Source organism: Protomyctophum bolini (genome assembly GCF_963924005.1).
Source record: "Protomyctophum bolini genome assembly, chromosome: 13".
NCBI classification, from domain to species: Eukaryota; Metazoa; Chordata; class Actinopteri; order Myctophiformes; family Myctophidae; genus Protomyctophum; species Protomyctophum bolini.
The window spans coordinates 282,943-355,031 of record NC_137874.1 but is presented as its reverse complement, the minus strand read 5'-3'; the positions used below and the strand labels follow the sequence as shown (position 1 = coordinate 355,031).

Sequence of the window (72,089 nt, the reverse complement as noted above, 5' to 3'; positions counted from 1 at the left end):
CCCCCTAACCCTAGAGTAAAGACATATGCCTAAATAGCTTTCCATCTCACTGGTGTTTTTATTGGCAGTCATGTTGAAAACAGAGAATATGCTCCATGAGCAGAGGTAAGGACTGTAAATTCCAAATGGCCAACACGAGAGAAAAGTAACATGCACAAACATCAGTAGCATTGCATTACATATGTTATACAAAGTAAAACTGTACCAATTCCATTTCCCCCTCTATGAGTGTGTCTGTTTTATATGTAACACCAGCACCTAAAAATCTACTCAAGAAAGCACAACAAAAGTGGTTCTGATCCATATCTAGCTCTACTGAGTTACCGAGCATCACCACTAGAACATGGAATGTCTCCAGCTGAGCTACTGATGGGACGCAGACTACGAACCACACTTCCTCACACTGTAAAACAGAAAAAGCATAACATCGTGAGACAGAAACAGAAGTGTCTGCAAAACAGACAGAAAGCAAACTATGACAAAGTGTCAAAATGTTTAGTGCCGCTGTCAAAACATGACACAGTGAGAGTTGAAGATTCTAACTATTGGAACAAGAAAGCCACAGTTTTGAAGGAAGTGGGTCCTAGATCGTACACTGTCAGGACAGAAGATGGGCAAGTGCTGAGAAGGAATCGAAGGATCTTGTTGAAATCACCAGAGACACTAGAACAAAATGAACAGTCAGCTGATGATGAAGTTTGTACCACAGCAGCACCACCGGCTGAGCTGGCAAACTTGTCACCTCCAGCTGACCAGACAACGTCAACTGACCAGACACATGTACTGAGAAGGTCAACACGCCAGTCGAAACCACCTGACAGACTGGTACTCTAAAGGACAGGCCCAGAGCTGTATCTAATTGCATTGAAACTAAAAAAGAAAAAACACGTATACTTTTGAGCACGCATTTAAAAAAAGAAAAAAATGGACATTGATATGTGTTATGCATTTGGAATAGCAACAGTTGAGTAACAATTCACAGAATGTGTTGTGTGATAAAGAGTATAAAGAAATTTTAGTATAAAATTAGTAAATTATAAACAGACAATAGCATTATAAACAATAATCAATAACATTATAAACAGAAACATTACAGTGGGCACCCCTGCCCTAAACATTCAGACGACCCCGCCTGACCACAGTATCTTGCCATGGGACACGCCCCTGTGGTGTCTGGAAGTACTCTGTGAAGTCCCCTCTGACACGCTTCCCTGCAGTGGTTTTCCCACTGTCTGTCATCCTTGCCGGGTGTATGAGGTTGGTGTCTCCTTCAACCTGCCTCCTCCATTCCCCTGGCAGCATGTCCCCAGAAGCAGTGTTGCCGTCTGCGAAATTCGCTGGGAGGTACCTTGGGATATAACAATTATAGATGTTGATGATGTAATAATCAAAGAAATCCCCAATTTCAAAATTAATTAATTCCCCTCCATCAGGCACCCAGGCTGGCCAGGGACCCTAAAACTATTTTGCCATTTTTTACTATAAACCTTTTAAAATAGTTAAACTAGCCAATCTGCATCGTTGTGAGCTTGTAGATCGGCTATTAAGGGTAAGATAGGGCCTACAGATAGAGACATATATTTTGACGTCATTTAATATTTGTTTAGGACAAAGTTTGTGGACGGACACTAAAAGTATGACATCACAGGTCCTCTAACATTTTGGGTGACTGGGTCCCTGACCTTATCTGTGGAAACGAGTCAACATAAATATCATGCCTCAACTCCTACTATTCCAAGTGCTTATCAGGACTGCTTGCCAGTTCAAATATCATGATTTTTGCGGGTCGCAGGCAGCCTGAAAAAGGTTGTGAACCAGTTTTAAATAACGGTTCATAGCTACATCACCACATTACCTTGAAGCCTGAGTGTTGGCCGCATCTGTGCAGGTCAGATAATTATGCAAAGCCACACAGGCGTGCACAACGTGTCCGGCCTTCTCCGGAGTACATTCAAGGGCCCTGCCCAGGATCCTCCACCTCGCCGCCAAAATGCCGAATGCATTTTCAATGATCCTTCGGGCTCTAGAGTGGCGATAATTGTACACGCGCTTCTCCTCTGTCTGATTGCGACCTGTATATAAGAGGTAAACAAAGCAAATGTCATGTGCTATTTAGACATGTCACAGCATGTTTTGGTATAGAGTTAAACTGTATCAGTGCACACGGGAGAGAAAAGAGGGTGTAAAATGTGTATGGCATAATGGCACTAATGGCAGTATTAGAAAGTTAACTAGATAATTGTGACAAACGTATATATATATATATAGATCATGGCAAATTATCCTTATATCCAGCCCTGTCCAGACCCCCACCCCCCAAAGCAGTAAACCTACAACAGTGGTTCTAGCGGACACTTGAGTATGTGAGCAGCAAAGTTTTGAAGTCAGGTTACAGTATTAACGTAGGTTACGTAGGTAACCACGGTTATGTGAGCGATTGGATCACTCCAATATATGATAGTTCCGTCCGCAGGCGGAGCGTCGAGCGGACTTACCGATGATCCCGTGCTAACAGCCACGGGAAAATGACGTGTGAGTGAGGCACCGCCTCCCGAGGTTACTTTGCTCGCACACGTCATTTCCCCTTCCTCGTACCCTTTCCGAGGCGCGATAGATCACCGCGACTATAATTGGAGTGATCCAATCGCTCACATAACCGTGGTTACCTACGTAACCTACGTTATGTAGCGCTATATTGGATCACTCCAATATATGATAGTACACTACCAGATCAGTCGGGGACCTATCAATGAGAACAAGAGCCAGGCCCTCCCGGTGGGAGCGGCCAGCCCCAGCTCAATCACAAAGAGGGGCCCACTGTCTCCGAAGGAGCAGAGGCCACCCCTAAAACGGCTTGTTCCAACCGGTTCTCAGGGACCACATTGACGCGGTAGAACCTGGTGAAGGTACTAGGCGACGTCCAGCTGGCTGAGGCACAGATGTCCGAAAGGGGGACACCCTTAAGCTGCGCCCAAGAAGTAGCCATGCCCCGAACCGAGTGCGCCACCACCGCGGGCGGCAGAACCTGCCCCGCCAAGTGGTAAGCACAGGCAATTGTATCAACAAGCCAATGTGAGAGTCTTTGCTTTGAGAGCCCTTGGCCCAAGACTCTATCACCATAGCATACGAAGAGCTGATCAGTCGGTCTGACCGCCTTCGTTCGCACGACGTAGGCGTCCAAAGCCCTCACCGGGCAGAGGACGTGAGGAGCCTCACCCGAGCCCTCCCCACTCAAGGGAGGGACATAGGCAGACAGGTGAAGAGGCCGATTCACATGTCCCACGGACAGAACCTTCGGCAGAAAGGAGGAATTGGGTCGCAAAGTAATACTCGATTTACCGGGACCCATCTGGAGACACTCTGTGCTCGTTGAGAGCGCATGGAGCTCCCCAACCCTCTTTGCAGAGGTGACTGCCAAGAGAAACGCAGTCTTCCATGAAAGGTGCTGAAGAGAGGCAGTATCCAGGGGCTCGAAGGGAGGCTTCCCGAGTGCTGAGAGCACCAAGCCAAGGTCCCACGTGGGGACCTGAAGAGCCTTCACTGGGTGGAGGCGCCTTACTCCTTTCATAAAGCGTGACAGCAATGGATGGTTACCCAGCCGTCCGTCAAAGCCATCAGAATGGCATGCAGAGATAGCAGCCATATACACCTTTAGAGTGTTGGCCGCCCTGCCCTCGTCCAGCAGTGACTGCAGAAAGTGTAGCACAATCTGAACATCACAGTGCTCCGGGTCAGCACCACAGGTCGCGCACCAATTGCGGAACCGGCGCCAACAAACCTGGTATGTTGCAACCGTAGACGGGGCTCTGGAACTCTGCAACGTATGTAGAACTCCCTCTGGGAGACCTAGACCCGACCCCCTGCGCCTCTCAGGGGCCAAGCCCATAGCTGGAGGCGACCGGGCGGGGGTACCACAGGGCTCCCCGACTCTGCGAAGCAGGTCGGGCCCCTGGCAACTGCCATGGTGTCCCCACGACCAGAGACCGTAGCACCCTGAAACAAGGGCGTCTCGGTCAACGTGGGTCTATCAGAAGCAACCAATGACCCTCCATCTCGACTCTGTCCGGCGTTGCCTGGATCAGAGGAATGGGGGAAAGGCATAGAGCCGTGTCAGCGGCCAATCGTGTCTCAAGGCATCCAGACCCTGGAGAACTTGCCAGTGAAAGCCAACTGGGGCAGTGAGTGGTCTTCTGGGAGGCAAACAGGTCGACCTGTGCGCTCCGAACCCTGGCCCCCAGTAGTTGCCTGACCGGAGGGTGGAGACAATCCCCCCCTCTCGGTCCATCTCTGGACAGCCTGTCCCCCGCGGAGTTCTGGACCCCCAGGGCCTCCGCAGCCTGGAGAGATGTGAAGTGAGCATGAGCCCACACTAGAAGCTCCCGCGTCATCTCGTGGAGACGGCGGGATCTCAATCCACCTTGATGGTTGAAGGCCACCACGTAGTGTTGTCTGCGACCAACACATGCCGGCCTTCCAAACACTGAGGAAAATCCCATAGAGCTAGGCGCACAGCTCTGAGCTCTAGGACGTCGACGTGTCGGACCATCCGTCCCAGGTGGAACCGGTGGAGAAAGGACAGAATACTTTCACTGCTCTGTCTGTCCTGGCTTGGCCGGCACCTTGGAGCGCAAAGACCAAGTGTGCAACATAGGAGCCCAGCAGCATGGCTGCATTAAGGCGGGCCACAGCGGCCAGGACATTAACGTGCCGTTCAGGAGCTGGTGACTTGTCGACTCGTCGCAGGTCCCAGCAACCATCGTACTTCTCTACGGCGTCTGACAGCCGGAGTGCCCACAGCAGGGAGACTGCCACCGCCGGTGGGGTCTTGCCCATAATCTTCCACACTCACAGGTGGGAAGCGGCCATCCCGGTGCTGCACCGTCCCAGATGGGGGAGGCGATTGTCACCAGGGAAGGAGCCTTGTGGGTCGACGGCCTCTAGCCAGGATGCATAAAGCGAGCCAATAGAGCCCGTCAGGTCGCAGGCTCGACAGCGCAAGGGGAAAGGTTGACTACCTAGTCACCTCCCTACTAAGTCACGCCTAAATGTCGTCGGGATCGGACTCGAGCCCGCGACACGCTGTCGGGCCGGGATACCAGCCTAGATGCCTGGACCACAAGGCCGGCCCAGGCCAGAGTCCTGCCACCACTGGGTGTGCATGCTCTAGACCCAGGCAACAAAGCAGACACAGTGCCCGATGGGCTGTGGCCAGCTCTAAGCTAACAAGCAGCGAAGGCTATCGCCAAAGCTAGACTGTATAAACCCGTATCACACGTCGTATATCAGCCTTCGGCTTATACGGGTGACAGGACAGAAATATAATATGTACAGTATATTATATATAAAGCTTTATCGCACTTATTCAGGCGATAGGACAGAAGTATAATATACACCGTCACTTGTGTATTAATATACTGGTAGCAAAAGGCATCACACACCGTACCTTGGCCGTTGGGACATACGGGTGATGGAATACAAACCACAGTTTAAACTGTGCAACGTAAAAAAATATATATATATATATATATAAGGCTGTATCACACGCCGTATATCAGCCTCTGGCTTATACGGGCGACAGGCCAAAAATCTATTATATACACCGTCACCGATGTAATGTAACGTACACATACACATCAGACTTCACCACACACCGTATATCGGCCCTTGGCCTATACGGGTGACAGAAGCCAATTATATAGCATTTAAAGCTGCATCAAACACCGTATATCGACCCCTGGTGTATACGCATAATAGGGTAGAAGTATAATACATAGTTACTGTGTAACGTGCAATATACTGGCAAATAAACCACCGTATATTGGCCCTGGCCTATACGGGTGATAGTCTACAGACAACAGTCACCTGTCAGCTGTGCAACACAGGAACACATAAGCTGTATCACGCACCGTACATTAGCCTGTGGCTTATACGGGTGATAAGACATTATATACCCGGTTACCTGTGTAACGTATATAATATACAATATATGCTATATCACACACCATATATTGGCCTAGCTTTAGCTCATATGGGTGACAGCACAGAAAGAGTTAAATATACAGATAAACAGTTACTATTGAACTCACAAATGTATAAAGCTTTATCACACCGTACGTTAGCCCGTGGCTTATACGGGTGACAAGACAGAGAATATTATATACCCAGTTACCCTGTAACGTATATAATATACAACATATGCTATATCACACACCATATATTGGCCTAGCTTCAGCTCATATGGGTGACAGGCAGCACAGAGAGATAAATATACAGATGAACAGTTACTATTGAACTTACAAATGTATACATAAAGCTTTATCACACCGTATATTGGCCCTTGGCTCATACTGGTGACAGCACAGAAAATATTATATACGCAGACACCCGTGTACGTATAGAATATATAGTATAACCATATCACACACCGCATACTGGCCCTTGGCTCATACGGGTGATAGAATACCAACAAGAGTCAACTGTGCAACGTATAAATATACAAGGCTGTACTACACAGTATATTGGCCCTTGGCTCATACTGGTGACAGCACAGAAAACATCATATACGCAGACCTGTGTATAGAATATACAGCGTAGCTATATCACACACCGTATACTGGCCCTGGGCTCATACGGGTGATAGTATACCAACAGGAGTCAACTGTGCAACGTATAAATATACAAGGCTGTACTACACAGTATATTGGCCCTTGGCTCATACTGGTGACAGCACAGAAAACATCATATACGCAGACCTGTGTATATATATAATATACAGCATAGCTATATCACACACCGTATACTGGCCCGGCCTGGGCTCATACGGGTGATAGAATACCAACAAGAGTCAACTGTGCAACGTATAAATATACAAGGCTGTATCACACAGTATATTGGCCCTTGGCTCATACTGGTGACAGCACAGAAAACATTATATACGCAGACCCATGTAATGATGTACGTATATACAATATAACTATATCACACACCGTATACTGGCGCTTAGCTCATACGGGTGATAGAATACCAACAAGAGACAACTGTGCGATGTATAAATATACAAGGCTGTATCACACGCCGTATATTGGCCCTCGGCTCATATGGGTGACAGCACACAAAGAGTTAAATGTACAGTTTCCATGTTAACTTCATAATATGTGTAAATAAGTATAATATACAGTCACTTAGTTGCAATGTATAGTATAGAGAAACTGTGTCACACCACTTAGTAGCCTTGGGCTTTACAGGGGTGACAGAATACAAATAACCAGTTGCTCATGAACTTACAAATGTACAAAGCTTTATCACACATGATAAAAGCCATATGATATACAGACACTTGTGTTAATGATATAGTATAGGAAGACCTTATCACACACCGTTTATTAGCCTTTGGCTTTATACGGAGGGACAAGACAGGACAAAACAAGTAATAATACTTTGTGTAGTGCTTGTGCAACTGCAATGTGAATTAGCACCGCAGCCAACTGAGCTCTCGATCTCAGCTGTGTGCCTGGTGTACTGCGTCATGTGAGCGGTCGATTTAATACCCGCCTATTCTGACGGATTTAAATCGCCACAGCTCCTCACGGAGAGCGAGTCACAGTAACGAGACGGGGGGAGCAGAGAACGCGTGGCGTCTCCTTCTTCCCCTGGGAGACGAGTCACTATAGCTGCCCAGTGGGCTAGCGAGACACGCTGCGCACCGTCTATAGGGAAGGCGTCCGTTCCCGAAAGTGAGAGCCGGGAGGGTAGGGACCGGCAAAACAGACAGACAGTACAGTACAACGAAAGACAGCTAGTCCAACAAGGGCAACCTCCTGACGCCGCGGCACGGGCGACCGGCCCGTGCCACCGTAGCACGGTGGTGTTTTTAGCTTTAGCCTCAAACACACTGATACAAAGAAGGCAACTCAGAGAGGAGCCAAGCTGGCTGCTCAGAGGGAGTTATACGCTTCTTACGGTAAATACTTCAGTCCTTACCAACCGACTTACCGACGTCGCCGAGGAAAGAAAAGAGGAAGGGGAAATGACGTGTGCGAGCAAAGTAACCTCGGGAGGCGGTGCCTCACTCACACGTCATTTTCCCGTGGCTGTTAGCACGGGATCATCGGTAAGTCCGCTCGACGCTCCGCCTGCGGACGGAACTATCATATATTGGAGTGATCCAATATAGCGCTACATAACTACATACTTGAATAGGGGCTCAGTAGGTTGGGAAGCATGGGGAAGGCTGCGTCGCCCAGAAAAACGTGTGGTGTCTTTATCGTCCGTCCAGGGAGGGCTTCGGGAGGGGGTAGCTGAATCTCGCCTCTGTGAAGACGTGAACCAAAGGCACTGTCTTGGAAGACTCCACCATCACTTTCTCTGCCTGTGAGAGAAATAATAAACATCACAATTGTCAAAAATATAATTAACAGATTAGCAACACATGCTTCTCATTAATGTATTACTAGTGGATTAGTAGGACTACTGATGTGCCATTGAATGTATTCTCTATCCCAATGTTCTACACATTTAAATGTACTGTATATGACAGTATTTCAGCATGTATTAAACATGTGTCTTAGATATTCTGAATGATCCAAGTCTATTCACTGCATACAGGCCGGGGTAACAGGTCTGGTGTATATTTCCATCCTACAAAATTCCCATTGACAATGAATGGATTTTACATCATAGTGTCTGAGCAAATATGCAGTTTATTTCACGTCGATGAAGATGATAAGAGACACAGGTGTGATTATGTTTTACTACTTTCAAAATGACCAGCTCAACAAGGTCTAGCCTTGTGGACCTTGTATTGTACTGTATTTCCCTATGCTTGTCCATGCAAACTGTTTAAGTATTCAATCAATCAATGCATAGCCTTTGTGGTCTACTGGTACATGTAGATCACAAATTCACAATCTACCTTTTGGGCACACCTGCTGTACATGCATCACTGCAGTACAATCCAAGTTCACTGGGTGCCATAATTAGGTCCCATCAATATTCAATACAGGCAGTCATTGTCAATGATCATTACAATGTCAATGGAATGTAAAGCATGAATTCTGCCACGGTATCACTATCAACACTTTTTTAAAGACAATAAATAAGTTTTGATATGACATACCATATGCCCCGATGTCTACCATCGTGAAACGGTAGCGTGCGTCGCAAACTGCCATCAATACGATGCTGTGGTGTCCTTTATAGTTGTGGTAATCACTACCAGCATTTGGTGGAGCCTTGATATTCACATGTTTCCCGTCGATCGCTCCGACACAGTTGGGGAAATTTCACAGATTCCAAAAATCAACGGCAATGTCCCGGAATTGTGTAGCTGACGGAAAGTAAACAAACTCATCGTTCAGGGCCAACCAGATGGCTTCGGTGACCTCCGAAACAATGCTACATACCGTGGAGACACCCATTCTATAGTTTGTGGCAGCCTTTTGATGGGACGTGCCACAAGCAAGAATGTCCAGGGTGACTGCCACTCGTTCTGCCGGGGAAATTGGGATTCTGTGGTTTGAACCATGTTCAATGAATGGCTGGACGCGTCGGACAAGGTCGTCAAAACGAACTGCTGACATCCTAAATGTTGAGAAATGTCTCTCCTCGTCCATTTCCCTCATTTGATTTACCAACAGACCCCAGTCGCCTTCCCCAGGCCGTGTTGTGTTCAGCGGCCTCACATACCACCGCCGCTCACTCGCCATCTCCTCCCGCTCTTCCTCCACCAAACACCGCAACGCCAAATCCTCTTCTTCCTCTCTCTGAAATAGGAGCCTCTCCTCCTCCTCCTCCTCCTCCAACAACTCGTTCACCACCGCCATCTTTGCTGCCATATCCATGTTGTTATTTTCTGCTTCATCCATCGCTGTTCTTTCTCCCTCCATTTTCTCAAATTCTCTACCCACAATGCAATGCATAGGGAGCTATCCTGAAGACCGATTTCAGAGTGGGCGGGGTGGCGAGGCGGGGGAGGGGACGGGAGGGAGGGGAGGAGACGGCAGGGAGGGGAGGGGAGGGGAGTGGGGGCACGGTGACGGTGATCGTAGACTATGAGCAGTGACCACCAAACCACCGCTCCGGTGGTCAGTTCACCACCGGAGCGGTGGTCACCCCATCACCTAAAATCCAGACTATGTATGAGCCTTTACAGTACCATATGTCTACATTACAATATCATCACACCTATTTTCAAATCGACACACTATTATAAATAACATAACTATAAGTCCCAAAACAAACCTCTCTCCTCTTCTTCCATCTCTGAGTCCACGTCATTATTCTCCTCCTCCTCGTCCTGCGCCGCCTCCTCCTCCTCCTCCCTGTGACGTCTCCCATCACCTTCTGGTTGAACTGCCTGGCTCTCATTCAGCATGCCATCAGCCTTTGCCTGACAATAATCAGCAGAGATAAGCTATTATTATTATTATTATTTTAGAAAAGCCTCCTGTGGATATTGAACAAGTGTTAAACTAGCACGAGTGCTATACATTTTAAGCAATAGATTTGCTTTGCCCAATGTGATTGTGTTGTCCATGTCAAATAAATAAATATAACATTAGAATTATTCAAACTAAAACAGAAAACCTTAATTGAGACAGAGAAAATAATAAGAGTGAGACTAAATACAATATACTGAGCATATTTCTTACCATATCCTCCACTTCTGCTGCTATCCTCAGGAATATCATGTCCTTTGCTGTGTCACTGTCAGCATCCATGAAGTGCAGGTCTTTGAAGTGGGGATCAAGTGCTGAGGCGATGTTGAGGAAGTCTTGGATGTAGTTGTAACGGGAATCAAAGTCTTGTCTGATTTTTTCTTTCATCTTGCCAATGACTTCTAGATCACTGAGTTTTGGCTCAAAATGCAACCGAAGTTTGGCCAGTAGTGGGGCAATGATGGAGAGAGTGGGGGTCTTTTCCTCACTGAGGAGCTTGGTTGACAATTCCAGGGGGGACATCAGTTTGACAATTTCTGGTATCAGTTTCATCTCATCCTCTGTGAGGCAAGGCAGGGGTTCTCCCCTTGGCTTGACTTTCCTTGACACCAGTGCTACAGCAGTCTGCTGTTCCCAATAACGCTCCAACATAGCAAGGGAACTATTCCACCTTGTGGAAACATCATGGATTAGCTTGTGTTGTGGCATGGCCAGAGTGTGCTGCTGATCATGGAGAGCATCAGATGCTTTGGTGCTTTTGTGAAAAAATGTTACCACCCTCCTTATTTTCACCAGGAGAGGTGACACCTCATCCACCTTAAATGCTTTTTGCGATGACAGATTGAGTGTGCGCGCTATGCATCGCATCATTTCTGCACCGGATCCAGCCAGTATCATATTTTTTGCATTATCCGTGACCGTGACACTCGCGGCTAACATCACGCAGTAACTCTGCAAGATTTGCTCCCGTGTGTGCCTCGCGGAACACTCTGGTCTGGAGAACGAAGTTTTGCATTTCCCACTCCATGTTAATGTGGTGTGCCGTCACCGTGATATAGGAGTCAGTGGCGCAAGACGTCCAGCCATCCGTTGTAAGTGCAACTCTTTGGGCACTGGTCAGCGACACAACTATCTCACTTTTCACTTTGTTGTACAGATCGGGGATATGTTTGTCGGTGAAGACAGACCTGTCTGGTATTTGGTACCTGGGTTCCAATATGTTCATGAGCTGTCTGAAGCCCTCGTTTTCCACGACGCTGTAAGGCTGGATGTCTTTACATATGAAGTAGGCGATGGCCTTAGTTATAGCCAAAGCGCGGGCAGAGTTTGCTGCCAGAAGACCCCCATAATAAGATACGACACTTTTCTGACTAGATTTGCTGGAGCTTTGTTGATCCGAAGAGGAACTGGAGGGTTCGGGAGGAGGAGCGGCAGTAGGCTTATCGGTGATGCCATGTATTCTTTTCAGGTGTTGTTGCATGTTTGTCGTGCTGCCCGTGTACAGTTTTACAGCACGACATTGTTTGCAAATCACGTTTGTCTTGTCCAGCTTTCCGTCTTTCTTATAGAATCCAAAGTATTTCCAAACAAAAGATTTAAACGTTCCAGGTTCATTAAAAATCCCCTCTTCGCTGCTGCTCGCGCGGACCACCTCCCCCATTTTAGTAGTTGTGGGCTCGCTACAGCGAGCACACACTAGTTATTGCCAGCCTATGTTTATTGTGGGCTCGCTACAGCGAGCACACACTAGTTATTGCCAGCCTATGTTTACTTATTTATTTATTCCACCCTTTTTTTTGACACACTACTACTTCCACATACTTTATGCTAGAAATTTAGTTCAAACTTCAAACTGTTCAGCTCTTTGAAGTGATTGTGGCTTGTATTTTTATTTTTACAAAGTTTTATACTTTTTATACTTTTTAACTTTTTAACTTTTTTTTACATTCTTTATAATGAGAGTCGATGGAAGAAAGGTCCCATTTTTCACAGTTAACTTTTTTGAGCTCCTATTACTCCGTCATACTTTCACTTTGAAACTTCATTCAAACTTTATAATGTTCATCTATCTTTGAACTTTCATTGGTGAAAAAGTTGTTTTGAAAAGGTTTATACTTTTTAAAATATTTAACTTTATTTATAGTTTTTCCCTCCCATTGACAATGTATGGGATTTATCTCTAAATCAAGCTCACTTTTGCAGCCTCATTACTCTGGCATACTTTGTCGTAGAAACGTGATTTAAACTTTAGAACGCTCACACGACTCTGGACTCTGGACGGTTCAAACCGTATTCGAATACGTTAAACGGTTTTTCCGAAATCGCAGTTCAATCGCAGGCCGTTTCGCGTAATTAGTGCCATTTTAGAGTGCGGGCCTTCTTTGACTAGAGTGTGGAGACTGAAATTCTTTCCTTGAAAATTTACCAAACAAATTGTCGTCCCGGCCAAAGTATTCATTTTACACGCATGTTCTTTTGTCATTTTGTAGCCACACATGTCCTCTTTCACACAATGTGACCACCAAAGCACAGAGACATACAGAATGTGAACTACGGCCTTTTAAGTGACACAAAAACAGTCAATCTGCTCATTGACCTCCATTGTATAATTCTTACGAGGAAATTATCGCGCTGACAATTCTTAACTCGCTCTTATAACCACATTTTCAATCGTACCAACACCACAATCGCACATGGTGTACCTCAATATCTCAGGCCACTCACAGCGGAAAAAATATTTGCATTCGACTTTTACTTTTTGCGATAGAGCAATTTGTTCGGGGCATAGTTTCCTCCATCCAGGACCATTGAAATCTCCCAGTCATAGTGCTGGCAAGTAGTAGAACTCTTTTTACTTCCACAGCTGAGACATATAAGGGCTTAATTACAGGGCTGACATTAAAGTTACAAGATCTCAATGAGTTGCTCTGCGATACCTTGTGAGCTTGTAGGTCTGCTATTTGTGCAATTAGGCTAGACACATGCAAGTGCACGCACGCACGCACGCACACACACACACACCCTGTCTTCGCACGCACGCACACAAACACCCTGTCTTCCTATTGGCTGGCCTTTACACAGCTCTCGCAAGCGCACGCACGCGCGCACGCACGCACGCACGCACGCACGCACGCACGCACACACACACACACACCCTGTCTTCGCACGCACGCACGCACACACACACCCTGTCTTCCTATTGGCTGGCCTTTACACAGCTCTCGCAAGAGCACGCACGCACACACGCACACACACACCCTGTCTTCCTATTGGCTGGCCTTTACACAGCTCTCGCAAGCGCACGCACGCACGCACGCACGCACGTACGCACGGACGCACGCACGCAAAAAAATGAAAACTTTTTTTTTTTTTTTTTTACCTTTAAAGAAAAACTTTTTAAAACACTTCCACAACTTCCACATACTTTATTCCGCTTTATGCAGTTATTTATGCTTAAACTATAGTTTTTCCAAATGTTCATACTTTTTAAAACTTTTACTTCAGCTTTAATACATGTTCTACTTTTGTTTACAATATGCTACAGTCCCGAAATTTTGATTATGGATTTAGACCACCAATGGGAACACTATTACTCCGGTCCCCGAGTTTCAAACTTGACACGGCAAAAACTTTATACATTGCAATTTATGCGAGCCCACGCAGTTTCTACAGGAACTGCCTTTCTAGTTATTGTGGGCTCGCTACAGCGAGCACACACTAGTTATTGCCAGCCTATATTTGTGGGCTCGCTACAGCGAGCACACACTAGTTATTGCCAGCCTATATTTATACTTCTTATGTTTCTTTATTCCGCCGTTTTTTTGACACCCTACTACTTCCACATACTTTATGCTAGAAATTTTGTTCAAACTTCAAACTGTTCAGCTCTTTGAAGTGATTGTGGCTTGTATTTTTATTTTTACAAAGTTTTATACTTTTTATACTTTTTAACTTTTTAACTTTTTTTAACATCCTTTATAATGAGAGTCGATGGAAGAAAGGTCCCATTTTTCACAGTTAACTTTTTTGAGCTCTTATTACTCCGTCATACTTTCACTTTGAAACTTCATTCAAACTTTATAATGTTCATCTATCTTTGAACTTTCATTGGTGAAAAAGTTGTTTTGAAAAAGTTTATACTTTTTAAAATATTTAACTTTATTCATAGTTTTTCCCTCCCATTGACAATGTATGGGATTTATCTCTAAATCAAGCTCACTTTTGCAGCCTCATTACTCTGGCATACTTTGTCGTAGAAACGTGATTTAAACTTTAGAACGCTCACACGACTCTGGACTCTGGACGGTTCAAACCGTATTCGAATACGTTGAACGGTTTTTCCGAAATCGCAGTTCAATCGCAGGCCGTTTCGCGTAATTAGTGCCATTTTAGAGTGCAGGCCTTCTTTGACTAGAGTGTGGAGACTGAAATTCTTTCCTTGAAAATTTACCAAACAAATTGTCGTCCCGGCCAAAGTATTCATTTTACACGCATGTTCTTTGGTCATTTTGTAGCCACACATGTCCTCTTTCACACAATGTGACCACCAAAGCACAGAGACATACAGAATGTGAACTACGGACTTTTAAGTGACACAAAAACAGTCAATCTGCTCATTGACCTCCATTGTATAATTCTTACGAGGAAATTATCGCGCTGACAATTCTTAACTCGCTCTTATAACCACATTTTCAATCGTACCAACACCACAATCGCACATGGTGTACCTCAATATCTCAGGCCACTCACAGCGAAAAAAATATTTGCATTCGACTTTTACTTTTTGCGATAGAGCAATTTGTTCGGGGCATAGTTTTCCCCCCTTCAGAACCATTGTAATCTCCCAGTCATAGTACTGGCATAGAACTTGGAAGTCTTTTACTTCCACAGCTGAGACATATAAGGGCTTAATTACAGGGCTGACATTAAAGTTACAAGATCTCAATGAGTTGCTCTGCGATACCTTGTGAGCTTGTAGGTCTGCTATTTGTGCAATTGGCTGGCCTTTACACAGCTCTCGCAAGAGCACGCACGCACGCACACACGCACACACACACCCTGTCTTCCTATTGGCTGGCCTTTACACAGCTCTCGCAAGTGCACGCACGCACGCAAAAAAATGAAAAAAAGTATTTTTTCCAAAAAAAAGTATTTTTTCCAAAAAAAAGTATTTTTTCCAAAAAAAAGTATTTTTTCCAAAAAAAAGTATTTTTTTTTTAAAAAAGTATTTTTTCCCAAAATAAGTATTTTTTCCAAAAAAAGTATTTTTTTGAAAAAAAGTATTATTTTGAAAAAATAGTATTATTTTGAAAAAAAAGTATTATTTTGAAAAAAAAGTAATTTTTTGAAAAAAAATGAAAACTTAAAAAAAAAAACTTTAACCTCTTTTTTTTTTTTACTTAAAAGAAAAAACTTGAATTTTTTTAATAAAGATTTTTTTTTTTTCATTTAAAGAAAAACTTTTAAAAACACTTCTACAGCTTCCACATACTTTATTCCGCTTTATGCAGTTATTTATGCTTAAACTATAGTTTTTCCAAATGTTCATACTTTTTTTTAACTTTTACTTCAGCTTTAATACATTTTCTACTTTTGTTTACAATATGCTACAGTCCCGACATTTTGATTATGGATTTAGACCACCAATGGGAACACTATTACTCCGGTCCCCGAGTTTCAAACTTGACACGGCAAAAACTTTATACATTGCAATTTATGCGAGCCCACGCAGTTTCTACAGGAACTGCCTTTCTAGTTGTGGGCTCGCTACAGCGAGCACACACTAGTTATTGCCAGCCTATATTTATTCTTTATTTATTCCGCCGCTTTTTTTTGGCACCCTACTACTTCCACATACTTTATGCTAGAAATTTAGTTCAAACTTCAAACTGTTCAGCTCTTTGCAGTGATGGGTGCTTGTATTTTTATTTTTACAAAGTTTTATACTTTTTATACTTTTTAACTTTTTAACTTTTTTTAACATCCTTTATAATGAGAGTCGATGGAAGAAAGGTCCCATTTTTCACAGTTAACTTTTTTGAGCTCTTATTACTCCGTCATACTTTCACTTTGAAACTTCATTCAAACTTTATAATGTTCATCTATCTTTGAACTTTCATTGGTGAAAAAGTTGTTTTGAAAAAGTTTATACTTTTTAAAATATTTAACTTTATTTATAGTTTTTGCCTCCCATAGACAATGAATGGGATTTATCTCTAAATCAACCTCACTTTTGCAGCCTCATTACTCTGGCATACTTTGTCGTAGAAACGTGATTTAAACTTTAGAACGCTCACACGACTCTGGACTTTTTCGTGGTTCAAACCGTATTCGAATACGTTAAACTGTTTTTCCGAAATCGCAGTTCAATCGCAGGCCGTTTCGCGTAATTAGTGCCATTTTAGAGTGCGGGCCTTCTTTGACTAGAGTGTGGAGACTGAAATTCTTTCCTTGAAAATTTACCAAACAAATTGTCGTCCCGGCCAAAGTATTCATTTTACACGCATGTTCTTTTGTCATTTTGTAGCCACACATGTCCTCTTTCACACAATGTGACCACCAAAGCACAGAGACATACAGAATGTGAACTACGGCCTTTTAAGTGACACAAAAACAGTCAATCTGCTCATTGACCTCCATTGTATAATTCTTACGAGGAAATTATCACGCTGACAATTCTTAACTCGCTCTTATAACCACATTTTCAATCGTACCAACACCACAATCGCACATGGTGTACCTCAATATCTCAGGCCACTCACAGCGAAAAAAATATTTGCATTCGACTTTTACTTTTTGCGATAGAGCAATTTGTTCGGGGCATAGTTTTCCCCCCTTCAGAACCATTGTAATCTCCCAGTCATAGTACTGGCATAGAACTTGGAAGTCTTTTACTTCCACAGCTGAGACATATAAGGGCTTAATTACAGGGCTGACATTAAAGTTACAAGATCTCAATGAGTTGCTCTGCGATACCTTGTGAGCTTGTAGGTCTGCTATTTGTGCAATTGGCTGGCCTTCACACAGCTCTCGCAAGAGCACGCACGCACGCACACACGCACACACACACCCTGTCTTCCTATTGGCTGGCCTTTACACAGCTCTCGCAAGTGCACGCACGCACGCACGCACGCAAAAAAATGAAAAAAAGTATTTTTTCCAAAAAAAAGTATTTTTTCCAAAAAAAGTATTTTTTCCAAAAAAAGTATTTTTTCCAAAAAAAGTATTTTTTTGAAAAAAAGTATTTTTTTGAAAAAAAAGTATTATTTTGAAAAAAAAGTATTATTTTGAAAAAAAAGTATTATTTTGAAAAAAAAAGTAATTTTTTGAAAAAAATGAAAACTAAAAAAAAAAAAACTTTAACCTCTTTTTTTTTTTTTACTTAAAAGAAAAAACTTGAATTTTTTTAATAAAGATTTTTTTTTTTTCATTTAAAGAAAAACTTTTAAAAACACTTCTACAGCTTCCACATACTTTATTCCGCTTTATGCAGTTATTTATGCTTAAACTATAGTTTTTCCAAATGTTCATACTTTTTTTTAACTTTTACTTCAGCTTTAATACATTTTCTACTTTTGTTTACAATATGCTACAGTCCCGAAATATTGATTATGGATTTAGACCACCAATGGGAACACTATTACTCCGGTCCCCGAGTTTCAAACTTGACACGGCAAAAACTTTATACATTGCAATTTATGCGAGCCCACGCAGTTTCTACAGGAACTGCCTTTCTAGTTGTGGGCTCGCTACAGCGAGCACACACTAGTTATTGCCAGCCTATATTTATTATGTTTCTTTATTCTGCCGCTTTTTTTGGCACCCTACTACTTCCACATACTTTATGCTAGAAATTTAGTTCAAACTTCAAACTGTTCAGCTCTTTGCAGTGATGGGTGCTTGTATTTTTATTTTTACAAAGTTTTATACTTTTTATACTTTTTAACTTTTTAACCTTTTTTTTACATCCTTTATAATGAGAGTCGATGGAAGAAAGGTCCCATTTTTCACAGTTAACTTTTTTGAGCTCTTATTACTCCGTCATACTTTCACTTTGAAACTTCATTCAAACTTTATAATGTTCATCTATCTTTGAACTTTCATTGGTGAAAAAGTTGTTTTGAAAAAGTTTATACTTTTTAAAATATTTAACTTTATTTATAGTTTTTGCCTCCCATAGACAATGAATGGGATTTATCTCTAAATCAACCTCACTTTTGCAGCCTCATTACTCTGGCATACTTTGTCGTAGAAACGTGATTTAAACTTTAGAACGCTCACACGACTCTGGACTCTGGACGGTTCAAACCGTATTCGAATACGTTGAACGGTTTTTCCGAAATCGCAGTTCAATCGCAGGCCGTTTCGGCTAATTAGTGCCATTTTAGAGTGCGGGCCTTCTTTGACTAGAGTGTGGAGACTGAAATTCTTTCCTTGAAAATTTACCAAACAAATTGTCGTCCCGGCCAAAGTATTCATTTTACACGCATGTTCTTTTGTCATTTTGTAGCCACACATGTCCTCTTTCACACAATGTGACCACCAAAGCACAGAGACATACAGAATGTGAACTACGGCCTTTTAAGTGACACAAAAACAGTCAATCTGCTCATTGACCTCCATTGTATAATTCTTACGAGGAAATTATCGCGCTGACAATTCTTAACTCGCTCTTATAACCACATTTTCAATCGTACCAACACCACAATCGCACATGGTGTACCTCGATATCTCAGGCCACTCACAGCGAAAAAAATATTTGCATTCGACTTTTACTTTTTGCGATAGAGCAATTTGTTCGGACATAGTTTTCCCCCATCCAGGACCATTGAAATCTCCCAGTCATAGTGCTGGCAAGTAGTAGAACTCTTTTTACTTCCACAGCTGAGACATATAAGGGCTTAATTACAGGGCTGACATTAAAGTTACAAGATCTCAATGAGTTGCTCTGCGATACCTTGTGAGCTTGTAGGTCTGCTATTTGTGCAATTGGCTGGCCTTTACACAGCTCTCGCAAGAGCACGCACGCACACACGCACACACACACCCTGTCTTCCTATTGGCTGGCCTTTACACAGCTCTCGCAAGTGCACGCACGCACGCACGCACGCAAAAAAATGAAAAAAAGTATTTTTTCCAAAAAAAAGTATTTTTTCCAAAAAAAAGTATTTTTTCCAAAAAAAAGTATTTTTTCCCAAAAAAGTATTTTTTTGAAAAAAAAGTATTTTTTTGAAAAAAAAGTATTATTTTGAAAAAAAAGTATTATTTTGAAAAAAAAGTATTATTTTGAAAAAAAAGTAATTTTTTGAAAAAAAAGTAATTTTTTGAAAAAAATGAAAACTTAAAAAAAAAAAAACTTTAACCTCTTTTTTTTTTTACTTAAAAGAAAAAACTTGAATTTTTTTAATAAAGATTTTTTTTTTTTCATTTAAAGAAAAACTTTTAAAAACACTTCTACAGCTTCCACATACTTTATTCCGCTTTATGCAGTTATTTATGCTTAAACTATAGTTTTTCCAAATGTTCATACTTTTTTTTAACTTTTACTTCAGCTTTAATACATTTTCTACTTTTGTTTACAATATGCTACAGTCCCGAAATTTTGATTATGGATTTAGACCACCAATGGGAACACTATTACTCCGGTCCCCGAGTTTCAAACTTGACACGGCAAAAACTTTATACATTGCAATTTATGCGAGCCCACGCAGTTTCTACAGGAACTGCCTTTCTAGTTATTTATTCCTTTCTTTATTCCGCCGTTTTTTTGACACCCTACTACTTCCACATACTTTATGCTAGAAATTTAGTTCAAACTTCAAACTGTTCAGCTCTTTGAAGTGATTGTGGCTTGTATTTTTATTTTTACAAAGTTTTATACTTTTTATACTTTTTATACTTTTTAACTTTTTTTAACATCCTTTATAATGAGAGTCGATGGAAGAAAGGTCCCATTTTTCACAGTTAACTTTTTTGAGCTCTTATTACTCCGTCATACTTTCACTTTGAAACTTCATTCAAACTTTATAATGTTCATCTATCTTTGAACTTTCATTGGTGAAAAAGTTGTTTTGAAAAAGTTTATACTTTTTCAAATATTTAACTTTATTTATAGTTTTTCCCTCCCATTGACAATGTATGGGATTTATCTCTAAATCAAGCTCACTTTTGCAGCCTCATTACTCTGGCATACTTTGTCGTAGAAACGTGATTTAAACTTTAGAACGCTCACACGACTCTGGACTTTTTCGTGGTTCAAACCATATTCGAATACGTTACACGGTTTTTCCGAAATCGCAGTTCAATCGCAGGCCGTTTCGGCTAATTAGTGCCATTTTAGAGTGCGGGCCTTCTTTGACTAGAGTGTGGAGACTGAAATTCTTTCCTTGAAAATTTACCAAACAAATTGTCGTCCCGGCCAAAGTATTCATTTTACACGCATGTTCTTTTGTCATTTTGTAGCCACACATGTCCTCTTTCACACAATGTGACCACCAAAGCACAGAGACATACAGAATGTGAACTACGGCCTTTTAAGTGACACAAAAACAGTCAATCTGCTCATTGACCTCCATTGTATCATTCTTACGAGGAAATTATCGCGCTGACAATTCTTAACTCGCTCTTATAACCACATTTTCAATCGTACCAACACCACAATCGCACATGGTGTACCTCAATATCTCAGGCCACTCACAGCGAAAAAAATATTTGCATTCGACTTTTACTTTTTGCGATAGAGCAATTTGTTCGGGGCATAGTTTTCCCCCCTTCAGAACCATTGTAATCTCCCAGTCATAGTACTGGCATAGAACTTGGAAGTCTTTTACTTCCACAGCTGAGACATATAAGGGCTTAATTACAGGGCTGACATTAAAGTTACAAGATCTCAATGAGTTGCTCTGCGATACCTTGTGAGCTTGTAGGTCTGCTATTTGTGCAATTGGCTGGCCTTTACACAGCTCTCGCAAGAGCACGCACGCACGCACACACGCACACACACACCCTGTCTTCCTATTGGCTGGCCTTTACACAGCTCTCGCAAGTGCACGCACGCACGCACGCACGCACGCAAAAAAATGAAAAAAAGTATTTTTTCCAAAAAAAAGTATTTTTTCCAAAAAAAGTATTTTTTCCAAAAAAAGTATTTTTTTTAAAAAAAAGTATTATTTTGAAAAAAAAGTATTATTTTGAAAAAAAAGTATTATTTTGAAAAAAAAGTAATTTTTTGAAAAAAAAGTAATTTTTTGAAAAAAATGAAAACTTAAAAAAAAAAAAACTTTAACCTTTTTTTTTTTTTACTTAAAAGAAAAAACTTGAATTTTTTTAATAAAGATTTTTTTTTTTTAATTTAAAGAAAAACTTTTAAAAACACTTCTACAGCTTCCACATACTTTATTCCGCTTTATGCAGTTATTTATGCTTAAACTATAGTTTTTCCAAATGTTCATACTTTTTTTTAACTTTTACTTCAGCTTTAATACATTTTCTACTTTTGTTTACAATATGCTACAGTCCCGAAATATTGATTATGGATTTAGACCACCAATGGGAACACTATTACTCCGGTCCCCGAGTTTCAAACTTGACACGGCAAAAACTTTATACATTGCAATTTATGCGAGCCCACGCAGTTTCTACAGGAACTGCCTTTCTAGTTGTGGGCTCGCTACAGCGAGCACACACTAGTTATTGCCAGCCTATATTTATTTATTCCTTTCTTTATTCCGCCGTTTTTTTGACACCCTACTACTTCCACATACTTTATGCTAGAAATTTAGTTCAAACTTCAAACTGTTCAGCTCTTTGAAGTGATTGTGGCTTGTATTTTTATTTTTACAAAGTTTTATACTTTTTATACTTTTTATACTTTTTAACTTTTTTTTACATCCTTTATAATGAGAGTCGATGGAAGAAAGGTCCCATTTTTCACAGTTAACTTTTTTGAGCTCTTATTACTCCGTCATACTTTCACTTTGAAACTTCATTCAAACTTTATAATGTTCATCTATCTTTGAACTTTCATTGGTGAAAAAGTTGTTTTGAAAAAGTTTATACTTTTTAAAATATTTAACTTTATTCATAGTTTTTCCCTCCCATTGACAATGTATGGGATTTATCTCTAAATCAAGCTCACTTTTGCAGCCTCATTACTCTGGCATACTTTGTCGTAGAAACGTGATTTAAACTTTAGAACGCTCACACGACTCTGGACTTTTTCGTGGTTCAAACCGTATTCGAATACGTTAAACGGTTTTTCCGAAATCGCAGTTCAATCGCAGGCCGTTTCGCGTAATTAGTGCCATTTTAGAGTGCGGGCCTTCTTTGACTAGAGTGTGGAGACTGAAATTCTTTCCTTGAAAATTTACCAAACAAATTGTCGTCCCGGCCAAAGTATTCATTTTACACGCATGTTCTTTTGTCATTTTGTAGCCACACATGTCCTCTTTCACACAATGTGACCACCAAAGCACAGAGACATACAGAATGTGAACTACGGCCTTTTAAGTGACACAAAAACAGTCAATCTGCTCATTGACCTCCATTGTATAATTCTTACGAGGAAATTATCGCGCTGACAATTCTTAACTCGCTCTTATAACCACATTTTCAATCGTACCAACACCACAATCGCACATGGTGTACCTCAATATCTCAGGCCACTCACAGCGAAAAAAATATTTGCATTCGACTTTTACTTTTTGCGATAGAGCAATTTGTTCGGGGCATAGTTTTCCCCCCTTCAGAACCATTGTAATCTCCCAGTCATAGTAGGGCATAGAACTTGGAAGTCTTTTACTTCCACAGCTGAGACATATAAGGGCTTAATTACAGGGCTGACATTAAAGTTACAAGATCTCAATGAGTTGCTCTGCGATACCTTGTGAGCTTGTAGGTCTGCTATTTGTGCAATTGGCTGGCCTTTACACAGCTCTCGCAAGAGCACGCACGCACGCACACACGCACACACACACCCTGTCTTCCTATTGGCTGGCCTTTACACAGCTCTCGCAAGTGCACGCACGCACGCACGCACGCAAAAAAATGAAAAAAAGTATTTTTTCCAAAAAAAAGTATTTTTTCCAAAAAAAAGTATTTTTTCCAAAAAAAGTATTTTTTCCAAAAAAAGTATTATTTTGAAAAAAAAAGTATTATTTTGAAAAAAAAGTAATTTTTTGAAAAAAAGTAATTTTTTGAAAAAAATGAAAACTTAAAAAAAAAAAACTTTAACCTCTTTTTTTTTTTTACTTAAAGAAAAAACTTGAATTTTTTTAATAAAGATTTTTTTTTTTTCATTTAAAGAAAAACTTTTAAAAACACTTCTACAGCTTCCACATACTTTATTCCGCTTTATGCAGTTATTTATGCTTAAACTATAGTTTTTCCAAATGTTCATACTTTTTTTTAACTTTTACTTCAGCTTTAATACATTTTCTACTTTTGTTTACAATATGCTACAGTCCCGAAATATTGATTATGGATTTAGACCACCAATGGGAACACTATTACTCCGGTCCCCGAGTTTCAAACTTGACACGGCAAAAACTTTATACATTGCAATTTATGCGAGCCCACGCAGTTTCTACAGGAACTGCCTTTCTAGTTATTCTTTATTCCGCCGTTTTTTTGACACCCTACTACTTCCACATACTTTATGCTAGAAATTTAGTTCAAACTTCAAACTGTTCAGCTATTTGAAGTGATTGTGGCTTGTATTTTTATTTTTACAAAGTTTTATACTTTTTATACTTTTTAACTTTTTTACTTTTTTTTACATTCTTTATAATGAGAGTCGATGGAAGAAAGGTCCCATTTTTCACAGTTAACTTTTTTGAGCTCTTATTACTCCGTCATACTTTCACTTTGAAACTTCATTCAAACTTTATAATGTTCATCTATCTTTGAACTTTCATTGGTGAAAAAGTTGTTTTGAAAAAGTTTATACTTTTTAAAATATTTAACTTTATTTATAGTTTTTCCCTCCCATTGACAATGTATGGGATTTATCTCTAAATCAAGCTCACTTTTGCAGCCTCATTACTCTGGCATACTTTGTCGTAGAAACGTGATTTAAACTTTAGAACGCTCACACGACTCTGGACTTTTTCGTGGTTCAAACCGTATTCGAATACGTTGAACGGTTTTTCCGAAATCGCAGTTCAATCCCAGGCCGTTTCGGCTAATTAGTGCCATCTTAGAGTGCGGGGCCTCTTCGAGTAGAGTGTGGGAACTGAAATTCTTTCCTTGAAAATTTACCAAACAAATTGTCGTCCCGGCCAAAGTATTCATTTTACACGCATGTTCTTTTGTCATTTTGTAGCCACACATGTCCTCTTTCACACAATGTGACCAACAACGCACAGAGACATACAGAATGTGAACTACGGCCTTTTAAGTGACACAAAAACAGTCAATCTGCTCATTGACCTCCATTGTATAATTCTTACGAGGAAATTATCGCGCTGACAATTCTTAACTCGCTCTTATAACCACATTTTCAATCGTACCAACACCACAATCGCACATGGTGTACCTCAATATCTCAGGCCACTCACAGCGAAAAAAATATTTGCATTCGACTTTTACTTTTTGCGATAGAGCAATTTGTTCGGGCATAGTTTCCTCCATTCAGGACCATTGAAATCTCCCAGTCATAGTGCTGGCAAGTAGTAGAACTCTTTTTACTTCCACAGCTGAGACATATAAGGGCTTAATTACAGGGCTGACATTAAAGTTACAAGATCTCAATGAGTTGCTCTGCGATACCTTGTGAGCTTGTAGGTCTGCTATTTGTGCAATTAGGCTAGACACATGCAAGTGCACGCACGCACGCACGCACGCACACACACACCCTGTCTTCGCACGCACACACACACCCTGTCTTCCTATTGGCTGGCCTTTACACAGCTCTCGCAAGCGCACGCACGCACGCACGCACGCACGCACGCACGGAAAAAAAATGAAAACTTTTTTTTTTTTTTATGATTTAAAAAAAAAAAAAAAAAATGGAAAAAATTGGAAAAAAATGAAAAAAATGAAAAAAATGAAAGAAATTGGAAAAAATTGAAAAAAATTAAAAAAAAATAAAACATTGAAAAAATTAAAAAAAATTGAAAACTTAAAAAAAAAATTACTTATTAAGAAAAAACTTCAACTTTTTTTTTTTTTTTACTTAAAAAGAATAAACTTGAATTTTTTTTAATAAAGTTTTTTTTTTTTTTTACCTTTAAAGAAAAACTTTTAAAAACACTTCTACAACTTCCACATACTTTATTCCGCTTTATGCAGTTATTTATGCTTAAACTATAGTTTTTCCAAATGTTCATACTTTTTTAAACTTTTACTTCAGCTTTAATACATTTTCTACTTTTGTTTACAATATGCTACAGTCCCGAAATTTTGATTATGGATTTAGACCACCAATGGGAACACTATTACTCCGGTCCCCGAGTTTCAAACTTGACACGGCAATAACTTTATACATTGCATTTTATGCGAGCCCACGCAGTTTCTACAGGAACTGCTTTCTAGTTTAGTTTGTTGTGGAAGTAGAACTGTGCCTCACGGCTTCCGTCCGTGTTCAAAACAAACGCGAAATAGTGATGGTGCATTCAATGCACCTGGGAAACACAGGATATGGTGAAATTTACCATGAAAAAACGGTGCAACCACGGATTTTACCGATGCAAGCACTCCGCGAACGATGCATCGAGATTTCACCCGTCAATTTTACCGATACACAGTGAATGAACCGATTCACTCGCATCGCGCACGTCATAATCGATGTATCGATACGTATCGATTATTTTCCACATGCCTAGTTTATACTCGTTTTTTATACCCTTGGAAAACTCGTATAGACGGTCTGTCTTCTGCACGTGTGCGTCCTCATCGAACGAGAAAACGGTAAAAAAACAAAAACAACAACAACAACAACGGGGGGCTTTAGAATTGCACGGCGCTGGGCGGGATGTCGAACATGGTGGGGTCAAACTGCTGGCCTCTGAACGGAGCCTTCTGCATCCCAGCCTTTCTTCAGCATCTCGTGCACCTTCTGTGGAGACACAACACAGACAACAAGGGTTATCAATCAGGGTCTCCCGCTGTTTTGGAACAAAATAGAGCACCGAAGTCTGACGTCAATGTCGGTAGAGGTAGAGGGCGCAAATTCACGGGTTCATGTACTTTTTATTTGCATTGTAATCCCCATAGGGGGGGATTTTAGACCCCGGCCGCTGCACTCATATGGATATGAAGAATCAACTGACTGAGAGAAAAGGCTGTTGTTACTGCTACTGAATTAGTTACATTTAGAACCAGACTGTATCATATATGATTGACTGACTGTCTTAAACGATAGAGAGACACCTCCCTGACAATAACGATACAGAGACACCTCCACATATGTGTGGTCCTTACTCCTCACCCTCATGGCTCTGGGGCATGATAAACAGTATATGTGTGTGGTCTCCTCACCATCTCATGGCTCTGGGGCTTGCCCTGCAGCTTCTGGTTGTAGTCAAAGGTCAGTCTGTCCAGGACGGCGTGCTCATCTTCACCCACCGTGGCCATGGAGCGCTCACGGTTAATCTGCTGGATGTCGATCTCTGGTTCTCCTTTCAGCAACACACTCCACCACACCTCTCCGATCTTACTGAGTGTTAGCTGGGAACGCACACACACACACACACACACACACACACACACACACACACACACACACACACACACACACACACACATCAGTAACGCACACACACACACATCAGTAACGCACTCCACCACACCTCTCCAGCCTTACCGAGTGTTAGCTGGGAACACACACAAAGAGAGTGGAGAGACTCCACATGCGTTGTACAGTGCAGGACTTCACGTTCTCCTCGGCATGAAGACATTCATATCATTTTTCAAAATGAAAATTTCCAAAAAATGGGGTCGTGTTGTAAATCGGGGACTAGACTATTTGACATTTAATGTTGTCGCACAAATGAGTCGGACGGACCGGATGTTGTTGTGAATGTGTGTGTGTGTAGCAGCTAACGATAGCCACGCCACTCTAGAGACGATCGACAACAACGGGAGGTAAGAATAAATATATTGCGACTAGCGACTGGACCGCGGAGCGCCGTCTATCACAGGATCTTTTTTCATAATTAGACGGGATGATTTAGATCGCGAGTTAATAATGTTTTAAGATTTTCGTTTTCATCAGCTAAACAGGGGAGGGAGTTTTTCGATGACGTCTCACTCTTACGCAACACCGCGAGGATTGCACAACAGGCGGAGGTGGATGCATGCGATCCGTTCTCATATCAATAAACTTCGCCTTTTGGACAAAACTTTGTCCTGGGCGTCGGGCGTTACTAATAGAAAGGACAAAGAACTTTGTCCTGGGCGCTGGGGGTGTAAATACACTTTTCAAAATGTATATATATAATTATATATATATATATTCAAAATTTGCACACATTTTCAAAAATAGAAGATCTACAAGCCCATAGCACGGCACTAAGTGGCGTGCTATGATATGATATCAACTTTATTTGTATAGCGCTTTTCAAAACATAGTTCCAAAGTGCTGCACAGAGCAAAAACAGCAAGAAACACACAATAACAAAATGATAATGGCACACAAAACAATAACAAGCATGTATGTACAGTTGGCTATTAAATATATATGATCTTGTGTATCTGCAATTTTTTTAATAACCAAAGTATGAACAAGGAAAACAACCGCACACTGTCTTCAAATGCAGTGACCAACTTTTATTTACAGGGAATTAGCAACGTTTCAGCCTATGCGGCCTTCATCAGGCTATCTTTATCTTTTTTTTCATTTTTGGGGCACCGTACCTTCTCCTACGCACCTGTTGCCTGTAGGTGTGCAAAAGTTTTGCTTTTCATTAATAGCCAAAGTATAAAAACGAATTTGTACAAACTAATTTGAATCGCAACCGCCAACCATCAATTTGCGATCGATTTTTTATGTATAGCAGATGAAGCATGATTCATCTTAGGTTGTGGAGCAGTGTTGTGCACAAAGACAGACGATCTACAAGCTCACAATGCATTGTTGAGAGCTTCTTCTATTTTCCCACATGATTTATTTTAAGCCTGATTTAAGAATAAATAAGGCTCAGAGTCCTGGAGAGTCTTTATTCACCTGTTTGCCTTTGACGACTGTTTTAGGGACTTTGACGCGGACTTCCACGTCCGTGTAGTCTTGAGACCAGGTGTAGTTTTCCCTCACCACACCATTATAGCTTTCTGGGTCCGACTGGAACTTCTCCTGACCCCTGAAACAACAACAAAACGGATGCACAGAACAGAACACCACTATAAAAATCTTCAAACATGTTGGAAATGTCTCCTCGTAGTCAGATAGTCTGACTATTTCATCATCTATCTAGGGGAGATATGTATTTCTTTTAAATTGTTTAACCCATTCTGTACGGGAACCCCTTTTGGCGTTTTAACTTTTAAGCATTATACATTATACTAACGTTATACTTTAGCTATTGTGGCGCAAGTCGCTGAATATATATTCTTTCAAAGTTGTTCCAGGGACAACATATTTTTTTGATGGGGGTCCACGGCCAAATACATAATTCTGGGGGTTCCTGACATGAAACGGGTTGAGCACCACTGACATAGGGCCGATTCATACTCCTATGTTACCGCTGTTTCGGCGCTGTAGTGCCGAAATTATTTCGGCTCGTCCGAAATTTTCAGTAGGAAAAGAGGCGACTTTAGGACGGTACCGCCTCCACATTTGGCCCGGCCCCCTGAACAATAGCCTACCAGAAACGCATGTTGTTGTTTTTTTCAGTCTGGCCGCGGGAATCCTAGACTCGCCAATAAATAATGGCGAAAAGGTTAGGTAAGAGAAAAGTTGATTCAGAATGCAGGGTATTTAACCCGCAGTGGTCAAATTATTATTTTTTTGTTCAATGCAAAGACAAGGCTGTTTGTCTCATCTGTCAAGAGGCGGTCGCGGTATTCAAAGAATACAACCTGCGCCGACACTATGAATCCCGTCACAAAGAGAAGTATGATAGCTTGCAAAGCCAAATGCGAGCAGACAAGCTCTCAAAGCTAAAAAGTGGACTGTTAACTCAGCAGAATACTTTTGTACGCCAAGCTCAGCTGAACCAGTCATCCGTTCAGGCCAGCTTTCGGGTTGCTCAACTGATAGCAAGCAGTGGTAAACCTTTCACTGATGGAGAGTTTGTTAAGAAATGTTTGAATGCTGTCGTGGAGGAGGTGTGTCCCGAGAAGACAGATGTCTTTAATGCCGTGAGTCTGTCGGCGAGTACAATCACCAGGCGCATTGAACAAATCGGGGGCAATGTATATGCCCAGCTGCAGCAGAAGACGAAGGATTTTGATTATTTTTCATTAGCACTGGACGAGAGCATGGACGTGCAGGACACAGCATTTTTATTCGTGGAGTTAGCGCAAACTTTGAGATGTGCGAGGAGCTGGCAGCCCTCCAAAGTCTCAAAGGGACTACGACGGGGGAGGATATTTTCGGCAAAGTATGCCAAACAATGGAAGAGTTGGACCTGGACTGGTCAAAGCTGGCCGGCATCACTACTGACGGGGCTCCTAGTATGGTGGGCGCGTCTCGGGGTCTAATAGGACGCATGAAAGGGGAAATGGAAGAACGTGGTCTCACCGCCCCGCCCACTGTCCACTGCCTAATTCACCAGCAAGCACTGTGCTGCAAAGTGTTGAAGTGGGATTATGTCATGAAAGTTGTGGTGTCATGCATAAACTTCTTCAGAGCAAAGGGACTTAAACACAGGCAGTTCCAACAATTCCTGTCTGAACTGGAGTCTGCGCACAGCGATGTGCTGTACTACACAGAGATCCGATGGTTGAGCCGGGGCAGAGTTTTGAAGCGTTTTTACGAGCTGCTACCCGAAATTAATACATTTCTTCTTTCAAAAGACAAAGCGGTCCCAGAGCTGATCGACCCAGAATGGAAATGGCACCTCGCATTTTTAACAGACGTGACAGAAATGCTGAACAGCCTTAACTTGCAGCTACAAGGCAAGGGGAAACTCATTTGCGACATGTATTCTCATATAAAAGCATTTGAGGTGAAACTAGCGCTGCTTTTGGAACAAGTGAAAAAGCACAACTTCATCAATCTCCCTGCTACCCAAAACCTCTCTGCAGAGAACCCAGCGGTCCCGTTCCCAGATGAAAAGTGTGTGGAAGCGCTGGAAATGCTGAAGGCGGAGTTCGGTGTGCGATTCCACGAACTACATGTTTATGCAAAAGAAATACGTCTTTTCCAGAACCCCTTTGTTGCCGACATCGACGAAGCCCAGCCTTCTTATCAGTTTGAGTTGGCCGAGTTACAGAACTGTGACGTGCTGAAAGACGCATTCAAGCCCAACAGTCTCATTGACTTCTATGCCGCCCTCCCAAATGACACGTACCCCAACATAAAAAAAAATGCAATGAAGATGTCAACACTTTTTGGCAGCACGTATATCTGCGAGCAAACATTTCCACACATGAAACTCCTGAAAACTCCGATGAGATCAAGATTGACAGATGAACATATGCATCAGTTTCTGAGACTGGCTGTGACTAAAATGGAACCTGACATTCAACTTCTCATCAGCCAGATGCAGGCCCACAGTTCACACTGATGAACATACATAGGTAAGCTCACTTTTCTGACTTGAATGAGTATAAACAAATATAATCATAATAAAATATACTGGGATAAAATCCATCTCCACAACCATACTGGTAGTGAAATGTATTGTGCTGTGTTGGTGCTGTATCACTTAGTTCTGTTTCTCAGCCTGCTTGCTTTGTGGCTTTCACAGGGAAGTTGATGAGAGAGAGCTGCAAACAGCGGTGTCTACAAGCCTACTGGAACCTACAAAAGGATTTTAAGCAACACAACAACTTTGAGAGACTGCTCATATGAGTCATTTAAGTAAGAGATTCTGCTCTGACAACTAAGCTGAACTTTACCTGTTAAGATTGTGCACGGCACAACAGAAAGTTAATGTTCAATGGACTTTTTGGCAAATAGTGTTATTATATATTTCCTGACTTTATTTTTTTTGTGAAGAATTAACCCAGAGAGGGTTATTTGGTTATTTATTTCACAAATAGTGTTGTTTATTTCCTGACTTTTTTCTGTGAAGAAGTACGTGCAGTTATGCAGCCCTGTAGTGCTGCATGTACAGTACAAGCACAACTACAGGGCTGCATTGTGCTTGTACTGTACATGCAGCACTACAGGCTGTAGTGCTGCATGAACAGTACTGTACAAGCACAATGCAATGCATGAAAGTTAATGTTCAATGTACTTTTTGGCAAATAGTGTTATTATATATTTCCTGACTTTATTTTTTCTGTGAAGATTAACCCAGAGAGGGTTATTTGGTTATTTATTTCACAAATAGTGTTGTTTATTTCCTGACTTTTTTCTGTGAAGAAGTACGTGCAGTTATGCAGCCCTAGTGCTGCATGTACAGTACAAGCACAATGTGTGGCTTTCTGTAAAACAATAAATGTTTACGTTTAGGCACCCCTGCGATCGTCACACTTTTTCTGTTACAAACTGACCCCGGCCCCCCATCAGAGAAGGGAAAAGTTATGTGGCCATCATAGGAAAAAGTTTGGGGACCCCTGTTGTAGGCTCTACAGAGCCGAACCGACTTTTATTCGGCTCTAAAATAGGAGTATGAATCGGCCCATAGAAATACAGGGTTTTTCTGAAAACCTTTAGGATTTAGACATTTGTAGAATCAGGTCTAAATGGTAAATATAATAGATAGTTATAATACTGCACTTCGCTTCAGCTCAAAACCTTTACCAGTCGTTCTTGGTGTGGAAGGGCTCTGACGGCCAAGCTACACCAGGCAATTTTGCGCGCGTGCGTATGCGTTTACTGCGCGAGTTTACAGTGCGTTTGGATAGGACCAATATATGTCAATGATACCAGCTACACCAGACGCACGGATACCGCGGGCCATCCTACGCATGCACTAAAAATAGGATCGGTTCTAATTTTTTTACGTGCGTATCTATATATCCTCCCGGAAGGTCCCGCACAAATCTGCCGCGCGTCTGACAGATCGATGTAGCCAGGGCATTTGGCTTACGCACGGTCCGCGCGTTTAGAGTAAACGCACGAGAAAAGCCTGGTGTAGCTTGGCCGTTATCAGTAATCCACAGAAAATATTATTTAGGCATTTTGCAGAAGCTATTATCCACAGTTTGACTTATAAGTGCAAGATCATATTATATATTTTTTTATGAGAGATCTTAATTAACCCATTCTGGACGGGAACCCCTTTTGGTGTTTCAAGCTTTATGTTATACTTTAGCTATTGAAAAATAGCAGATCTACAAGCTAAACTTGTAGGTCTGCTATTTTTGAAAAATCGTAAAAATGTGGCGCAAATCTTTGAATATATATTCTTTCAAAGTGAATGTTTTTAACTCAAGTCTAAATGGATTAACTCAAGGGGCATGTAGGCTACTGTACACATAATCATACAGCATATGAGAAGGAATTACAAGGACTAGGCATTCATCAAGGTGACAAAGTAGTTACTATACTTTATGTTTCTAAGCCGTGTTCGTTTAGTCACCTAACGTTTTTTTTGGAACGCGAAGGGAGGGAGTACAAAATGTGACAGGAATCACAACTGGCGTTATCAGCACTGACAAAAACAAACGCTGACAAAAACAAACCTACTAATGCCGACACCGGTCCACAGCCAGAGAGACACTTATTTTAGTGTCTTGCCAACATATACTTTGTGCCATCCCATGACTGCCCGGAGTCTGCCCGCTCCTTAGAGGCCTTTAAGTCTTTACTTAAAACCCATCTCTTCTCCATGGCTTTCAATGACCTAATTAACCTGTGTAATACTTGTGTTTTTTGCTATGCTGTTTGTGTTGACTGTATGCTTGTTTTAAGATCCTGTACAGTCTTTGTACAGGACCTTCTGGTCTTTGTAAATGTGCTCTAGAAATAAAGTTTGATTTGATTTGATGACGGGGATGGCACTGCTCAAATCGCACCTTTAGCTCATGTTGGTACATTTATAGAAGTATTCATTGACAGTTTAATAATCCACCAACATATAATATAATAAATCCTTTTCTTTTCGCAGATAAGTAAGCCTGGGACCGAGGCTAGCCTGACAGCGAGTCACATACAGGCTCTAATGCAGCCTGACAGCGAGTCGTGGTTTCGATCCCCGAACACGACGGCCTTTGCTTGCGTGTCACTCCCCGTCTCGCTCTACTACTCGTTTCCTGTCTCTCTAATAATAACTATACAAAGGCCTCCTCACATGTTCTCCCCGTGTCCCCTAGGGTAGGTACCCTCACCAAAACATGCAGTAATCCTGGTGTCTAAACTGCCTCCCCCTGGCCAGCCGGGGCGCCTGATGGAGGGGTGAAGCAACTGGTTGGAATAACGTGTTCCTTCCACGCGCAACGACCAACCAGGGAAACTCCCCCCTGGCAGGTGTAAAAGGAGCAACTTGGACACTCGGGCATGAAGGAAGCATGAGTTCAAGTCCGTTGCTCTCCCCAGGTTGGTGGAGGGTGTGTAGAGGGCAGAAAAGCCCCCCAAAAAATATCTAGAAAAAGAGACACACAAAACGAAACAAAAACATACACAGCACAGAGCATTTACAAGCCTACTAACGTGTCTGCTGATGGTTTGGCACTGGCTCCAAGTCTCTGGTCTCCCTGTGAAGTACTCGTCTGGACAGGAGCGCTGCTGGTTGGGGGGAGGAGCTGAGGATCGGAGGAGGAGGAGGATGGAGATGATTCCATGGTAGCACTGGAGGAGGAGGATGGGGATGATTCCATGGTACCGCTGCTGGAGGAGGATCATCAGCACTCTGGCGGGCTGATGATGATGACACGCGCACAGTCGCACACACAGTATAATTTACCTTGGACTGTTAGAATCACAGAGGCTCTGCTTGGGATACGAGGTAAATTTATAAAAGATTAATTTATACTTGCAAAAAAGAGATTTCAACCTTTACTACTACTTTTTACTACTAGGACTTATCAGAGGAAATTATGTAAAAAAAAAAAATTATTAAAATAATAACAATAAATCAATAATTTACATGATCTCATGACCATGAGGGAGGAAGTATTGAGTTTGTGTCAGTCAAAGATACAAAATGTATAATATTGTTGTACGTATTTGGTGAGGCAGCCAAATCACTTTCAGGCAACGGCAGGTTTCAGAGGCTGCAGTGTGTGCACTTCTGCGGTTTGGTTCATTTGACTAATTGACGCCCGCTAATTATTGTTCCAATATGTGGAATATGCAGGAAAAACAGTCCTATTAATTAATGTGTGCAGTCGAAAATGAAAGCCTGCAGGGTACCGAGGCTATACATTATGTGCAATAACTCAATCAATAAAGTTGATTCAGTTCTAAAAAAAAACAGCTGCCTAAACAGGTTCTGTTGTACAGTACATCACATGGGGGGGAGTAATATAACTTATAATGTAAATGTAATTAATTAGTAAGTATATATACACTGTAAATCCCTGGAACACATGACGCGTTTAAACCTAAACACCATGGGCCTGATTCACAACGGCGTTTACGATGATAACATGACGTGAAGCTAGCGGAAAGGCATTTACGTGGATTTCCCACATTAATTTGGAATTCATGGAAATGGCCGTGAACTTGACGCTCACGTACGTTGGTCGGAAACTCCGTCAAATCCCAAGGGACGTCTTTAGGTGGCGGAGAAAATTGCGGAAGCATACACGTGCGTATAGATTTATTCAGAAGGCTTTAGTCTTCATGCTGAATCAATAAATTGTTCCCAAATCTCAGATAAAATATGTAGGCATGTTTCCCCATGACATATTGGTCGAATGATAGCCTATATAATAAAAGCTGAGTGCACTTGTATGCTTAGATAGCAATTCTGTAGACTTAGATAGCATTTGATACAGACTTATAGCATGTTATGTAAACAGCATAAGTGCATTGTATGTAGTCATAGCACGTGACACGTCATAGTACATAATGTATATCATAGTAGTATAGATGTATAGCTTATATGTATAGTTTCATTATAGATATTCCACTGTTACTTTCTTAGCTTACGCATGTTTCATGATAAATGTTTTTATGTGATGTATTCCCCATGCTTTTTGTTCTTGCTTAATGTAAATCGCTCTGGATTAAGAGCGTCTGCTAAATGCCTAAATTGTAAATTGTAATTGTAATTGTAAATTGTATGCCTAAATGCATGCATTTCCCATACAGAAACTGCCCCTGCAAGCCCGACACATTTTTATTTATTTATTAGGATATTACTATAGGATGCGCAATTGCGCTTCTCACTTGACAGCTTTCTACTCGCAGTGCAACGCGTTGTGAGCTTGTAGATCGGCTCTCGCGCATGTTAAAAAACAAACTCACAATTATAATAAGAACATAGGCTTATCTGCATTCTGCACTACGATTCCAACATTGTTTAGTGTAGTAATGCCTGCAGTAGGCGGCAGGCCTATTGAAATTGTTTTGTTACGGAGCTCCTTGAGTCAGTTGACTGTCGGTCGGTGTGTGTGGGTGTGTGTGTGTTTGTGTGTGTGTGTGTGTGTGTGCAGGGTGTGTGTGTGTGTGTGTGTGTGGGGGGGGGTGGGGGGGGGGCAGACAGCAGCGTGCTGCCGATATAAAAAATAGAAGACCACATTAGCCTGGGAGGCGGCCTTTTTTCAGACAGCATTCTAGCCGAACGGTCCGCTCCGCAGCTCCACATTCGCTGCGATGCGAAAAAGCGATGGTCCGACACGCGCTGCTCCCGTGCTTGCAAATATGAAGGACAGACTTTATATATTGTATTGATATTGATCACATGCATGGATGCCACACACAGAATAGTTTAACTCACTGGATAAACTCACTGGATTATAATTTCTTAAATTCTTCAGTCAAGAGGATCCCAATTATTCACTTATGAATGTATAGGCTTGTACTGTTCTTTATCGCGCAAGCCATGCCCCCCTCCCTCTCTCCCCTCTCTCTCTCTCTCTCTCTCTCTCTCTCAAAAGACGACTTTTGCATTGACATATATCCGATATTTTAAATATCGGATAGCCTATGTTTTACCTCTGACTGCAAAGGTGTGAGTGCAGCACCCGCCTTGGTCCCGAACTTAATTAAATAAATTATAATTATATTGCTTCAGCAGCGGAGCACGCACCGTTGTGGACATATTAATAGAGTGCGGGCTATATTCATGCATTGACCGCGGCTGTGAAGCCGCATAGTCTGCGGCTGCAAAGCCTTTTTTCTTTTTTTGACAGACCAAACTGCTGTCTGCTGAGTCATGCTTGAAGCCTTTTATGGTGCGATATGGGGCGTGGATCAATGCAAATGAGGTTGTCGGGTGCTTTTCCGATCACTTTGCACCCACTGCATTCAGTATGACATACAGTACACCTGCGATACGCCAGCGCACCTGAGGTACACACCGCTCTCTGAATAACACGTCATCTCAACGTAGCTTGATCGGACGGATAAATACGATATCTGTTTCCCCCACAGTGTAACGGTGGCGTATTTCTTTTTAATGAATCAGGCCCCATGTGTGTAATAATAAAATGCCAAGTGTTTATTAATATTCATACAATACAGTAGAACACAAGTTCACTCAAACACCTCACGAGAACACCTAGTGTTCAAATTCTAAACACCTATATGACTGACTTTGATTGTAAAAACTAAACACGTTTATGTGTTTAAAAAGTGTTACAGGGATTAAACATGTTCTTCTGTTTATACACTGTGACACGTTTAAAAAGTGTTACAAATTATGTGTTTAAAACAGTTTATAACCTAAACGCTTGGGTTTAGTGTGTATATATATAATATAAAGTATACTCCCTCAAGGACCCCTGGGGGTCCCCGGACCCCACTTTGGGAACCACTGCTTTACATATATTGCAGAAAAAAAAGAAAAAAAGAAGAAAGTGTAATGTTTGGTTCCCCAAGATAGAATGACACTGCTGTGAAGAAATAGCAATGGCTCCTAAAAAAACAACTAAATACTCCTTGCAACATCACAGCTGACTGTTACAACGATATGTTATCTGCTGCGTACAGATTTACATCTGTACGGCGGACACAGGAAGAAGAAGCTTACGAGTAAACAGCCTTTACACTTGGTTGCATGCTGAAAATAGCCGATCTACAAGCTCACAACGTGTCGCAGCGCGATGCGTTGTGGGCTTGTAGGCCTATAGATCTGCTATTTTCAGCAAGTGTAAAATCAGTCATTTCGACGGCATCAAGGCCCGCCAAAACACATTTTAGTCGACTAAATCACCTCTAGGTTTAGTCGACGGAATTCTCATGACATTTTAGTCGACTAGAATCAGACTAACACTAAAACATTCCGGGTGACTAAAATGTAACTAAAACAAAGTGAAAACTAGTTTTTATGACTAGATATAAAAATCTAAATTTGCTGCGCCCTCCACTCACTCCACTCCCGAATACAGTCCCAGAATGAGACGATATCCCTGCTCACTCATCAATGCATCCGTTCCGTGCGAACGCCCGTTCCTCCCTCAAGGAATTAGGGCCCTATTTTTCTGACAGTGTAAAATGAAACCAAATGGACCCATGATGATACGGGTCCATTTGGTTTCATTTTTTTACGCTCTCAAGAGTTACCATTATTGTTAAACATCTGCATTACTTAATTTTGTCTACGGTCAACACAATTAGATAATGGTACCACAAAATGAGTGACAAAGAAAGTTTAACCCATTCTGGGCGGGAACCCCTTTTGGTGTTTCAAGCATTCTGTGTTTTTTCAAGCATTCCGCCACCGAGTGGCGCGCTATGAACTTGTAGGTCTGCTATTTTTGAAAAATCGTAAAAATGTATATATTGTATATATACGTATATATTCTTTCAGACCGAACATTTTATTATTTCGACGTAAGGCCTAAATGGAATGTGGACAAAATCCTGTGGGCTCCCCCAGAGTTAGTGTCAAAGTGTCCTTGGGCAAGACTCTGAACCCCTAATTGCTCCTGATGTGCTGGTTGGTGTGTGTGTGTGTGTGTGTGTGTGTGTGTGTGAATGGGTGAATGTAATGCACAATCTATGTAAATATGTGTGTGTGTGTGTGTGTGTGTGTGTGTGTGTGTGTGTGTGTGTGTGTGTGTGTGTGTAATGCACAATCTATGTAAAAGTGTGTGGATGTGTGTGTGTGAATGGGTGAATGTAATGCTCAATCTATGTAAAGTGCCTTGGATAAAGGCGCTATGTATATAAATGCACCATTTACCATTTTTACCAGCATGGGAGCTGGACCCATAAAAATACATACATTAAACATTAAACATGGTTTCCACCAACCACCACATCATCATCATCATCATCATCATCAATGGAGGAAGAAGGCCACAGTGCAAACACATCATGCAGTGTCATCGCTGGACGTGTCAGATTAGAGGCAAAAACAGGTGGAGTCGAGATGTGAATATTATAATAAGGAAGTTGCTGAAGCTGCTGAATGATGAAATAGATCTATAAAGAGATAGACGCTTTGTGGCAGAAAGACCGCCGTCCAACTCATTATTAAGCCATTTAGGCCTGACACATTTAAAAAATGTCTTCTAAATCATGAGTTTTCTGAAATACAGGTCTATATGGTTTTCTATATTGGTGCTCAATATTTCATGTCAAGGACCCCAAAGATTATATGTAATAGGCCGCCGACCCACATCTGAAAATGTGTTGTTCCAGCAGGGACCTCTCGATCTACAAGCTCAAAACGCGTTGCACTGCGACACGTTTGGCTACGACAGTATTATGCAATGTGGCACTCTGGAGTGAGTGTGTTAAAAAAATATTAGGCCTAAACCTCAGGTCAAATGCTTGGCTGCGGTGTGTAGTACCAAAAGGAAAGGAAAGGAAAGGTACTATGTTTACCCAGGGTAACTTATAAGCATCAGATACTTGTTTACCAGCATTCAAATCCGAGGTGGGTACAAAATGTCTGGCCTTCTTTGGCCCCCTGGTCGTGGAACGATCTACAATCCAGACTAAAATTGTCTTTGAAAGTTCCCTTGAGAAATTTGAAAAGGATCGTCTTTGATGTACAATCCAACACCTGCACATGTTTGGATATGTACTAGCCTATGTTCATATATTTATTATATCGGCTCAGATTGTGTAGATTGTGTATGGTGTATTTTGCCCTGCTACTAAAAAGTAGGACAGGTGACTTGTTGTATTTATGCATATAGTACTTAAAGGCGGAGTGACACGCCCCTCGGGAGCTAATAACTGCTATCAAACAATGCTATCATGATTCTGACGTCAGGGTGGCGAAAGCTTTCCCCAACGACTTCTATGCGGGCTCGCCGGGCTTGGTGGCCGTGGTAGCATAGCAACTTATGCTACTATTTTGGTGTCACATTTAGCTTGAATACTGGGTGAAAGTCTCATTCAAAAAATTAATTTTTCGCAACATTGTTCAGGTGAACTGTGTGTTTATGCTTGTTCATTGTAATAATCAATATCGCTATGATTATTTTATTTATCGCCGCGTCGCTCCGCATGACAACATACAGTCTAGCCCGTCTCAGATGCAGGCTGCACACACACGGACGGACGGACGTATAGTCTCTGGTCAGGTCCCCGCATTGAACTGGGCATGTGTGTACGCACACACACACACACACGGCTATAGTGCATGCCAGCGGGGAAGAGAGCTACAGACGCCCGAGGCAGATTCCGTGCCATTGCGTGTGTGTGTGTGTGTGTGTGTGTGTGTGTGTGTGCGTACCAGAGACTATACGTCCGTCCGTCCGTGTGTGTGCAGCCTGCATCTGAGACGGGCTAGACTGTATGTTGTCATGCGGAGCCGGAGCGACGCGGCGATAAATAAAATAATCATAGCGATATTGATTATTACAATGAACAAGCATAAACACACAGTTCACCTGAACAATGTTGCGAAAAATTAATTTTTTGAATGAGACTTTCACCCAGTATTCAAGCTAAATGTGACACCAAAATAGTAGCATAAGTTGCTATGCTGTGTGTGTACACACATGCCCAGTCCCCCGTAGAGGCTCATGATCTCGTCCGCAAGACTATGCCTCGGCATAGCGATATTTATTATTACAATGAATACAAACATAAACACACTATAGTTCACTTGAACAATGTTGTGGTAACTAACTACGGTATTACAGAGTGAGAGCGAGGGTGTACATGTCAGCCTGCGGCTGAGAGGGGAAAAGAACAGTAGTCGCGCTGCTCTCACAGCGGCCAGACAACAGCAGACCGTCCGTAGTCGCGACTGTCGCGCTGCGGGGCTGAGAGGTCTCAGAGCGGGCAGACAGGGGTGTTGGCGACCGGGGGAACATGGGACTCCAGTCCAAAATTTGCGCTTGTGCTGCAGTTCCCCTAAAAAACCCCACGCCAACCTCAATTGCATTCAAACTAAGCATTTCTGGCGAAAAAATAATTTTTTTCAATTACATTTATAGCCAATATGACGCTAAATGTACCGTCAAAAACGCTAGCCTGACCTATAGCCACTTGTTGCTAGCGCCGTAGCCCCGTTTCAAACTGTTTCAAACTGTTTTCAGTCAGACCACGTGATGTGCTGTACCACCCATATTAATTTCGGGGCATGTCAGCGGACCTTTAAAGGTGTATTATGGATGTTGTATTTGCTGGTTCAAAATGTAACATTGGCGATGTGTAATTTTATTTCTGCCTGAGTCTTGGCCATTTCCCACTTGTAAAAGAGACGCAGTCTCAATGTGATTTTACTGGTTAGGCAAAGGTTAAATAAAAATAAAATAATTTGGGGGGGGGGTGAGATTTGGAGAACTGGTGGAAGTGATATAGAAGGAGGATCAAGCACTACTGTGAACAACATGTGTTACTTTGAGATTAGAGATTATGAGTGTCCACATATCGTATACCGTACGTATATGTATTACAAAATGCAATGACAAGGTTCAAACCGTCGGTTACACAACGCTTGGAAATATTTAAATATCACAGGTCAACGCCACGCACGCTCTACCCAAAGACATATAAAAAGGCAGATGAACCCCTCAACCGGACACAATACTTCCCATCCTCTTGGAGACCTTATACTGTACACACCTTATACAGCATTGAGTCTGCAGAAAGGTATGGTATAGAGTTAGATTATAATAGTTTTGTTTTTGTTTTTTCATTATAGTTTAGTTTTAGTTAGTTTTGACATATTCTTTTCTAATTAAGTTAGTTTTAGTTCGTTTTTAGAGCGGGTATTTTGCTAGTTTTTATTTTGGTGAAAATGTTTAGTTTTAGTTTAGATTTAGTTTTTTATTTGTGGGTTATAGGGTTAGCGTGGATACATGCTGCCGTATACGGTGCTGAAAACTGCCGTAAAACTTGTTGGAGAAATGAGGAAATTAATCTAATGAATTTAAAAGGATTATATTATAAATATCCGAAAGGCATATAAATATTGATAAAAACTAAAACTAAGGGTATATTTTCTGTCTATAATTTCAGTTAGTTTTAGTTAGTTTTGAGGACACACAATACAGTTTCAGTTTAGTTATCGTTTTTTCATTTTTTTTTTTTTATTTTTTTTTAGTTTCAGTTAACTAAAAAAAAAAGTTTAATTCTAGTTTTCGTTTTTTTTAGTTAACTATTATAACCTTGGTATAGAGGTCATTTTTTGCAACAATACTCTATTCATTATTGCTAGCAGAGAGGCATACTGAAGGGCACTGATACAGTGTGTGATGATTTGCGTGAGAAGCTAACATTTATTATGTGTCATGATGGATGTGTTTGGTTCTGGGTTCTGATGGATGTGTTTGGTTCTGTGTTCCAGGATGAAGGGCCTTGCGCCTGTCGTTGTGCTGCTGGCGCTGCTGGGTGTCTTGATGCCTGGTCTGGTGGACGCTTTGAGTCTACGCCGTGAAGAAGGTAAAATCGCCCACAAACATGTACTGGGCTTAAAGGAGAATTCCATACTAAAAGGCTTTCTTACCTTTCTTTGTAGTTGTTACGTCCCCACCAAAAAAGTGTTATTTTGTGCAAAAGTTCCTTATTGGCTATTTCCCCTACCATAAGCCCTAAATGAATTGCATTTAATTAAATGGGAATAGAGCACCGAAGTCCTGATGTAACCCCTCATCCCTTCGATTCCCCTTGTTCGCGGAAGTAATTTCTCTATGGAGAATAACATGGGGTGATCTTAATATCGTCTACTATAAGCGTTGTGGTCCAAAAATAAACAAGCTGTCTCTGCGTTATTGTCAGGGAGGTGTCTCTGTATCGTTTGCAACAGTCACTCACTCATATATGATACAGTCTGCTTCTAGCGAAAATCTAACTAATTCAGCAGCAGTAACATTAGCGTTTTCTCTCAGTCAGTTGATTCTTCATATCCATATGAGTGAAGCGGCCGGGGTGACATGTCTATTTTTCAAACACAGTTCTTATATGAAGCAATCTAAAAATCCTCCTATGGCGATTTCAATGCAACTAAACAAATACATGAACCTGGGGACTGACGCCCTCTACTGAAAGTGACGTCAGACTTCGGTGCTCTATTGAATGGGGCTATGGGGTGTTTTTCTAATTCGCTTATTTCCATCACTCAAAATTATATATTTTTTGTATATAATATATACAAAAAAATATATATATTGGGATATTATTTACATTATGAAGATCATAATGTAAATAATATCCCAAGCGGCACACTTTACTACTTATTTCGATGAAAATAAGTGAATTAGCACAACACCCCATAGCCCCATTCAATTCCCATTCAATTCAATGCAATTCATTGAGGGCTTATGGTAGGGGAAATAGCCAATAAGGAGTTTTTGCACAAAAACACCTGGACCTCTTTGGTGGGGACGTAACAACTACAAAGAAAGGTAAGAAAGTTAAGAAAGCATTCTAGCATGGAATTCTCCTTTTTTTCAACGAAGGTTCATGTTTTAGGTTGTTATTAGAGAAAGTAAAAGATGAGTGTAAATGTTTCTTCATTTGCTGCTTTCTTTCGTTTTAGGAATTTTGGCGGTTTTTGACAGGGGGTCGGGGGCATTCGAGCATTGGGCTAAATATGTATTTTTTTTTACAAAATGTCATAGCGATTATTTTTTTTAATTATTTACTATAGTCCTACTAAACCCCAAGAAATTACATTTGGCCACAAAAGATCACGGGATCTACTGGATGTGTCAAACTGGCATATTGAGCCTATGACACACAGTGTGGCTTCCCCCCAGTATTCACCTTCACATTCAGTAGATCCTGTGATCTTCTGTGGACAGATGTAATTTCCTGGGGTTTATTAGGACTATAGTAAATAATAAAAAAATAAATCGCCATAATATTTTGTAAAGAAATAAATATTTAGCCCCATGCTCGAATGCCCCCGCCCCCCTTGTCAAAAACCGCTAAAATCCTTAAAACGAAAGAAAGCCGCAAATGAAGAAACATGAACACTCATCTTTTACTTTCTCTAACAACAACCTAAAACATGAACCTTTGTTGAAAAAAACTAAAGTGTCCTTTAACCCATTTTGGGTGGGAACCCCTTTTGGTGTTAGCATTACGTTATGCTTTAGCTATTTAAAAATAGCAGATCTACAAGCTCATAGCACGCCACCGAGTGGTGCGCTATGAGCTATGATTGTAGTTGTTTAATTGGTATTGTTTCTAAAGTGTAGTTGTTTATTTGGTCTTGTTTCTAAAGTGTAGTTGTTTATTTGGTCTTGTTTCTAAAGTGAAGTTGTTTATTTGGTCTTGTTTCTAAAGTGTAGTTGTTTATTTGGTCTTGTTTCTAAAGCGTAGTTGTTTATTTTGTCTTGTTTCTAAAGTGTAGTTGTTTATTTGGTCTTGTTTCTAAAGTGTAGTTGTTTATTTGGTCTTGTTTCTAAAGTGTAGTTGTTTATTTGGTCTTGTTTCTAAATTGTAGTTGTTTATTTATTATTCTAAAGTGTAGTTGTTTATTTGGTCTTGTTTCTAAAGTGTAGTTGTATATTTGGTCTTGTTTCTAAAGTGTAGTTGTTTATTTGGTCTTGTTTCTAAAGTGCAGTTGTTTATTTGGTCTTGTTTCTAAAGTGTAGTTGTTTATTTGGTCTTGTTTCTAAATTGTAGTTGTTTATTTATTATTCTAAAGTGTAGTTGTTTATTTGGTCTTGTTTCTAAATTGTAGTTGTTTATTTATTATTCTAAAGTGTAGTTGTTTATTTGGTCTTGTTTCTAAAGTGTAGTTGTTTATTTATTATTCTACATTGTAGTTGTTTATTTATTATTCTAAATTGTAGTTGTTTATTTATTATTCTTAAGTGTAGTTGTTTATTTGGTCTTGTTTCTAAAGTGTAGTTGTTTATTTATTATTCTAAAGTGTAGTTTATTTATTATTCTAAATTGTAGTTGTTTATTTATTATTCTAAAGTGTATATAGAGCAAAAGCGGCACCTGAGCTTCTATTTTGAAGGAATCCCGGAGCTGATTGTGTAAAATACGTTGGTGCGGTACAGTAGTTGCATTGGTGCGGTTCAGGCTTTAGGTACGGAGATACGTCAGTGTCAAAAACTACTGAGATGGCTGAAATATAGTCAGCATCCATCTACTGTATTGAACGTACAGTATGCTGCACTGGACATGTTGTTTGGATTGAGTACAGTTCATTTCAAATACATTGATTGTTACCATAATGTGACCAAATTTGACTGAGGGACTTTAGAACTTTCATTTCAGGGAATCATAGCTTCAAATTGACATATTGGTTGTTCAGTTTGACCCACCAGTTGTGGAGATATGGCTTATAGAGTATAATGTCTTGCAGAGAAACAGTGAGTTGAGAAAACTTCACAGGTTCACTTCTGTGGACTCTTAAAATTACACTAAGCATTTACATGTCGATTTCAGCTCTGACACTTATTTCAGACATGCTCTAGTATGTGAAGAGCCTGCCTGTGATATTAACTAATTTTGGGGGAAATAGTTCAGTCTTTCTGTGCATCTTATCAAAACATTTATTTCAGTACAGGATATTATGGATATACTAGTAATTATACATCAATATAATATGATTATTGTGTACACGCCTTGCTTTCATAATGTAATAACAATTTTGTAGTTAGTCTACTTATGAGTACTTTGCACATGGTGTTAGTATTCAGCTAATTAATTATAATAGCTTCAAACATATTGTATTTTTTTCAACATAAGAAAACAGTTCATTTATATGACAGTGCTTTGTGGAGATGATATAATGAATTCATTATATAATAGATTATATAATAATGATATAATAGATGATATAATAGATGATATAATAATGATATAATAGATGATATAATGATGATATAATAGATGAATGATATACATGTTTTTTGTCTTGTGTTGTAGAGAATCATGCAGTCTCTTTAAGGCGTCCAGACGTTAGCAAGTAAGGACTCTTTAATACTACTACTACTACTAATACTACTTTTCTACAAAATGTATTCTAAAATGTTTTCTGAAAAACCTATGTTTCTATATCAGTGGTTCTCAAACTATTTCATGCCTTTTCAAACTATTGAAAAATAGCAGATCTACAAACACTTGCACAGAGCGTACCTATTTTTCAATAGCTAAAGCATACCATAATGCTAACACCAAAAGGGGTTCCCGCCCCAAAATGGGTTAAAGGAGAATTCCATGCTAGAAGGCTTTCTTACCTTTCTTTGTAGTTGTTACGTCCCCACCAAAGAGGTCCAGGTGTTATTTTGTGCAAAAGCACATTATTGGCTATTTCCCCTACCGTAAGCCCTAAATGAATTTAATTGAATTGAATGTTGCTATGGGGGTCATAATGTAAATAGTATCAGTAGTATAAGTGGCACACTTTACTACTTATATCGATGGAAATAATAATAATTAGCTAAATAAAATTAACAAAATAACACCTGGACCTCTTCGGTGGGGACGTAACAACTATACAAATAAAGTTAAGAAAGCCTTCTAGCATGGAATTCTCCTTTAACCTCTTTTGGTGTTACATATACATTATGTTATAATTTAGCTATTGAAAAATAGCAGAGCTACAAGCTCGAGTGGCGCGCTATGAGCTTGTAGGTCTGCTATTTTTGAAAAATCGTGAAAATGTGCCTGAAATCTTTGAATATATATTATTACAGAGCGAGTTTTTAACTCAAATCTTTGCTACTGGGTGGGGGGGGGGTGCCCCTGGAACAACATTATTCAGATGGGGGTCGGCGGCCAATCTCATATATATTCGGGGGTCCTTGACATGAATATGTTTGAGAACCACTGATATTAAAAACATGAGGTTTTTCAGAAAACTGTCGGGATTCTTTTTTAATTTCGACGTCAGGCCTAAATGGGTTAAATTAACAATGTCACCCGAATGGGGTGGCATTTCATTTCATTACCTAAATAGTATTAAGTTAATGAAACACCACCCCGTTCGGGTCACATTTATTCTCAACCTGCACATACTGTAATGATGTCAGTGCAAAATGGCCGCTGTGTGAATACTATATAGTCAATGGGATGCCAGGTCAACAAATTAACCTGGCATCTGTCAAAGTAACATGCCAATAACATCTATATTACTACTAAATAACTACTACAACAAATGAACCTGGCATCTGTCAAAGTAACATGCCAATAACATCTACTAAATAACTACTACAACAAATGAACCTGGCATCTGTCAAAATAACATGCTAAAAACATATATTACTATATATATATTACTACTAAATAACTACTACAACAAATAATAATACCAACAATTACCTATAGAACTCCTCTAAAACCACGATTCTGCTTTACAGCTATAAAACAAGTAAGAGGCCATTCACACCGAAGCACTACAACTATAAAACAGGCGTATGCAAAGGCTGAGCTTATACGTACTGTATATGATTCATGATGACAATGTTTCATGTATGTGATGCATTACCGCGTGTTTTTTGTTTACTCGCTTACTGTAAGTCGCTCTCTGGACTATAAGAGTGTCTGCCAAATGCCTAAAATGTAAATTGTAAGGGTCAAATTTACATTGTAATTAATTGTTTTTTTCGTTATGTGAATGTCCTCCTTCCTTTAGGTACGGTGTGAACGTCCCACAACTCAACGTTGGAAGCGTGCACCGCATACGGACTCCGCAGTATGGCTGGACTGGACAACGCATCGGTGGTGGTCGTAAGTCTGGCGGTTGGCGTCGCTGGGGACGTCGCATTGGCAGTTTGAATCGCTGGGGACAACGTCGCATTGGCAGTTTGAATCGTTGGGGACAACGTCGCATTGGCAGTTTGAATCGTTGGGGACAACGTCGCATTGGCAGTTTGAATCGTTGGGGACAACGTCGCATTGGCAGTTTGAATCGCTGGGGACAACGTCGCATTGGCAGTTTGAATCGCTGGGGACAACGTCGCAATGGCAGTTTGAATCGCTGGGGACAACGTCGCATTGGCAGTTGGCGTCGTCAGTCTGGTTGGGGAAAACGTCGCATTCCCAGTTGGCGTCGTCACCGCCATGGCGGGGTTGGAGGTCCCTGGGGCCGCCACAGCCTCCGTCGCAAGCCCAGCCACAAGCCGTATATCTATATCGGCTGAGCTTGTAGATCAGCCGATCTACAAGCTCACAATGTCTCAATGTAGATCGGCGATTTTAACTATTTTGTGAAAAGTTTTTTTTTTTCAAATAGTAAAAAAAAAAAGCAAAATCTGTTTAGGGATAAGGGATAAGGGGGAGAAGGGACATCAGCCAGGGATTTGTTGGGAGGGTGTCAATTTATAGAACATAAATAAAATGAGTTATGGTATAGAGGGGGAATATATATATATTTATAGTATACTGTATAACCCTGGGGAAAGCTGGTCAATAAAGTATATATAGTTTAACCTTTAAGTGGTTAAGAATCTATTTATTTGGGGTTTATTTTTGGTAACACAGTAGAGCCTTGTCTATCCTAAAAAGGAAAGAGTGAAGGCTGATTCATGTCTCACAGATCTATCTACTGTATGTCTAGATCTATCTACTGTATGTCTAGATCTATCTACTGTATGTCTCCAAGCTCACAATGCATGGCATTATGACACATCTGTAAAGCACATTGAGCTGCATTTCATGTCATGAAAGGTGCTACACAAATAAAGTTTTAATTATTATTATTATTATTATGACTATTGTGTGACTTTTTCAACATGACACAGCACGTGTCAAGTGAAATTAAATTTCACCTAGAAACAAAATTTCAAGAATCTTTTCTGGGTGCCTGAAGCTCGCCAAGTCTGTGCAGCATTTGAGCTACGGACCACCATTTGATGACATTCAGCCTCTCAGAAGGGTCCATTGTGTTACATGTGAGCCAGGTCTCCCCATTGACTTTCAATGGGGTATTTTGTCTAAGTTTATTGCGCATTACGTTGCCACCAACATTCTAATGCTAACATGCTATCATGATAATATTGTAATGCTAACATGCTAACGTCAGCTCACGTAGACCAGGAAGAGTGCAGTGTCAACAATGCATGGAGTGTTGCTGTCACATCATCTATAGAACAGAAAACAAAAAACAAAAACCAATTGCGCGATTGAATAGGAGTTCTAGCGTTAGACCCCCTCCAGGAGCAGCTGAAGGAGCAGCTCCAGGACCAGCGCCCTATATCTTTATTTTTGTTTAAAAAAGAAAGTTGGTCAATATATAATTATCAACTTACTTTTGTAAAATAAAAATGAAGACGACCGGATTAAGGTACTGCACCCGGTCTAAGGGAGGGTTAAAGGCGCAGTGAAACGGAAATGGTGAACAACATGAAAATGGTGTTTCCACATGAAACACCGGTCTGAAGTTTCTGAACCAATCAGAGTGTCGCATCCCTTCAGGCGATGGGACGGTAGCTAGGGACGGTGGCTAATGCTATGCGCAACAGCGTGGTGTTGTTTGTTTATAAATCAGACGGTCGCCCAGCACAACCAGTTTACTGTTATGTGGCTTATTTCTACCCTATAATGTTTTCAGAAACATATTTTAGCGTGATGATTAAGTTGAAACCGAGTAATACACTGTCTGAATGTTATCTTGAATGGAAATAAAAACGGAGTAATCTGTAATCAGAAGCAGCTGTGTTGCATGGATGCGCAGACATGGGGAATTAAACATGTGAGCTTCATTTTTATTGGCTTTTATCGATGTGTATCTCTACACGTCATCACGCAGCACGTTTTCGTTTTAATAAATAAATAATACAATCGTTTTTATGGACCTTTGATATAAAAACACACAGAAATGAGAATTTTCCCATTGTTTTGGCATCCATTGTTAGGTATGCCCATATGATGACCACGGATATGGTCTAAAAGTGTGAAAAACTTATTTTTCATTTCACTGCGCCTTTAAGGTGGCCTGTGTAATTTGTGTAAGTGATCCATATGATACTATGTGATATACGGGTTTGGCAATATCAATTGGGTTTCTACAGCTTGAGATCATGTACTTCCTCAGACAGAACTGTTCTGTTACACTGAACCATGAACCTAGACATCTGTAATTATTTCATCCAGCTCTTCTCTCGGCGCTAGTGGTCTGATCTTCATACTAATAGATTTCAAGGAATATCTTATAGTTTTCCATGTTCGCCATGTAACACCAATACCATAGTGAGTTTCATCAGCTCCCCACAGATAAAGGCTGTTGGGATTTGCATTATAACAACCACCATACCAGAATGCACCCAGATGTACTCTAGTAATTTTTGGGCAGCGGCTGAATTGCGGGCCGCGCTGCGGGTAAAGGCTGCGACAAATTTGGAGCCCTTTGGGGCCCTATCTTGTGCTCCCCTTACACCTTATCCCTAAACTTATTTGCCATTTTTTTACTATTTTGTAAAACATTTTAAAATAGTTCAAATAGCCAGTCTACAAGACTAACCGATCTACATCGACATGTTGTGAGCTTGTAGAACTATTTTAAATGGTTTTTCAAAATAGTAAAACATGGCAAATAGGTTTAGGGATAAGGAGTAAGGTGGCACAAGATATTTATCCACTGACTGTAATAGACATTGTCACCGCACCTCATGGGTCCATTTCTCATTCAACACATTCAAGTTAGTTACTGTAGGCTAGGTCTATGAAACTCACCTGCTCCTCCATCTTTGAAGCCGCCGACGCGCAACATGTACCCGCTGTCCTCGGAGTCGATGTGAAACAAGGTGTACAGAGCAAATGCCCTGTTGTTGATCTCGCTGAAGTCCTCCATGTCCACTCTCAGCTCGTATCTTCTCCGTACAGTCAGTTTTTGGTTTAGACCAGTCATTGGTTAGACCAGTCATTAGTCCTACGTACGGTACAACCTATCTCAAAACCTCACCCTAAAGGTCATTACACACTGGCGAATTAGCGACGCGATGCGAATAAGCGATCTGAAAATGCGAAATATTTGCCCGGCGAATTTATTCGCGTTTGGCTATACACCGTACACATCTATGCGACGCGTATTGTGCGATTATAGCTCCTCTCCTCTCCTCTCCCTCCTCCTCTCCTCTCCTCCCTCTCCCGCTTTGGTATCCTTTCTTTAATAACCCCGTATCCAGTACTTCACAGATGGAGGGGTCCAATTAATTCGTACCGGCCCACATAGGTATACAATTGGTAGGCCTACCGGCCGCGCCCGTGCATGTGGGCATATATTCCGGTTATAAAGTCTTTATTTTCGGGTAAAAAACGGGTCTGCACAGTAGAAATAGCCTAGTGCAGATCTTAGCTTTTTGATGAGCCTGTTCACTGGTCATTTTAACTTTTTTATATATTTTTCTTTGGTGTTGGTGAATAAAAATCCACATGGATGTCTTCATGCTTATGTTCTTCATTAGTTTGCATCGTGTTTAGACGGTATTCACGTTCATTCTGGTCTGTAAGCAACGGCAAAGAAAACTTCGGAGGGAGGGTCAATTGTAACATGTGTTACAAATGGTCCGCTTCCATTCAATGCCATTATAAGTAATATTTACATATTTGACATATTGGCCAATATTATATGTTCTAAAATTGTATTGTATTGTGTAGTGTATTCTAAAATTAGTTTAGGGTTGTATAACATTGTACAACTCAATCAATCAAACGTTTGTTTAATCAATGTATTTCCCCATTGAACTGAAAAAAAAGCCCAAACTGGTACACCCGATACTATTTAATATTTCCCAATATGTTTGATACATTTTCTTATCACATCCATGGTATGAAAACAATGCTAAGGAGTTGCTTCAATGAAATATAATTGCTTTAAGCTGAAAACGATATGTTTAATGGTGTTTTTTTAGCGTTGTTACATTTATACTCCATGCTGTTACAATTAGTCCGACAGGCGCAACAAATGTAACACTGGAACAGCGTCCACTTTCGGTTTAATAACTCCCGACCTGTTTGATCAATTGAAAAATAAAAAGTGGTTTATGGAAGCAGACAAGTGTAGGTCCGTTGCCTGAAAATATTACATATGTAGATAAACGGATCTCCGAGTAAAAAAATGAAACGTGCAAAATGTTACATCCGTGGCGGCTCTCCCCTACTGTTAGCACACCCATGTGCCATGTCCACGGCACGCACGCACGCGAGCGCAATGCGCATGCACACGCGAGCGCACACACACCCAACAGAGTTGTAGGAGGGGAGGTGTGCAACAGTGTGCTGCTGTGCTATCCCGACCTGCGTAACCGGACCGGCGGCTGCTCTGTTGACAGCTACTGTACGGTACGCCGCTGTTTATACACAGCAACAAGTTTGGGCTGCATTCTGATTGGTCAGAGCCGTTGAATTTCGCCTGCGAATGTCTGCAAAATTCGACACCAGAGCGAACAAATAAAGAGCGAAAACTGTCGCATTTTCGCACATTCGCACATTCGCCACTGATGTGGAAGCTTCCATTGACTTCAATTGGTTTTAAAAAAATGCGAATTATTCGCGTCGCCAATTTGCGTCGCCAATTCGCCAGTGTGTAATGACCTTAAACCTAAACTCCCACGGGGCAGCACACCTAAACCTAACCTTAACCCATGTCTAACCAATGACTATAGTCTAAACTAAGTAGTTACCCCCAGACGGACGGACAGACAGACAGACAGACAAAATGTAAATGTACCTTATATTATTATTATAACTTCATGAATTATTATTGTCAAGCTTAATCACAATAGGGGCATGCTTGATTTCACTCTCACACTCATTTCACATCTTCAATGCAAAATTGCAAGAATCTTAAACATTTCGCAAACATCATAAACATAGTAAACATTTCCTGCATAAGGTGGGTGACATTAGTACAGTGAAATAAAATGTACTTTAGACAGTTGTAAAACATCAGTGTACATGTCACAGCAGACGTCCACAGCAGCATCAAAGTCAACAGGATAGATGCTGTAGACCCCACTGGACACTCTGTTGTCCAGGGTGTAAACAACATCACAGTCCCTCGGCAGGAAACTCACCACCACCGGGGGCAGTAGACACAGGAGGAGCACTACTTGGTAGAGTGCCTAGGATCAAGTATTGGACACATCAACACATCATTTCACTGGTCACAATTACCACTATTTTAATCACTCCCCACCTTCAAAACCACACTGAAAACCCACCTGTTCAGAATAGCATTCCCGAGCTGTGTTTTTAACCTGTTACATGTACTGTTCTTATTGGTTTGTACGCTTATTTTACTTGTTTTTCTAATAAAGTTGTCATTTTCTCATCTCAAATAGTTAAAATGATAGAACAATGGCAAAGAACAAAATAAAAGTGTAAAAACATAGGAAAAAAACACAACATGCAGCAAATCAGTCAGGACAGAGTAGGAACACAGATATTAAAACTCAACTAAAAGCAAGAGTGAAGCAAATATCTACGCCAACAAACAAATCCCTCTTCGTTTAGCTAGGTCAGTGATGACTCATGGAAAAAGTGTGTGTTCACTTCACAGTTACCAAATGCTGGGAAGTAGACGTGTGGGAACTTGGGACTCCTACTAGGCCATAAGGCTTCATCACAGAAAACAGATTTTCAACAGTTATTGTTGTCACAGAGCAACACACAGCCATATTCCTCTTTATCACATTCTTCACACGACCAAACCCAGATTTTTAAACTGACAAACTGTTATTTCCATACAGCAACAGTCATTATTATTACAATTTAGACATTTAGCAGACGCTGTTAATAGCAGACTTACAGTAAGCAAGAACAACCCATGGTAACCCTAGTTCCCTAGCTCCTTCCTCTCCATTGCTTCCTTGATGGAGCCATCAGGTTTACTTTTCCCATGACTCTCTCTTACAACTTCTGCATCATATTTACAGTCCACGTAGATCCTGCCAAGTATGGAAAACTAGTATGGAATTTGTAAACCTTTGAGTAATTTCCAGGTCTGGAAAAATGTGGAAAAAATAAATGAGGGTTGTGGAAAAATACATACGATACGTTTCCAGACTAGTTTCTTGCCACTATTCTGTTTTCTAAATCATACATAAATTAAGTTTACACATTTGGAGCTGGAACCCATTTTTCACATGTGTTACACAGCACCACCAGGAGGCCGGTTTTTGCAAAACATATTTTTTTGACAGTACACCTACACATTTTGTCCAAACAACACACAAATTGGTACACAGTCTCTCTATGGCCATTAAACTAAACAGGTTTTTCAGATTTTTCAAACTCCATCCTGATTGGCTAAGATTGGGTTCCAAAGTTCACAGAACTGCTCTGTGTGATTTCTGTGAAATTGTGCACGCACATTCCCACTAGGCACAGGACGAAATTCCACTTGAAATTGCTTGCCTCAACTGCTGATTTGTGTTTTTACCTATAAACTCTGTATTCACTCTCACGATCTGACGTTTTCTGCTGTGTTCTAGTGTTCCTTGTTCCTTGTTTGTGTGTTTTAGTGTTGTGCTCTTATTTTGTAGTATTTAGTGCCCTGGTTTCCTTTGTGGTTATGGTTACCTGTCTTGTCTCACCTGTGATTATTAGTTTGCTCCACCTGTGTCTTGTTAGTCTCTTAGCCAATCCCTGTCTTGATTGTCTCCACCAGGCCGAAGGCCTAGGGGGAGAGTATGTTTTGCACTCTGTCCGTCCTTCCGTCCGTGTGTCCGTCCGTCCGTCCGTCCGTGTGTGTGTGTGTGTGTGTGTGTGTGTGTGTGTGTGTGTGCGCGAGTGTGTGTGTGTGTGTGTGTGTGTGTGTGTCCGTCCTTCCTTCCGTCCGTCCGTTAATCTCCAGCACCGTTGGCCCGATCCATGCCAAACTTTGCACACACACTCCCTGGATGCCAACGACGAAACTCTGCCCCAAATATTCCTCAACGGCCTGTTATAGCGCCACCACAATTATTTGGGGTCCCACAGGTTGAGAACCCCTGCTTTACACCACTGATGATGCTCTATCTGGCTGAGGATCTCTCCCCTGGGTTCCAGCTCCAAATGTGTAAACTTAATTCATGTATTATGATGATTTTTTTATTTTCTCTCTGAATTGTGTATTTTAGAAAGCAGAATACTGGCAAGAAACTAGTCTGGAAACGTATGTATTTTGCCCGTTTTGAGCATTCTACTGAGGCTGTCCAACATGGCTGAGCCGCCTTTTTCTGCCAAGGACTTTGGTGTTGCTAAGGACATCTTTAATGAAGATCCTCAGTTCCTTCACCAACTGGCTATTTATTGGAGGCAGGATCCAGAATTTGCCCAGTACATGGCATTCTTCAGATGGGAGAGTCGGGGTGCCATCTTTCCTCAAGTGCCTTCTCAAGAGGCAGTCCCACCGGCCTCCCCTGCTCTTCAGCCCAGTGCCCAGGGCCCCTCCACCTGTAGTTATGCCTGCAGCCCTGCCTACTGTGATTGCAGCCCCACCTGAAGCCCCGGCTCCTGCAGCCCCGCCTCCAGAGCCTGCGGCTTCCCTGTCATCGCCTCCAGTGTCCTCTGCCTCGTCTGGTCCTCCTGGCCGACCACCAGACGACACATCCGCCTCATCTCGTCCACCTGGCCATCCTCCAGACACTTCCGCCTCATCCCGTCCACCTGGCCGTCCTCCAGACACCTCCGCCTCATCCTGTCCACCTGGTCGTCCTCCAGACACCTCCGCCTCATTTCGTCCACCTGGCCGTCCACCAGACCATGCATCTTCCATCTCGTCTCGGCCGTCCGGCTGTCCGCCAGACCACGCCTCTTCCTCCGTCTGTCCCCTCCCAGCCTCCAGGCCACCCACCTGAAGGCAACTACACTGCCCCTGTCCAGTCTTCAGCCTGCACATTGGTGTCCTTGTCCCCAGACCCCTTTTATTGGTCCAGTGACAGTTTCCCTCCTCCGGACCCCCTCCACCCACCCTGCTCAGTGTTGTGGACAATCGTTAGGGATGTCTGGAAGCCATCCCTTGAGGGGGAAGCACTGTCACTATCTGATGTTTTGTGTTCTAATGTTCCTATTTTTTGTGTTTTAGTGTTATGCTCTTATTTTGTAGTATTTAGTGCCCTGGTTTCCTTTGTGGTTATGGTTACCTGTCTTGTCTCACCTGTGATTATTAGTTTGCTCCACCTGTGTATTGTTATAGTCTCTTAGCCAATTCCTGTCTTGATTTTGTGTATGTTCACCTGTGCCCTGTTTTCCTTGAGTGCATTTATAGCCCTGGCTTGTTGAGTTATTTGTCAGATCATTGTTGTATGATAAGTGTGATGTTGCCTTGTATCCTGAATTTTGGAATAAACCCTAGCATTCTAGACTTCTCTGCGCCTCCCTGTTCTGCACTTGGGTCCTACCTTAGTGATCCACACCGTGACACACTCCCTAGAGGTTCTAGAGTTACATGGAATACAGAGCATACCTATTTACACGCACCTCGACAGTAGGTGCAGGGCCAATAAGGAAATTATGGAAGGAGGTAGGACCATTCTTTTGGTAAATAATTACTTTATTGAATAAATAAACGACAACGTTTCGATCTTGATAGATCTTCCTCAGGGTATACTGATCTGACGAAGATCAGTATACGGAATGGTGTAGCTCGTTCCACCATTACATGGATTACGTACAGACAGACAGAGACATGGTGCATTTATAAACTCAGCAACAAACTTTCGGAAACATAACTTCGGTTCATTATTTCTCCACTTTAATAATACCAATTGGTATTTTATTTTATATCATTTTAATCATTGATTAGTCACCTTTACAACGAGGTATAGATTGTAAGGATTGGGTGTTTGTGGAATGAGCAACCCAGCTACATGTGGGTAGCACCTCCAAAAAATGGTTGGTATTCATCCTTGCATGCTTTGAGTTGCTTAGTGGATTGGATGATTGCACTCTCACACAGTAATAATGAAAAAAAACACAGGTAGGCCATTTTTACACTTTATTAATTTTAGTGTTAGGGAACTCAGTATAGAGAAGATCCAAAAGCAGCTGCAACAGCTTGGTATGGGGCATTGGGGAAATATCTCTCTCACAGGCAAGACAGAACTTGAGGTTGTCAACATTGAAGGCAATCGCAAATGCAGTGAGATGACTAATCAACGATTAAAATTATATAAAAGACAATACCAATTGGTATTATTAAAGTGAGAAATAATGGACCAAAGTTAAGTTTCCGAACATTTGTTGCTGAGTTTAGATAAGATAGATGTGTGCGTGAGTCTACATGTATGTGTTTTTATTTGCAGTTTACAGCATAGAGCAGCAGTGAGTGTTGCGTAATCATGTTTGTTTAAATCCTAATTGTCCTCAATGTGTTAGTTTTAGTCATAGTGCCCTTCCCCCCCCCCTTTTTGAGTGGCGCAACAACTCCTACAACCAGCAATGTCCGTGCGTATGCCTGTGTATCTGAGCCTGTGTTCATGAGCACGAGTATATGACTTATTAGTACCAGTAGGAGGCGCCAGAAACAGAGAGAGGTGCTGCTCTGTTGCCTGCTAATGACAGAGAGAGAGAGGTGGGTGGGGGGGAATTGCACCACTCAGTTCACACGGGTGTGATTTTTTAGTGGCTGAGAAGGTGATAAGGCCTGGGATGTTAGCAGGTGGAAGGGGAGGGGTTTGGTCGGCGCACACGCAAGCATGCACGCACGCACGCACGCACACACACACACACACACACACACACACACACACACACACACACACACACACACACACACACACACACTCTCTCTATAGTTTTTTTCTTTGCTGCAATTATTTGCTCTGGTGCAACAACCACACCTTTTTTGCTTTTAGTTACAGTGATTCTGCTTTAAGGTATAAGTATTAAACACCTCAACATGTTTAAAGGTAAAAAGAAGATCTAGTTTACAAACCTGTCAGGGTTTGTTTACAAACATTTCAGGATTTGTTTACAAACAGTCCTTGGTTCGTTTACAAATATTTACATTTTGTTTACAAATGTCAGGGTTTGTTTACGAACAACCACATACTTTTTGGAAGGTCCTTTTGAGAAATTACACAAAACAGGACTCAGGCCAACAAAGCCATCACTAAGAGGCGCTCTTGTCTACTATCAATGTAAGTAAAACACACACAGAAAAAATATACCTTATGAACACAAGTAGGCCTATACATTCAAACAGGAACCAGGACCTGATGAACTGGTTATGTTTATCCATCATTTGGGACAGAAATAGCAAAAAGTGGCACAGATTTTAGTCTGGCCAATAAAAACACAAAAATGTGATGAATGGTAATTGGTGCATTTATATAGCGCCTAAGGCGCTTTACAGAGATTGTGCATTACATTCACCCATTCACACACCGATGGCGGAGGGAACCATGCAAGGCACCAACCTGCACATCGGGAGCAATTAGGGGTTCAGAGTCTTGCTCAAGGACACTAACTCTGGGGGAGCCCGGTTATCCGGGAACCTTGCAGTTGCCATCCTCTACCCCTGAGCCACTGCTGCAATGTACAATAATAGTACATATTTTTAGGAATGCCTAAATTGCCAGAAAAGTTGTCATGGGCCAAAATCTCAGAACTTAAGAACGAAAAACTAAACTTGAGGTACATCCACCTGCTGGAATGAATTTCACCAGAGATTGCCAACAGCGCATGAGAACATCCAATACAAAATCAGTCCTAATGGGCAGCATATATATATTCCTCTAGTTTTCAGTTCATTTGATTTGGTGCTTAAAGACATAAATATTTGGTAATGGAGCCCCTGCAGCATCCATCCCTCAGTCGTAAAGATTGAAGGTTACTGACTGCTTTGATGTAAATAAGATATTTATTGCCTGAACACAAAACTGCTTATTGTATAATATAATAAGCATAATTATAATAAGCACATTGTGCCTGATCACGACCAGGCACAATCTGTCTTAACCCATTTTGGGCGGGAACCCCTTTTGGTGTTCTGCGCGCTATGAGCTTGTAGGTCTGCTATTTTTGAAAAGTCGTGAAAATGTGGCACAAATCTTTGAATATAATATTTCAGAGCGAACATTTTTAACTTGAAATATTGGCTTCTGGGGGCTCCCCGGAACAACATATTTTGAGATGGGGGGTCCGTGGCCCGCAATAGAGATAATTCTGGGGGTGCTTGACATGAAAAAGGTTGAGCACCGCTGACATAAAAACTGACAGGAAAAACGTTAGGATTTAGAAGCCTTTTTTTTGTATCGACCTCAGTCCAAAATGGGTTAAGATACAGTACATTGCCATACAGATCATTGTGTTTGCCTGCTATATACACTGGATACCCCACCAGATAATTATTCACTATGTTCTTTTGGAAGGCATAGGGAGTAAAACCTTTAGTTCATTATCGTGGACATTCCATTTACCTGTAGTGATCTGGACCAGGGCTGTTTTCAAAATCGTGCGACTTTGGACTAGTACTAAAATGTTATGTTGTTTTTTTTTTGGATGTGATGAGTGTGCTTGACTGGTAAATCAAATGTACAGATGTCTAGAGCTTAATTTATCCTCTGTCGTAAGACCGTGTCGCTTGGCCAACACAGAGCATATAAATTAGGATGAAGATTTCTGAACCTGTCCCCTCCTCTGACACATCCAATACAAATGTTGTTTATCATTCCATAATGAAAACTGCCAGATGAAAAAGCTTGGGGATTGGGACTATATATAACTTTTTTTTTCTACATGAAGGCGGATTCTGCCAATGCATTTCAATGAGAATGGAGCTGTTTGCTGCCATTTGTGGATTTCTGCAAAAACAACAAAAAACAAGAAATCATCACATCACATAGTGATATTTGTCAGGTGCTGTCTCCGTTGTGTTCTTGTGTTCCCCCCACATATTAGTATTATTATTATATTATTATTTTAGTAACGTGTATGTTTGTGTGTCACAAACTCGCGGCCGTCGTTTGCGTTCGTTTGCGACGTTCTGTTCGTGTTTCGTTTGTGGCTTCGCTGCTCTCCGTCCGCCCCTTGCAGTTTAGCTCATATAACATTAGCAGCTGTTGTGTTAGAGAGGCAGCCTTGACTTTTCACGCCGTTGTTTGCTGAGCCAATCAGGACGAGTCCCATAGGCTAGAGAGGCATGCCGTTGCTTAGAGACGAGCCAACCAATCAGGACTAGGTCCCGACTGTAGGAGCCAAAGTCGTCATTACATCTGACTAATTCATTTCACCTGACAAAAACACTCCATTCCTATTGAAATGCAATGGCACAATCTGCCCTCATAGGTAGAATAAAAGTGCGGTGTGACTATGGATGGAGCTCGTTAATAATAATGTTTATTGATAACGAGCACCTTATCGATCAGGCTTATCGAGCCGGGTTCTTATCGAGCCCACTATCGAGCATTTTCTATTATTTTGTGGAAAGACGGGAGACAATACATTCTGAACAGAACGAGTATCTTTTACTAGAGGGTCTTCAAATACAGTACTTTTCTAACAGAGGGAAGGCAATTGACCTTTTTACCGATAAGATAATATTAAAGAAACTGGTTAATATGTGTACAGTCACGTTAAAAGCGTAATTTGGTTTCCCCGGGCAGCGCTGGTAGGCAGGTATCAATACACTTTTAGACCGACATGTTTGTAACCGCATGGATGATTACATTTATGTATTGATCTCCTCTTGTCTTGATTGTTTAAACATGACGTCATGGGCAGCTATGCTCGATAACAGGCTTGATAAGCCCAGCGCTTATTGATAGCGGGTACTCAATGAGCTTTTTATCTGAGTTCTTCGGGTATCGGTTATCGACCTCCATCCCTAGGTGTGGCCGTGCCCCAATGAACAAATACACATTTGGAGTCTTTAGATGATAAGTGTCTGAAAATGGAAGAGGTAGAAAAAATAATTTATAAGGAAAGTCCTCCATACAACAGACAGACATCGATCTAAAAGTTACTTAGTAGTAAAGTAACAAAAGCCTCTTCGGCATGTGAACTCTGTATACAGTGCATGTCAGATACATGCAAATCTCCTGCTGTGTTGTCCTTACACTGGAACATTTATATATTCCTTGTTGTTGTTTTGTGTTTAGGTTTTACTGAAACCTTCCAGAGGATATCATAGATTTTCTACTCTGTCTGTCGTTATAATCATGGCCCAGTCTGGAATTGGTATATTGAGTGACCGAGTGAAATGACCTTGAGTGTTCATTTAACTCTGAGAGTTACGGGTCCATTTTTGGTTACATTTTACACTCTCAGAGTTACAAACCGATAAATAGTCTCTCCCAGAATTACAAATGGTTGTAATAACAAAAGGGTTCTGGTGTGTAGTGTGATGGAGTATTAAATGTAATTCGAAGCTGTGATGTTTTTCCTCCAGGGTTGTGTTGGTTTGTGCCTGCCCCTCTACATGTCTACTGGCAAAATGGACACAGCTTCAAAATAAGTAAGATCTGTTCAACAGTTGGCTATTAGCTTAAACAGTCTAACCTATCATATTACTCACTGCTGTATCACCCAGTCAGGTCCTTTTCACAGTGTAAATTATGAAAAAGTTAAATGCATTTAAGACAAGTCTTTATTTTTTTAAACCAATGTGTGGTGAAATGACTACATGAGCAAATTTTTATATATACCATGTAAGTTAAGATATTGAGAGTTGATATTCTGTTGCTGAACTTGGATTGTGTTACTGCACAGATGGCCAAATGTATTGCTTATTTATGTGAGCCTAAACCTTAGGAAATAATGTGCAGTGTTCACTCGTACAGTATCTTGCATATTAAGTTATGTTAATAGAAAAGGCTTTGTATCAATATTTTCAAATAAAAGACTAATAGTTATTTGTGTTGTTTTTCTCCAAGCACTATTATAGACATTGTATTGCTAGATGCTTCATGAAGTGTGATTAACTGTATTGATAGGAAACACATTGCATATTACTGAGGCAAAAGTAAACACATCAGCACTTTTGCCACCACACTGTTCAATGCTCCATCAATCCATTCTCTGGGAATCTGTTTGCACTCATCCCGAGACTATCATTTCATTTTCTTATAACCAGATGTTAATTGTAGTTAAACCCTGTGTGGAATGCAATTTGTGTTTGGTAGATTATCTCTCTGTTATAATAATGCTTCTTGACAATAACTTAATATGGTTGGAAACCCTGTTTATTTATTTGTCATGACGTCTATGGCCATCTTTTTTTGTGTCCATTATCAATCCATCCGTTCACCACTTTGGTCCCACACAACATACGTTGAAAATGACTGGTGATGTGATAGTGTGATATAGCTGGGATCCATGGCAGTGATCTAGTTGGATAATTCATTTAGCAAATAAATAAGCCTTCTGAAAACTGAAACCGTTTTGTGACATTAAATAAAGGTAAACATGTTCTGTGATTCAGATTTAATAGTTAAAAGGAGAACAGAGTCAGAATAGATCAGTGCATCTGTAATCTACTACTTCACACTTGGTGTTGGTAATCGATTGGTCATGTCTGTAGAGGGAGCAAGTGAGAGAGCGCGGGCTTGTTGTTTCATTCTCGTACTGCTGACAGAGAGGAAACACTGTGTCCAGCTTTCTTACTGAGATCTCCCCTTTTACAGGGTACTACATTTTGGGGGCTCGTCCGGGATGAATGCAACGAGGGCCAGCTGTCTAAGATAGACGTCCCCGATCAACATTCAACCATTTTTCATCTACAACCAACCAGGGTGGAAGATAGTGTGTGGTGGTTCAACAACTGCGTAGAGAGACTTGTATGCAATCTGAGGTTAACCACTGGTGCCAGGAAAGCTGCGTTTACTCTGCAAAGAGAAAGTCTCCACCACACTGATGTCCACGGGTTCACAAGTTGTGTTGTCAACTCTGCAAGGAGGTGCCACACCACGCCAACATCCACGTGTCAAATAACCGTTGCCGTTCCTGCAAGAAGATCCTGCACCACAGAATCGACGGGCCAAAGAACTGTGTTGCCTATTCTGTGGAGAGAAAATAATTCTACACCGCAGAATCAACGGGCCAAAGAACTGTGTTGCCTATTCTGTGGGGGAAGAAATTCTACACAACAGAATCGACGGGCCAAAGAACTGTGTTGCCTGTTCGGTGGAGAGAGGGTTTTGGATCACACTGACATCCACAGGTCAGAGAACAGTGTGTTCTATTCTACAAAGAAAAGGTATTTTATCGCACTGACATTTTCCACAGGCCAGCGACTGAGATGTATGAGTCTGATTCAGACCCTGACATGGGTTCCTCAGCACTAGAGGAGTTGAAATTAGAAATTGGTGGTGCTCTATATACATTGAGAAGGGATGCCTTGATTGAAATTTGTGATTTTCTGTCAATTGCTGGTTCAAAGCGTGAAAATGTAAAGAGGAAAGGTCGCCCTGCTCTCATTGCCCATGTCACAAGACATTTAGAGAGAAAAGATTTACTTGACCTTGAGGACCTAGGTATGGTAGAGTTACTTTGCCTGCAAGATAAAATTACTGAGTTAAAACGGGGTGAACAAATGGAAAAAAAACAGGTGTCCCCTGGTGCAAATGAGACGGGTTTGGGGAAACAGGTTGTTCAACCCTCAGAAACTGAGAATTTGCGAAAAGAGCTTGAGATGTTAAAATTAACATTATCATTAGCACTACACGAAAAATCAAACCAAAGAGCCAACAAAATCAGTGGGGGGAGGATAATGTTGGTAAGGACCTTGCCTCTGTCCCCCAACCGCATGTTTCATTACAGTGGAATAGAGAATACAAAATGTCAGGCCAAATTGGCGAACCGGGGCAAAAAGATAAACTCACATTCTCCAGTCTAGCCCACCAAATTGAGCAAGGGATCAACAAGGGATTTCCTGAGATTGAAATAGTTGATGCAGTGATCAGGGCAATTGCACCAGGCTTACAATTACGTAGTTACCTTGAGGGAAAAAGCAACCTCACACTACCTACTTTGAGGAGAATTCTCAGGTCCCATTACCAAGAAAAGGGAGCAACAGAACTGTATAAACAGCTCACGTCAGAGGCCCAAAGTAGTAAGGAAACGCCACAGAACTTCCTTATCCGGGCCCTAGATGTAAGACAAAAAATACTATTCGCTTCACAGGAAGCAGAGTCTGGTCTAAAATATGATCCTGTCCTTGTACAGAGCATGTTTCTCCATACCGTTCTCACAGGTCTGCAAAATGATAGCATTAGAAGCGATCTTCAGCCTTATCTGCAACAAACAACAACTAGTGATGAGCTACTCCTTGAAAAGCTAAATATTGCATGTGCAAACGAAACAGAAAGACAGGATAAAAAGAAACTACTTACCCACCAGCGGCCAACCTCTGTGCACACAGTCCAGTCTGATGACACAGATAAAAAAAATAAACCCTCAAACTCAGAATCCACCAACAAAACTCATCCTGATGTACTAAATCAACTAAAAGAAATGCGTTCCGACATGGCATTATTAAAAAACATAGGCGCTGAGGTTGCACAAATCAAAGAGTCAATCCGCCAGCCTAACTCAGCACAAACACAGTATTATGCCTCCCCAGTAGCGCAGGAAGGCATCCCCCCTCCCCAGTTCCAGTATCCCCCACAACACTACTGGCCTTCCCCAGGACGAAGAGAAGAGAGAGCACAGTATCAGCAAGGGTTCTCACCACAGCAATATCCGACCCAGAATCGGGCTCGTCAGAACAGATGTGTTGGTTGCCAGCAAAGTGGAACTGAATATTGCACCCACTGTTACAGATGCGGTAGTAGCGAACATTTCATCGAAGGCTGCAGCAGGTGGAGCGAGATCAATTCGTGGCGGCAGCGACTCGCCACGACCTATTGTTTTACGCCATGGCGTATTCTTCATTATCCGCCATGGCAGAACAGAATCCGCCATGGCGAGTTGATCAATTTGTGGCGGCAGCGACTCGCCACGACCTATTGTTTTACGCCATGGCGTATTCTTCATTATCCGCCATGGCAGAACAGAATCCGCCATGGCGAGTTGATCAATTCGTGGCGGCAGCGACTCGCCACGACCTATTGTTTTACGCCATGGCGTATTCTTCATTATCCGCCATGGCGAGAACAGAATCCGCCATGGCTTATTTTTAAATACGTCGTTATTATTTTTTTGCGTGCCGTGGTGCAAGTTATTTGTCCTAGTAGTACAATTCTCGGAATTATTTCATCCTCTGGTAGTGTAACGGTCAGCGCTCTCGCCCCTATAGTCAAGGCACCGTGCGGACCCGGGTTCGAATCTTTCAAAAAGCAAACTTTTTTTTTTTAAAGTTCTTTTTTTAGCCGTACCGGTATGTATACAGTGTGTGTGCGTGCGTGCGTGCGTATACAGTGTGCGTGCGTGCGTGCGTGTGTGCGTGCGTGCGTGCGTATACAGTGTGTGTGTGTGCGTGCGTGCTTCATCGTATTTATTATTATTACCTGCATATTAATAATAATAATAATAATAAATACGATGAAGCACGCACGCACGCACACTGTATACGCACGCACGCACGCACACACACTGTATACATACCGGTACGGCTAAAAAAAGAACTTTAAAGTTTGCTATTGTGCAAGTTATTTGTCCTAGTAGTACAATTATCGGAATTATTTCATCCTCTGGTAGTGTAACGGTCAGCGCTCTCGCCCCTATAGTCAAGGCACCGTGCGGACCCGGGTTCGAATCTTGCAAACAGCAAACTTTATTTTTTAAAGTTATTTTTTTAGCCGTACCGGTATGTATACAGTGTGTGTGCGTGCGTGCGTGCGTATACAGTGTGCGTGCGTGCGTGCTTCATCGTATTTATTATTATTATTATTAATATGCAGGTAATAATAATAAATACGATGAAGCACGCACACACGCACACACACACTGTATACGCACGCACGCACGCACGCACACTGTATACGCACGCACGCACGCACACACACTGTATACATACCGGTACGGCTAAAAAAAGAACTTTAAAAAAAAAAAGTTTGCTTTTTACAAGATTCGAACCCGGGTCCGCACGGTGCCTTGACTATAGGGGCGAGAGCGCTGACCGTTACACTACCAGAGGATGAAATAATTCCGAGAATTGTACTACTAGGACAAATAACTTGCACCACGGCACGCAAAAAAATAATAACGACGTATTTAAAAATAAGCCATGGCGGATTCTGTTCTCGCCATGGCGGATAATGAAGAATACGCCATGGCGTAAAACAATAGGTCGTGGCGAGTCGCTGCCGCCACGAATTGATCAACTCGCCATGGCGGATTCTGTTCTGCCATGGCGGATAATGAAGAATACGCCATGGCGTAAAACAATAGGTCGTGGCGAGTCGCTGCCGCCACGAATTGATCAACTCGCCATGGCGGATTCTGTTCTGCCATGGCGGATTCCGAAGAATAAGCCATGGCGTAATGAAGAATACGCCATGGCGTAAAACAATAGGTCGCGGCGAGTCGCCGCCGCCACGAATTGATCTCGCTGTCTCTCGGCTGCAGAGTGAGAGGAACCAGACAAGACAAAGAGGGTCCTTTAAACGGGTGAGGGTTGCCCCCACGGGACTGGGAGTAACCAGTAACAGTATAATGTCCCAACCACATTGCTCAAACTGTGGTGCCCCTGGGAGAGACAAAAGGCTTATGAGATGTGCAACATGTAAAAATGACACTTACTGTTCAAAAACATGTCAAGTGGAGCATTGGCCAAGACATAGAAAAAGGTGCAACCAGTACTCTCACCCAAAAGTTAAATCTGTCTACACAGAAAAAGAGGACAGCCGTCCTCGTCTTGTTGGGCTGGTCGGAAAACGCTGTATAGTTGAATGCTACATACAAGGTCTTAAAACCAGAGCATTATGGGATACAGGCTCCCAAGTTTGTATTGTTGATGAAGAGTGGAAAAATACAAATTTGCCACAGGCACAGTTAAGAGATGTGTCGAGAAATTGAAGTTGAGCATATCATTGAAAGATTTGGAGCCTGTAGCGCGTACTTACCTGTCGGTGCCGAAGCCATTATATAAAGAGATGAAAGACTACCTGCACAATCTGATTGCACAAGGGTGGGTGAAGAAATCCAACTCACCTTATGCCTCACCGGTTGTCTGCGTAAGAAAAAAGGATGGCAGCCTACGCCTTTGCATAGACTACAGGGAACTAAACAAAAAGACCCACCCTGATAGACAACCCATTCCACGAGTGCAGGACATCCTTGACAGTCTTGGTGGCAACTCGTGGTTTTCATTACTAGACCAAGGAAAGGCCTACCATCAGGGCTTTGTGGATGAAAACAGTAGACAGTTGACTGCATTTGTGACTCCATGGGGTCTGTATGAATGGGTAAGGATCCCATTCGGGTTGATGAATGCGCCCGCAGTCTTCCAGCGCTGTATGGAGGAGTGTTTGGAAGACGTACGAGACAACATTTGCATTCCATATTTGGATGACACACTCGTGTACAGTCAGTCATTTGAGGATCATGTAAATCATGTCAGAAGAGTGCTTCGGCTGTTGAGGAAATATGGGATCAAACTAAAACCGAGCAAGTGTGAGTTGTTTAAACGAGAGGTGCGCTATCTGGGAAGAGTCGTTTCGTCCGATGGTAGTAAAGTCGATCCAGCTGACACTATTGCTGTGCGAGCCTTGAAAGATAAGAGACCGAGCAACGTAGGAGAGCTACGAACTGTCATGGGGCTATTAAGCTACTACAGACAATACATAAAGGACTTTTCCCGTATCGCTGGGCCACTTTATGACTTGCTGAAAACAACGGAAGATAACAATGTGCCACAACTTAAGACAAACACCAGGCGGGTGACGAGGAAGAGTAAAGGAGTGCCGTCAAACAAACCAATTGTCTGGACTGAAAAACATCAAGCCATATTGGAGCGGCTAATAGGATTGGTGGCTCTGGTTGAGCCACCAATCCTCGCATTCCCAGACTTCTCGCAGCCATTTGTCCTCCATACTGATGCGTCAAATCAAGGCCTCGGGGCAGTTCTATACCAACAACAAGAAGGTAAACTCAGAGTGATAGCCTACGGTTCCCGGACACTGAACACAGCTGAACGAAATTATCATTTACACTCATTTGCAATCACAGAAAAATTTAGGGATTACCTGTATTATGCGCCGACTTTCACTGTGTTCACAGATAATAATCCACTCACTTATGTCCTGTCAAGTGCCAAGCTCAATGCAACTGGATATAGATGGGTAGCGGAGCTCGCTGACTTTCATTTCACCATCCGATATCGTCCAGGGAAAGAAAATGTGGATGCCGACAGCCTGTCGAGAATGCCTGTGAATATTGAGAAGGTGATGGAACAGTGTACAGAAGAGTTGGCATCAGATTGTGTGGCAGCAACAAAGCAAGCTGTTGAAATGCAAGACTCCAGCTCACCGTGGGTCTGCTCGATACTTACCGATCTTCAATGTACGGCATTGAGTGAAGATACACACAGACCGTTCTCGATTAAAAAGATTCAGCAAGCACAACAAGATGATGAAAGTATTGGCCTAATAATGCAGTGCAAATTGAGGGACAGCAAGCCCCCAGGACATGCAATTAATGCCCTCAGTAAGCCAAGCAAGTGCCTACTGCGTGAATGGGAAAGACTTCATATTGATGAACATGGCATTCTCCGCAGGAAAACATCAAACAAAACGCAACTTGTACTACCTGAGAGGTATAAGGCCACTGTACTGAAGGAGTTGCATGAATTTGAGAATCAGCTTTTCGCACAGCTGAAAAAGAACTGTGGCGTAGCAGGATCGCGAACGACACCCTATCACCCGCAGGGAAACGGGCAAGTCTAACGCTTTAACCGGACATTGCTGCAAATGCTAAAGACACTTACCGATAAGCAGAAGACCAACTGGAAAGAATCCCTGAACAAGTTGATCTATGCATATAACTGCACACGATGCGATGTCACCGGTTTCTCCCCTTTCTACCTTCTATTTGGGAGGTCCCCAAGGTTACCCATTGACCTTCTGTTTGGTCTTACCTCTGAAAAAGGAAAAGCAGACCATCGTGCATACATGGAGAAATGGAAGAGAGAAATGCAGGAAGCATATGAAATAGTGCAAGAGAATGCAAAGACGTCAACAGACAGAGGTAAAAGACACTATGATGAAAAAGTAAGGAGCTCATTGTTGCATCCTGGTGATCGTGTCCTGGTCAGAAATCTGACACCAAGAGGAGGCACTGGAAAGCTTCGCAATCATTGGGAAGACCACATCTATGTGGTGGTCCGCCAGGTTGGAAGAGACATCCCGGTCTACGAAGTTAAGCCTGAGCATGGACAAGGAAGATTGAGAGTCTTGCACCGTAACTTGTTGCTACCATGTGATCACTTGCCGTTGGAAGTCCAGCTAAATGCAGCACCTATGGAAAAGGAAAGAAGGACAAAAACAGTCTGAGAAACTGATACCAGGTTGAGGACCTTTGGTTCCTAAATGTGATGTCGGGACGACATCTAATGTTGCAGGGGAGTGTGTGATAGTGTGATATAGCTGGGATCCATGGCAATGATCTAGTTGGATAATTCATTTAGCAAATAAATAAGCCTTCTGAAAACTGAAACCGTTTTGTGACATTAAATAAAGGTAAACATGTTCTGTGATTCAGATTTAATAGTTAAAAGGAGAACAGAGTCAGAATAGATCAGTGCATCTGTAATCTACTACTTCACACTTGGTGTTGGTAATCGATTGGTCATGTCTGTAGAGGGAGCAAGTGAGAGAGCGCGGGCTTGTTGTTTCATTCTCATACTGCTGACAGGGAGGAAACACTGTGTCCAGCTTTCTTACTGAGATCTCCCCTTTTACAGGGTACTACAGTGACTGATGACCCAATGCCTTTCCTCTATTCCAGTGCCACTAGTCGGGCGGTTAAGCTCATATATGGAATATTGTGCATTTTATGATTAAAGCATAAAACTTTCTACAGTGTTTCTATATACCATGAAGTTTGTTTTCAGACGTGGAACTACTTCTGAATTGACCTGTGGCACTTGTCAGAGGCTGTACACATTTGGAGCTGTCAAACCATGTTGTAAATCGCCATAGGGCCCGTGTTAAACCCAGAAATGTTGTTTCCTATAGTCCTTTATACCAGCTCAGTGGCCTTGTGGTTAGAGTGTCCGCCCTGAGACTGGGAGGTTGGGGACGGGGTTCAATCCCTGGCTGGGTCATACCAAAGACTCTAAAAATGTGTTACAAAATTGTGGGATAAAAAATATTTAAAAATAAATAAATGATGTAATCATTAGGCCTAAACCAGGAAACAGTAATATTTTACATGTAACACATTCAGAAAGGTGCTCTTAGAGATCAAGTATAAACCATAAAAATGTAATTTATCTGGATCCATGTTCATGTATCGATTGTCCACCTTCTCACCTGGATCCCGTGCTCACTACCCATGTACCCCTTAAGACATCACAAAAGAGCTTTGCCATGAATTATCCACACTGGATCTTGTCACAAAAGTATACAACATTAAAAGAGGCTCTGCACACTCAAATCGGTTCACAATAACTCATTTATTAATTCAAAAATAACACAGCTTCAAAATAAGTAAGATCTGTTCAACAGTTGGCTATTCGCTTAAACAGTCTAACCTATCACAATGAAGAAAGAAAGAGGACCTGACACACTCCACAATATACAGAGGAAAACTTATTATTATTTTGGTGCTTGTTAATGAGGAATTGAACACTGATCAGTGCCACCTGCGAGTGGGTGTGATGTGATTATGGGTGTGTCAAGTATTCAATAAAAAGCCTCACTTGCTGTGAGGACAGGTTCCTGTGTGGAGCTGTGAAACATGAGCTGTCTGTGTCCGTCTCATCTATTTGATTTCCCTCGTATAGTGCTATTACAGTGATGGTCTACATGCTGGGGCTGTGATATACTTTGTTTATCAGTATGTGTGAAAGATTTTTTATAATTTAGAAGGGTTTAGCTAGCAGCTTATAATTTTTTTCCTTTTTTTTTGTCTGCAACAATATTGTAGTATTGGCAGTGTTGGGACCGTTACTTTTAAAAAGTAACTAGTTACAGTTACTAGTTACATCATTTCAAAAGTAACTTAGTTACTTTACTGTTACTTAAACCAAAAAGTAAAGCGTTACTTCGAAAAGTAACTTTTTCGTTACTTTTCGGCTCGGCTTGCCGGTGCCGGTTCCGGCGAGCCGCCCCGCATCCAAAACACTTGGTGGAGAAAATATGCTATTTCCGTGCTCGGACCCAGGGACACGGCCAGCCAAGCAGGGACACACATAGTTGTCTATAATAGAGTGGTTGCACCACTCAAAAAGAAAAACGGGCTCCCACTTCCAGGCCATTCATTCACCCCTCTTCTAGATTTCTTAACTTGTTCAATAACTGTTAACTGTGTTTCCTATATAACTGTATGAACTTGTATATATAATAATGTATATCTATTCTGTAATGTCAAGGACGGGCGCATGGACACCGAACAGACGAACAGTCTGGTGAGACATACAGTAGGATGACCCTACAGTAGGCAGGAAGCCAAACAGAACAGGGCTTTTTAAGGCAGAACAATCAATAGCCTTTGAACAGATTTAGCCCTTCACGGAGGGCTTAGAAGTCCAGTTTCAGCCCGATGCACAGCTTTTGGACTCCTGCACAGATGTTCCTCACGTCCACCGTGCCAGACAGGTTGACGTCCACACCTGCACGGGTGAGAGGTGGCAAGGATGAGGGTCCATCGCAATTACAAACACAGAATCACAAACCAATTAATAAACAAACACATTTTGTCACAGAGAACTAAAACTAGGAGAGATAAACACTACTGAAATATTTTCAGAGCTTGCACTATAGCGTGAAATACAGCAGATGAGGTTTAAGTGTCACATAGGGAGGCCTCCAGAGTTAAGTGAGATTAGATCTAGATTTTAGAGCATGTCCAAACCTGAAATTGGCACCTATACCAATCTACAACTAAAGAGAGATTATGCTCTTGTTGACATCACCATAAAGCATTGTATAAGCCAAAAGAACGCCTTTTACTAACTTTAACTAACAGAAGGGAAGACTCAGATTATCACCTTTTAGGATGATAAACAAATGTTCAACTATACATTTATACACTTGCAATGCAATACAATGCTTCAGAACATTAATTAACCAACATTAATACCAAGAGGTAATTTA

At 41.5% G+C, this 72,089-nt stretch overlaps 1 protein-coding gene and 1 long non-coding RNA gene across 2 annotated transcripts; one reads left to right on the top strand and one right to left on the bottom strand.

Moving 5' to 3' along the window:
* Positions 1-26,381: 26,381 nt before the first annotated feature.
* Positions 26,382-29,248, bottom strand: LOC308327083 (nudC domain-containing protein 3-like; the record flags this gene model as incomplete). Its single annotated transcript, XM_080780222.1, is given in 6 exon segments — positions 26,382-26,448; positions 26,450-26,490; positions 26,913-27,101; positions 27,224-27,247; positions 28,600-28,732; positions 29,238-29,248. Coding segments are annotated over 6 exon segments (465 nt in total).
* A 12,368-nt stretch (positions 29,249-41,616) lies between these two features.
* On the top strand, positions 41,617-47,648 carry LOC308327747. The gene is made up of 4 exons (XR_013965210.1): positions 41,617-41,652; positions 42,350-42,444; positions 45,895-45,934; positions 47,603-47,648. It is a non-coding gene; the product is annotated as an uncharacterized lncRNA (long non-coding RNA).
* The last annotated feature ends 24,441 nt before the right edge of the window (positions 47,649-72,089 follow it).